Genomic DNA, 64,453 nt, shown 5'->3' with positions numbered 1-64,453 from the left:
GCCAAAAATAATTAGGCCAATACTACCATCCACAAAGCCCAAATTTGTCACTTTGCCATTTCAGTTTATATTTATAATTATGCAAATTCCTTGCCATGACCAAATTGTAAGGGGTTGTGCCAGAGTGGGGCTGTGCAATCATGTGTAGGCTTCCCCCTTCGGTCATGCCCCGGGGCCATGCCAAAAAAAATCTTTGCCCCACCCCCACCCCTTTCGACGTACCAAAAATCTTCCCCCCTTTAGGCCTACACAATATGCAAGATTTTAGGAGCCCAAATTTAAAACCGTAAGGCCAAGTTAAAAATAAATAACATGTCATAGGCCTACAGACCCCACCCTCACTGAATTTTAGAGATTTTCAAATAGTTTTCTTATTTGCTCCCTATCTATGGTAGATAGCAGAATATTTAAACATTACGCTATCTATACGGTAGACAGTAGAATATTTAAACAAGACAAGCTATCTACGGTAGATAGTAGAATATTTAAACATGACAAGCTATCTACGGTAGATAGCAGAATATTTAAACAATACAAGCTATCTACGGTAGATAGCAGAATATTTAAACATGACAAGCTATCTACTGTAGATTATTTAAACATGACAAGCTATCTACGGTAGATAGCAGAATATTTAAACATGACAAGCTATCTACGGTAGATAGTAGATTATTTAATCATGACAAGCTATCTACGGTAGATAGCAGAATATTTAAACATGACAAGCTAAATACGGTAGATATCAGAATATTTAAACATTACAAGCTATCTACGGAAGATAGCAGAATATTTAAACATGACAAGCTATCTACGGTAGATAGTAGATTATTTAAACATGACAAGCTATCTACGGTAGATAGCAGAATATTTAAACATGACAAGCTATCTACGGAAGATAGCAGAATATTTAAACATGACAAGCTATCTACGGTAGATAGTAGAATATTTAAACATGACAAGCTATCTACGGTAGATAGCAGAATATTTCAACATACCAAGCCATCTACGGTAGATAGTAGAATATTAAAACATGACAAGCTATCTACGGTAGATAGCAGAATATTTAAACATGACAAGCTATCTACGGTAGATAGCAGAATATTTCAACATGACAAGCTATCTACGGTAGATAGCAGAATATTTAAACATGACAAGCTAAATACGGTAGATATCAGAATATTTAAACATTACAAGCTATCTACGGAAGATAGCAGAATATTTAAACATGACAAGCTATCTACGGTAGATAGTAGAATATTTAAACATGACAAGCTATCTACGGTAGATAGCAGAATATTTCAACATACCAAGCCATCTACGGTAGATAGTAGAATATTAAAACATGCCAAGCTATCTACGGTAGATAGTAGAATATTAAAACATGACAAGCTATCTACGGTAGATAGCAGAATACAGGTACATGACAATCTATCTACGGTAGATAGAATATTTAAACGTGGCAAGCTATCTACGGTAGATAGCAGAATATTTAAACATGACAAGCTATCTACGGTAGATAGTAGAATATTAAAACATGACAAGCTATCTACGGAAGATAGTAGAATATCTAACCATGACAAGCTATCTACGGTAGATAGTAGAATATTTAAACATGACAAGCTATCTACGGAAGATAGTAGAATATCTAACCATGACAAGCTATCTACGGTAGATAGCAGAATATTTAAACATGACAAGCTATCTACGGTAGATAGTAGAATATTTAAACATGACAAGCTATCTACGGTAGATAGCAGAATATTAAAACATGGCAAGCTATCTACGGTAGATAGCAGAATATTTAAACATGACAAGCTATCTACGGTAGATAGCAGAATATTTAAACATGACAAGCTATCTACGGTAGATAGCAGAATATATTTTAAACATGACAAGCTATCTACGGTAGATAGCAGAATATTAAAACATTACAAGCTATCTACGGTAGATAGCAGAATATTTAAACATGACAAGCTATCTACGGTAGATAGTAGAATATTAAAACATGACAAGCTATCTACGGTAGATAGTAGAATATTTAAACATGACAAGCTATCTACGGTAGATAGCAGAATATTTAAACATGACAAGCTATCTACGGTAGATAGTAGAATATTTAAACATGACAAGCTATCTACGGTAGATAGCAGAATATTTAAACATGACAAGCTATCTACGGTAGATAGCAGAATATTAAAACATGACAAGCTATCTACGGTAGATAGCAGAATATTTAAACATGACAAGCTATCTACGGTAGATAGTAGAATATTAAAACATGACAAGCTATCTACGGTAGATAGTAGAATATTTAAACATGACAAGCTATCTACGGTAGATAGCAGAATATTTAAACATGACAAGCTATCTACGGTAGATAGTAGAATATTTAAACATGACAAGCTATCTACGGTAGATAGCAGAATATTTAAACATACCAAGCCATCTACGGTAGATAGTAGAATATTTAAACATGACAAGCTATCTACGGTAGATAGCAGAATATTTAAACATGACAAGCTAAATACGGTAGATATCAGAATATTTAAACATTACAAGCTATCTACGGAAGATAGCAGAATATTTAAACATGACAAGCTATCTACGGTAGATAGTAGATTATTTAAATGATGACAAGCTATCTACGGTAGATAGCAGAATATTTAAACATGACAAGCTATCTACGGAAGATAGCAGAATATTTAAACATGACAAGCTATCTACGGTAGATAGTAGAATATTTAAACATGACAAGCTATCTACGGTAGATAGCAGAATATTTAAACATGACAAGCTATCTACGGAAGATAGCAGAATATTTAAACATGACAAGCTATCTACGGTAGATAGTAGAATATTAAAACATGGCAAGCTATCTACGGTAGATAGTAGAATATTTAAACATGACAAGCTATCTACGGTAGATAGCAGAATATTAAAACATTACAAGCTATCTACGGAAGATAGCAGAATATTTAAACATGACAAGCTATCTACGGTAGATAGTAGAATATTTAAACATGACAAGCTATCTACGGTAGATAGCAGAATATTAAAACATTACAAGCTATCTACGGAAGATAGCAGAATATTTAAACATGACAAGCTATATACGGTAGATAGCAGAATATTTAAACATGACAAGCTATCTACGGTAGATAGTAGAATATCTAAACATGCCAAGCTATCTACGGTAGATAGCAGAATATTAAAACATTACAAGCTATCTACGGTAGATAGCAGAATATTTAAACATGACAAGCTATCTACGGTAGATAGTAGATTATTTAATCATGACAAGCTATCTACGGTAGATAGCAGAATATTTAAACATGACAAGCTATCTACGGTAGATAGCAGAATATTTAAACATGACAAGCTATCTACGGTAGATAGCAGAATATTAAAACATGACAAGCTATCTACGGTAGATAGTAGAATATTTAAACATTACAAGCTATCTACGGTAGATAATAGAATATTTAAACATTACAAGCTATCTACGGTAGATAATAGAATATTTAAACATGACAAGCTATCTACGGTAGATAGTAGAATATTTAAACATGACAAGCTATCTACGGAAGATAGCAGAATATTTAAACATTACAAGCTATCTACGGTAGATAATAGAATATTTAAACATGACAAGCTATCTACGGTAAATAACAGAATATTAAAACATGGCAAGCTATCTACGGTAGATAGTAGAATATTAAAACATGACAAGCTATCTACGGTAGATAGTAGAATATTTAAACATTACAAGCTATCTACGGTAGATAATAGAATATTTAAACATGACAAGCTATTTACGGTAGATAGTAGAATATTAAAACATGCCAAGCTATCTACGGTAGATAGTAGAATATTAAAACATGCCAAGCTATCTACGGTAGATAGCAGAATATTTAAACATGACAAGCTATTTACGGAAGATAGCAGAATATTTAAACATGCCAAGCTATCTACGGTAGATAGCAGAATATTTAAACATGACAAGCTATCTACGGTAGATAGTAGAATATTTAAACATGAAAGCTATATACGGTAAATAGCAGAATATTTAAACATGACAAGCTATCTACGGTAGATAGTAGAATATTTAAACATGACAAGCTACCTACGGTAGATAGCAGAATATTAAAACATGGCAAGCTATCTACGGTAGATAGTAGAATATTTAAACATGGCAAGCTATCTACGGTAGATAGTAGAATATTAAAACATGCCAAGCTATCTACGGTAGATAGCAGAATATTTAAACATTACAAGCTATGTACGGAAGATAGCAGAATATTTAAACATGACAAGCTATCTACGGTAGATAGCAGAATATTTAAACGAATCAAGCTATCTACGGTAGATAGTAGAATATTAAAACATGCCAAGCTATCTACGGTAGATAGTAGAATATTTAAACATTACAAGCTATCTACGGTAGATAATAGAATATTTAAACATGACAAGCTATTTACGGTAGATAGTAGAATATTAAAACATGCCAAGCTATCTACGGTAGATAGTAGAATATTAAAACATGCCAAGCTATCTACGGTAGATAGCAGAATATTTAAACATGACAAGCTATTTACGGAAGATAGCAGAATATTTAAACATGGCAAGCTATCTACGGTAGATAGCAGAATATTTAAACGTGGCAAGCTATTTACGGTAGATAGTAGAATATTTAAACATGACAAGCTATCTACGGTAGATAGTAGAATATTTAAACATGGCAAACTATCTACGGTAGATAGTAGAATATTTAAACAAGACAAGCTATCTACGGTAGATAGCAGAATATTTAAACATACCAAGCTATCTACGGTAGATAGCAGAATACTGGTACATGACAATCTATCTACGGTAGATTATAGAATATTTAAACATGCCAAGCTATCTACGGTAGATAGTAGAATATTAAAACATGCCAAGCTATCTACGGTAGATAGTAGAATATTTAAACAAGACAAGCTATCTACGGTAGATAGCAGAATATTTAAACATACCAAGCCATCTACGGTAGATAGTAGAATATTTAAACAAGACAAGCTATCTACGGTAGATAGCAGAATATTTAAACATACCAAGCCATCTACGGTAGATAGCAGAATACTGGTACATGGCAATCTATCTACGGTAGATTATAGAATATTTAAACATGCCAAGCTATCTACGGTAGATAGTAGAGTATTTAAAAAATGACAAGCTATCTGAGACATTCTTTTTTTACGGTAGGTAGTAGAATATTTAAACATGGCAAGCTATCTACGGTAGATAGTAGAATATTTAAACATGGCAAGCTATCTACGGTAGATAGTAGAATATTTAAACATGGCAAGCTATCTACGGTAGATAGTAGAATATTTAAACATGGCAAGCTATCTACGGTAGATAGTAGAATATTTAAATATGACAAGCTATCTACGGTAGATAGTAGAATATTTAAACATGACAAGCTATCTACGGTAGATAGCAGAATATTTAAACATGACAAGCTATCTACGGTAGATAGTAGAATATTAAAACATGACAAGCTATCTACGGTAGATAGTAGAATATTTAAACATGACAAGCTATCTACGGAAGATAGCAGAATATTTAAACATTACAAGCTATCTACGGTAGATCATCAGAATATTTAATCATGACAAGCTATCTACGGTATCGGTAGAGAGTAGTGCTGAGAAACAAGGGGTGGGCGAACCTGCCCCTGGGGCGAACACTCCCCGGTCTCCCCTATTTAAACATGAAAGCTATATACGGCAAATAGCAGAATATTTATACATGTCAAGCTATCTACGGTAGATAGTATAGAATATTTAAACATGTCAAGCTATCTACGGTAGATAGTATAGAATATTTAAACATGTCAAGCTATCTACGGTAGATAGCAGAATATCTAACCATGACAAGCTATCTACGGTAGATAGTAGAATATTTAAACATGTCAAGCTATCTACGGTAGATAGTATAGAATATTTAAACATGTCAAGCTATCTACGGTAGATAGCAGAATATCTAACCATGACAAGCTACCGGTATGCGATAGAGAGCAGAGGATGAGATATAGAAATGACATCAAATCTGGATAGCAGAGATGACTGTTATACAAAGAAGAGATCTAAACATCAAAGCTACAATGTGATCTTCGATAAATTTGTATATGTAGTCTTCCAGAAAATTTCCTCACAGTAAGCTTCACTACAACGATGTGACCAAATCATTCCCCAAGCTTCCCCAGACTCTTCCCCATCATGAATCCCACATCAGAAATAGACACAGACGGGAAAATTGAAAACACACAACATGTTTTAAAACGTTTTCAACAACTCTTCCTATACCTTTGTACAGAAGGCAACCAGATCCACACTTTTGCAGCGGCGTATAGACTTCTCCATAGTCCACTTGCCCATTTTGCATACTCTGGCTATTATATTTAAGCATAAAACTCTTATTTGTATTAATTTGTGTGCAATTGATAGATTTTTACATCTGATCTTTTTAGTCACTGTTCCCCTTTGGTCGCGATCAATAAACTGGTAGATTTCAAAATCAGAATTGCTCAGTATTTAGGCGAAGAAAAAAAAGAATGTCTCAGACACCCGCGCGCATATGTGAAATCCAATTTAGCGCTTAGCGCTACGCGTTGGCCGTAATTTTTTATTTTGCCCCTATGTTCATTTTTTTCAGTGTCGTATAGCATTCCAATTTTGTGTGTTTTTTGCAGTTTGGTTGTTGTTTTTTGTACACATTTCGCCATGATTGTAAAAGAGACAAACAAAACTATTCATTGTGTATATACATTACTATATGTTTATGTATTTGAATATCAAAAGGTAGGCCTACATAAATATTGTGCCTTGACTGTAAAAAAATAAAAATAAAAATATCGCATAGCTCATATTCTTAAAAAAACCAAAAACAAAATAAAAAACGCATAACACTTAGTTTTTAAGCAAATATAGTACTCGCCCGCTTCGCGCGGGACCCGCTAGTGAGTAAACGGGAGCGGTTAGTAAATGGGAGCGGTTAGTATAAACGATGGAAATGGTAATCATGGCAATTGGTATATCGCTTTTAACAGTTCAATTATTACGCGGTTAGCATTCTGTGGCGGTTAGTGATGTGGTACCATTTGTTGCCTCTACATTGTAAACGATTTCCTTAGCATAAATTCTTTTGCGTAATTTTTGTACCAAACACCCTTTTTACTTATTTTTTCATTGTCTTTCCCTTTTTTCTTTCAGTTTGTCTCTCTCTCTCTCTTTCTTTCCCTCTTTTGCTTTCCCGTTATTTCGTTCCATTTTCTCTTTTGTTTCTTTCTTTCTCTCACTCTCCCTCTCTCTCTTCTCTCTCTCCCTTTCGATCTCTCTTTCTGTCTGTCTATTTTTTTCTTTGTCTTTCCCTTTCTTTCTTTTCGTTTCTCTCTCCCTTTTTCTTTCTTGCTTTCCCGTTGTTTCATGCCCTCTCCCGTTGTTTCTTGCCCTCTTTCCTTTCTTTCTTTCTTTCTTTATTTATTTCTTTCTTTCCTTCCGTCCTTCCTTCCCTCCTGGCCTGGCCTTCCTTCTTCTTTCTTTACATAGGCATAAATCCCGCGGAGTGAGGAATAAATCCCCCAATATTTTGATAATAAAGTATCGATCAGTTCCTCTTCAAAGTATCGATTATCGGCAAGTTCCTTTTTAATAGTAGGCCTATATATTTATCAAAACTTCGACTATGGCATAGTATAAGTAGCATCTTGTGTGTGCATTGCCATTTTAGTCAATGCATGTGGTTACAACCATACACTTCAAGGTCAGATGACTGACATTTGACCTCAGATGTATAAATATCACCAGGAAAAACAGGAAATATACTATACTATAATAGAATCATTCATTCATGAAAGTTGCGAACCAGTAATTTCTAGAAAAAAACATGACGAAACGAAGCCATTTTACTGTGTTGTGTAGCATGTAGGTGAGTGAACGGGTTTGTTGTTTTCTTTTCTTTTGTATTTTCCTAGTATAATATTAGCAATATTACTAATAATGAAAAATATAATGAAAGACATAAATTATTACGACGTGATTTTTGTCACTGAGTGATAGTAATGCCCGCACTATATTTATCACGCACAGGCCAAGCTATCTACAGTAGACAGTTTTGATTTACATGTACATGATTTACATGTAGAAATACCGTACGTAATACTGAATGGTGCGGTGTCAACCTTATTTTGCCGGTATATTCTTTCTTTTCTGTTCTTTGCATCCTTCGCTGTCAAAAATAAAATTGATAAACATTTTTGACGGACCCCACAGTTCAACATGCACATTTCAATCTTTAATACCGTTCCACAAGTGCGTCATGATTCAAGACCATCTTTTCCGCAAATTCATGACAAAAATTTTAGTTATATATTTACAATACCTTTTCTTTACCAATGTTCATTTACATTCATTTTCAAATATTAATTTAATTTATACAAAATAGTTGATAACCGTTTAAGGCTAGGACTAACACATAGTTGTAAATACAAACACATGTACAGTGCTTGTACATTAATATGTTAGCTAATAAGCGTGTGAGGCCAGGACTAAAACATAATTATAGCTGTCCCAAAAATAGTCATAGAACACTCAGCACGGTCTCCTCCATCGGAGCCCATTTTAAACAGTTTGTTAAATAGAATACAGTGCTTGCATGCATGTATATTAATTTATTAGTTAATAATCGTTTCAGGCTAGAACATAGTTGTCCCAAAATACAAACACATACAATGTTTGTACATGAATGTGTTACTTAATACCTGTTTCAGGCCAGGACTAACTCATAGTTGTCCCAAAAATACAAACACATACAATGTATGTACATTAATGTGTTAGTTAATAAGCGTGTCAGGCCAGGGATAAAACATAGTTGTCCCAAAAATAGTCATTAGTAGAACACTCAGCACGGTCTCCTCCATCATAACCTATTTTAAACCGTTTGTTAAAGATAATACAGTGCTTGCAGCTGCTTGCATGCATGTATATTAATTGATTAGTTTCAGGCTAGAACATAGTTCCAAAATACAAACACATACAATGTTTGTACATGAATATGTTAGTTAACACCTGTTACAGGCTAGGACTAACACATAGTTGTCCTAAAAATACAAACACATACAATGTTTGTACATTAATGTGTTAGTTAATACCTGTTTCAGGCTAGGACTAACACATAGTTGTCCCAAAAATACAAACACATACAATGTTTGTACATGAATGTGTTAGTTAATACCTGTTACAGGCCAGGACTAATACAAACTCATACAATGTTTGTACATTAATGTGTTAGTTAATACCTGTTACAGGCTAGGACTAACACATAGTTGTCCTAAAAATACAAACACATACAATGTTTGTACATGAATGTGTTAGTTAATACCTGTTACAGGCCAGGACTAACACATAGTTGTCCCAAAAATACAAACACATACAATGTTTGTACATGAATGTGTTAGTTAATACCTGTTTCAGGCCAGGACTAACACATAGTTGTCCCCAAAATACAAACACATACAATGTTTGTACATGAATGTGTTAGTTAATAACCGTTTCAGGCCAGGACTAACACATAGTTGTCCCAAAAAAACAAACACATACACTGTTTGTACAGGCCAGGACTAACACATACAATGACATAGTTGTCCCAAAAATACAAACACATACAATGTTTGTACGTTATGTGTTAGTTAATAAGCGTGTCAGGCCCGGACTTAAACATAGTTGTCCCAAAATTGTCATTGGTAGAACACACAGCAAGGTCTCCTCCATCATAACCTATTTAAACCCGTTTGTTAAAGATAATACAGTGCTTGCATGCATGTATATTATTTTTTTAGTTTCAGGCTAGAACATAGTTGTCCCAAAATACAAACACATACAATGTTTGTACATTAATGTGTTAGTTAATACCTGTTACAGGCCAGGACTAATACAAACTCACACAATGTTTGTACATGAATGTGTTAGTTAATGCCTGTTTCAGGCCAGGACTAACACATAGTTGTCCTAAAAATACAAACACATACAATGTTTGTACATGAATGTGTTAGTTAATACCTGTTTCAGGCCAGGACTAACACATAGTTGTCCCAAAAATACAAACTCATACAATGTTTGTACATGAATGTGTTAGTTAATAACCGTTTCAGGCTACATGTAGGAGGACTAACACATACAATGACATAGTTGTCCTCAAAATACAAACACATACAATGTTTTTACGTTAATGTGTTAGTTAATAAGCGTGTCAGGCCAGGGATAAAACATAGTTGTCCCAAAAATAGTCATTGGTAGAACACTCAACACGGACTCCTCCATCGGAACCTATTTTAAACCGTTTGTTAAAGATAATACAGTGCTTGCATGCATGTATATTAATTCATTAGTTTCGGGCTAGAACATAGTTGTCCCAAAATACAAACACAAACAATAATTGGAAATTTAAACTTTGGCCTTCATCTGGAGACTGGCAACCCAAGTTTGGGATCAGTGACCTTTTGGACACTTGGCCCCAAAACCCGGTCGTACACTCTTGGTAACTTGTATCGGCTCCCGTCGCGGTTGAGAGATGGTTGGTTGACTCTGATGTAAATTAGCTTAAATTGACTCCATCACACCACTTTCAAAGTATCTAACGTCCCGGTCAAGGATTTTGACCTCATCCAAATCAACTTGGTGGCCGGGGGATTCAATGTGGATGTGCTGGGAGACTTCCGACGAGGTGGTACTCGGACGACGGTTGTTCTGAGAATCTGGTTTTCAATGATCTTTCAGTCTCACCAATGTAGTCAACCTTGTCAGTCGCCCTAACTGTGATAAGATTGATTCTAACCTTTCTAAAGAGGAGAGGGAAGCTTTGCAACAGCTTCAGAAAGATAAGTCAATCCAAATATTACCAGCCGATAAGGGAAGATTAGTGGTCATCTTGAATAGTGAGGAATACAATCGCAAGTGTGAGAAACTTCTTAGTGACACTAATACCTACAAAAACTTAGGTAAAAGGGTCCAACCAGTAAGTACAAGAAACAATTAACATCTGTGCTTCTTGAAATCGAGAAAGAGGGTGGTATTAACAGAGTTGAGTATAGACAGTTGTACCCCACCACCGAAACTCCGCCCAAATTTTACGGGTTGCCCAAAATTCATAAGAAAGACACTCCACTTAGACCCATTGTGAGCAGCGTCGGGTCAATCACATACAGTAGTGCTAAATTGGTTGCTGACATTTTAGTCCCTGGTAATACAGTACATCACGTTGCCAATTCCCAGATTTTCGCCGAGCGAATTACGAACGAAACTGTAGAGGAGGACGAAGAATTAAGATCATATGATGTTACTGCTCTTTTTACCTCTGTACCCGTTGATAAAGCATTAAGGATTATTCAAGCTCGTCTGGAACAGGATAACGCACTTTGTGATCGCACCCGCCTGTCTGCTGCGCATGTGATAAAACTTCTTGAAGTGTGTTTGAATTGTACTTACTTTGTTTATAATGGAAATTACTATCAGCAAATCCATGGCACGGCCATGGGGTCACCTGTATCCCCGATCGTCTGCAACTTATATATGGAACAATTAGAACAGGAAGCTATAAGATCAGCCACCCCCCCCCCTTTGTGGCGGTTCTGTTATGTGGACGATACTCATACAAAGTTAAAGCAACAATACGCGGAATTTACGAATCACTTGAACTCAATCGATCCGGACATCAAGTTTACGACAGAAGGCGAGGAAAATCGGTCACTCGCATTCCTTGACACTCACACAGTCATCCAAGAGGACGGTACGCTAAAAATAAAAATCAATAGGAAACCGACCCACACGGATCAATACTTGAACTTTGATTCAAATCATCCTGTCCAACATAAACTGGGTGTAATCCAGACTCTTCACCACAGAGCGGACAGAATCATATCGGAGCAAGAGGACATAGCGGAGGAGAAATCGCACATTAACAGTGCATTAAAGAAGTGCGGTTATCCGAACTGGTCCTTTGACAAAGCTAAGAAAGCAAAAATGAAATGAAACCAACCATCTCTCAACCCGCGACGGGGGCCGATACAATTTACCAAGAGTGTACGACCAGGTTTTGGAGTCAAGTGTCCAAAAGGTCACTGATCCCATGCCCAAACTTGGGTTGCCAGTCTCCAGACGAAGGTCAAAGTTGTGACCGAAAATTTGAGGTACGTCTTAATTTTGTGTTGAGATCATAATTTAAATTTTCAATTATGAAGTTTACCAAAACAGATGAACTTTCATGCTAAAACACATACAATATATGTTTGTACACGAATGCGTTAGTTAATACCTGTTTCAGGCCGGGACTAACACATAGTTGTCCCAAAAATACAAACTCATACAATGTTTGTACATTAATGTGTTAGTTAATACCTGTTTCAGGCCAGGACTAACACATAGTTATCCTAAAATACAAACACAATACATAGTTCTTTGAGCGAGAATATCCATTCCGAGGTTGCCACATGAATCTGAATCAGGAAGGGTTATTTTGAATACTTTTGTTCTTGCAGTTGTGCTCCAGATACCACAAATTAATTCATGTAGTAGCCATGTTGTTCTAGGTCATTTCTTCCACACTATAGGAAAGGTTTGCAATTAAGACCCGGAGCACTGGCATTTTCTCTTTTCTAAAGGTAGCTGTTTTACTCAGAAGGCAGACTGAAGGTAGAACCAGTAGCTTGGTTTTCTTTGTGATTTCAGCTCTGTGTCAAGGTTAAGGCTAGGCGTACATGCTTTAGAGAGCGGATAACAACGTTTGCACAGTATTTTTTGTGGGACATGAGAGCACATTAGACCCATCGAATTGCCTTCTGAATACGAGGAATGTATTTAATGTGATAAGTTCATTTTCTTTCAGATATTTCGCTTTTCATACCGGAATAAAATGACGACATCAAACCCAATTGTAGTACAGATTCCACCGCAGCAGTCTGGTGGGCAGGTACAACAAATTATAATACCCCCACAGCCGCCTGGCGGGCAGCAACAACAAATTGTATTACCTATACAGCAGGTTGGCGGGCAGCAACAGGCACAAAGGTAAGTGATTGACTGATTATTTTGACGGGTGGGCAGATAGGGGCTGTGCATTAATTATGATCCCCCAAGTAAAATTTTCAAATGGCGTGCCAAAAATTGATTGCCCATCTCTTGGCAATATCGGGGACCTGTTTTTGTTTTTACTTTTTTTTCAACCATAAGAGGACATCAGAACAACAAGTCTACATTGGAGCTACTTGTATTAGCATACCCTCAGCTATCTGATGACCTTCCAAACGGGGATACCATGTGCCGAACCATGAGGGCGGCAGTATTGATGACCAGATGACAGAAATCCACCATTATATTCCACAGTTTGTCGGTAAGAAGTAAACTGTATGTCGTGTTCCCGGCTGTAAGTTTTGTGTCACGTATATAGAATGAGTGAGTGAGTGAGCGAGCGAGGAAGGGAGGGGTGAGTAAACGGAAGGGTGAATGTGCTAAGGTTAGATGCAGAGGATGATTTAAGCACTTCCCAGCAAGTCACATCTGTGTGAGTGAACATGACACCACTACTGCCCGCCCACTGCATACATACGTGCATGGTTAAATTTGAATTTGGACAGATATACAATAAAAACATCTTCAAAAAGTTGGTCGATTTCACATTATGTTATCAACAGAAGGTGTGAATTATCCTTCATACATACATCACTTTAGTAATAATGACACACGGGCAATTCTAAAACAACATCTTTTGCACAGAGTTCAATGGGATTTGAAAAGTAAAGTGGCAGTTGAAACTATAGTGATAACACTTTTACAGTGCATGATGGGGCTTGCTTCATCCTCTGGGTTAGATGGTGACTGACTGAGTGAGTGAGCGGAGCGAATAGGCCTATAGAGTAAGCGATGAATGATCAAGTGTCAAAATGATCAATTTGATATTAATCTGCAGGAAAACGTTTAACTGGCGTGGTTTGAGAGTTTTAGGCATTCTACATTTATTGATTGCAGCAGTAGAAATCACTGCAACGAGCTTCGCTTTGGCCTTCGGCACAGACTACAGAGTAGCTGTTGGAATATGGGCAGGCATTTGCGTAAGTTAGGCCCTGTCTGTCATTCGTTCTGTCTTTGCCGGTGTCTGTTTGTTCACTTAATTGGTTACGTGTAGGCCTATAGCTGATGGGCCCACTAGTCCTGATAGTTTATTTTCGCTTTGTATTCAGAAAATATTAAATAAAAAAGATTCAAAATTACAAATTTGATCGAGTTTATTGAACCATTTTGTTTATTTATCCTGGGATATTTGGTCTAAATTATAATCAGAATCCTGCATGTATGAATTATAAATACTACACTTCCCTAATTATGTCCGACATCAAGGCTTTGTATGTATATGTAGAGAACGGAAAATTTCCTTTAAAATTTTAGTATTTTGAAGTGTCTTATTTGTTCTATTATTTCAGTTTTATGGCGTTACAGGAGTCTTGGGTATTTCTGCGAAACGAAATAATCAAGGAGTAGTGAGTATACAAAACCGCCCTATTGCGGATGCCCGGGCCGAGACCAACGCAGTGAAGTTGCCCTATATTAATAATTGGGACGAAATTAATTAACAAAATTATTATCCCAGGTAAATACTATGAATATAAAAGAATCAATGACTGGCATTGTTTTATTTATAAACGTTTGATTATTTTGGTTAATGGGGTTTTCACCATTATTGTAGATAGTGCAGTTAGGCTGCACAGCAAACATGATTCGACCTTTGCAGTACTTAAACCTGGTTAACAGGAAATCACTCCAGCAAAATCAATCGATAAAGTCTAGCCCATCCTCCACATTGAATGGTGGACTGCACTTATGCCCAAATATGGCACTTGCCAATCAATAATCACCCACTTGAAATCCTCTGACTCGCTCCACTGACCAAAGTTATGGACAGATATGGGAGTTGTTTTTGCTGTTATCTGTCATTTACATATCAGGGAGGTACGAACATTTGCAGATGGCCCACGTACTCAGTTTTTAGCCTACATGTAATGTATACATTATTCTTGATTGACTGCAAGTACAAAAACTAACCGTCAAGTGGTTTAGCTTTAATGCCCTTCGGAAGAGAGCGGCCCACAAGTGAGTGATAGTCACTAAAAGTTGCATTCGATTTACACAGGTAATTTTGCAAGCTATGCCGTGCCCTTCCTTTCTAAAACACCAAAGTGCAAATATTTCCAAACATCTAAATTAGCTAAAAATTTAGGACATGTTACAAAACTATATTTTCTAGAATTTCATAGAGTACAACAAACATTGGCCGGTTATTTTTTCATACAGTGACGTTAACTAGGCGATGCCCTATATACCTCTAACATACACTGTTTGTAGAGGTCACACATCAATGGTGAGAGCACTGTGTATTGTGTATAGGAAAATGAACAGTAACTGCAGCATGTAATAATCTAATGCGATGTTCGATGCATATTGTGTCTCGGTTACTTTTAAATTTCTTAATGTATCATTAACCTCCTAGATCATAAGTTACCTGGTGTTCTGTCTCGTTAATATTCTGGTGGGTATGGTGAACCTTGTATTTGATGCAATCGGTGCTGATCATAACGGCGATAGAGAATGCGAGGATGAAAGCTACCCGGAACACTACACCAATTACTTTTACGGCAATTGTGATAAGGTAAGGACCGTATACAAAAATATGTTCAAGTATATCGGCGGAGTGGGTAGTATGCTCCATCTGACAGGAGCAGTGGCGTACCTAGTGGGGTGGGAATGGGTTGGGCGGGCGGGGTTGGTGGCAGTGCCCCCCCGCGCTCATCATGGCTACTCCGCTGGGCAGGAGTCAGACCAATATTCCAGTGGCGTAGATATTTGTTTTTGACATGGGGGAATGGGTTTGGAAAAAATTCTTGGAAATATAGTGAAAGCAGTATTATTTAAGCTAAACTGGTGAAATATGATGCAAAGGTGGAATAAATAGTCATAGATATGTCAAACTATATATTTTCTGAATCCTTATTGTTACGAAACGTAACTTTTAAGTCTCAGTAAATTAATGTCAACTTTTCTTTTTACAGTGTATTTCCCGAACGAGCCCACAATTTTGTTACGAGACGTAATGACTGAAGGCAAAAATCACCCTTTTCCCAAATTCACACAATACACTGTTTGATTAAGTTAACAATATCTGGTATTTAATTAAAAGTAAAATATGATTGAATAATATACTGGCATAATATAAACATACATGCATGCATCAACAAATTATAATTTAATTCTATATACAATGTTTACTTATATTCTTGTTGATAATGACAATGTTCTGTTCGTTCAAAGTTCCATTAATGTTCTGAACGACTGATGTATATCCTTGCTCAATTGCCCTGCGAAAGGTCACTGTTCAGCAAAGTCCACTTTACACATGCATTTATATGTGTATAAAATCCTCGCGCAGAAATGGTGCTGCTTTCTCCAAAACTCCTTGCACAAATGACGATCTCTAAAAATGATGCTTCATTCACCAATCACTCTCTTTCTTCAGGAAATAGGCTTCCCAGCAAAAAGATAAATAATCAAATTAAAGTCACATGATTACCAGAGGAATCTTTTGGAATTGGTTTAAACAAAATTTTAGCAACTTTTAATTTTGATATTTCAGTTATTGATGATATTTTTATTTGTAAATTTTAGTTGAATAGTCGTGGAATAGCACATACCATAGGCGCAGTAGTCGCAGCAGTACAAGTGATAGTTACAATCGTGGGTTCCTGTTTTGGATGCTGTGGAGTCTGTGCTTGCTGTGCTAATTGCTGTGCTTGCTGTGGAATCACACCGGTCACAAACACTCAGGTCACAAATCAACCGCAGACAATAGTGGTAAGCATTCTTAACCCTAACCGCCTAGGGGCTTTTTGGCGACGGGAAGGGAAAGAAGGAAGGAATAAAGAGAGAAAAGAAGGAAAGAAGTTGTTTGCTCTGGGTGGGATTCGAACCCGAGACCCCTCGCATGCCAGGCACTGGGTCGGCGACACTTTGCCACGGGTCTTGGGCTTCGCTGGCCAGCGAAACCGTGCCTATATCACTTAGGGCGATTGCGTCATCACACCACGTGGGATGCATGCACGAACAGCGCATATATCAAGTAGTATTTTGTAGTATAGACGAATCCAAATCCACGCATTCCTACACCTGACTAACAGCCTTTAGTTGGGTAACCGTCGGCTACAATGCACCCAAAATGTGAAATGATTCGGCCTTGGCGGAAATTTTAAACTGCATTCCATCACCCGTTTTACACCTTCCGCGAAAACACAGGTAGACAAAAGGATTAAAGTTTACAACACAATAGGCCCTATAGTTCCATTCGCCAAACACACAGCTTCTATGGTCTATTCGCTGTTGAAGTGACATAATAATCGGATTAACTACACCATGGATGTACTTGCGAACAAAAGGACTATGTATGATATAAAATTGGATCGATTGAGCCCATATTTATTGGTCGAGCTATGGGTTTTAAAATATTGGACGAGACGTAGTCGAGTCCAATATTTTAAAACTCACAGCAAGACCAATAAATATTGGGCGTAAAGCATCCAATTTTATCATTATTATGTTTTGGATCCAATATTTTTACACACTTGGACTCATCAAAACATAATAATGAATAGATGCGACGGGATTACCTGCGGAATTATCTCTATTGTATAGCCTATATTATTCTATTAACCTCCTCGTCCTTAGGCGGCTTTTATTTGCACAATGGGGCGCTCAAAACACCAGGTTGGTGCTAGCGGCTACCCAAAGATGGCCGTCGAAATCCTGACCATGACTTGGCTCGTTGGATTCGTCTATACCGTCCTGTTAGGGTTAAGATATGGACCCACATACTAAATAGAGTAACGAATTTCATAGACATCTATTCACCATAAAACCTGAAAATGCTACTTTGATTACCTCAGCCGATAAAGTTCAATCATATAATAAACCATCGTAGGCATGCGTCGGCCAATTTTGACCATTATTATGTTTTGATGGATCCAAGTTGTGATAATATTGGATCCAAAACAGAATAATGATAAAATTGGATGCTTTACGCCCAATATTTATTGGTCTCGCTATGAGTTGTAAAATATTGGACGAGACGTATATTTTACAACTCATAGCTCGACCAATAAATATGGGCTCAACCGATCCAATTTTATATCAAAGTTGGTCACTATGACCAATGATGACCATTGGGTGTCCTAAGTGTCGCGTGAAAAACTTGGGGTCAAGTTCACTATGGAGAAAAAAGTGTTTTCACCAAAAATGCTACTCTTTCAATAAAATTACACAGCACGCTAACGTCACTTGCTAACCGCCTACAGCTATAGTTGCTGTTGGGTGGGTATGGGGGTAGACCTACTACAAATCAATTTTTATTGCTCCTGTCCCATGATTGTAGGTCAATCTCACTTAATTTTAGTTCATCTAAATACTCGCAAAAAAAAAAGTAGGCCTTCAATATTCAAATGAATATTCATACGTTTCAGCAAACAAAGGGATGTCTCTAGAGTTCTCCTGAGGACGTGTGTCGAAATCTCATTTCATTTTTACGTGTGTTGAATGACTGTTTAAGTCGCTTGATCTGATTATCTGCTCATTCTAGATTCAGTACCAACCAAACCAACAGGGCTCTACACCGCAGGGTGTTCAACAACAAACGCCCAATGAATTCTATGCACCTCCAACACATTATCAGGGTCCTCCACCAGGTAAGCTTCGATTCTGTTTGATGCTATTATCTTTATAATTATGTTACCCAGGCGGATTGTGGATAGACTTTTTATCAGCAGATAGGTAATTATATGCTTGTTCTTTGTTGACAAGGGGCGGTCTTCAGTGAACGGCTCTTTTCAGGGCCACCACCAAAACTTTTACATAAGCAGATAGGCGAGGTCTGTTCGTTCCCAGTTGACAAGGGAAAGTTATCAGTGAACGGCTCTTTTCATAGCCATCAGAAGGCAAGGGGCACCCTACGTGTCTCATTCTTAGGTACTTTATCCTGAAGAAGTCAGAGCTACTCCTGACGAAAACTTTGAAGTTCCACACTTGTCCGACTGCGAATCTGCTAAAAACTTACTAATTGTTAACCGGTCGATTCGACTGGACACGAACATATTAAAGCGTCCAGATGGGGAACCAGGCTCAAGCAAAATGCTCAAGTCAAGCTGCAAAGCTTAGCATGCTAGCTAGCTGTAACCATGTTTGTAGAAATAAACAAAATTGAAGAATAAATCCTCACAAGGTCATGGATGATAGTTACCTTCGACTATATTTATAAATACGTATTTATAAATACGTACATGACCCGTGAGCACGACATACCAAGACCAGCAAGCGTGACCAAATCCTCATGCCGTTGAAAAGGAAAGGAACTCTTTAGATAAAGATCATCAAATTTAAGTATTAATTGAATAGCAAAATTATTACACATTATATTTGTAAATATGTTATCAAAAACAACATTTTGAAAGTATTTGAAAAATATTTATCGACGGAAACGTTTTGTTTTTACTTCTACAGCTTATGAAGAATCTCACCTAGCGGGCGCGAGTGCGCCACCGCCAGAGAACTCAGGCTATGAACACCCTTACATGGGCTTGAATGTGAAGTGAATCCCTAAAGATGTGAACCCTGACTTCAACATGTTTAATGCACTTATTATTGTACTCAGTGAAATAGAGTAATTATTTATACTCGAACCCAACGGACTACAGCGTCTATTCATCTATTGTGTCCGATTAGAGCACAGGCATATTGGAAAATGTTGCCAATCAATATTCATGAGAGTGTACATTCAACGTTCAGTTTTCAAAATTTGGAGACTTGTGTTTGGAAAGTGTGAAATATACCTGACTGGGCGTTTTAATTACGCAACGCACAATGGCTTTGGCATCATTGAATGGCTGCCTAGTGCTGTTACGTATGTGATTAGTTTCTATGATAATTATTACCTTTGTTTATTCAATCCTTTCTTTTCCTTTCTCTGCACTTAGTATTCTTTCTAAAGGCCTGCACTTTCGACCTCCCAGCCGCTTCCCCTCTTTTATCCCTCCCTCATTCACTCCCTCGCTTTTAAAATGCAAATTCGTGAAATTAAAAAAACAACAACAAACATTTGACTTTATTGAATAGGCCTATAATAACCAGGATAACAAAATACTGCGAAATATTTAAATGATCGAAAGTGACACAGATAGACATCGATCAGCAATAACTGTACATCGACGGCTAAAGTGTGTGTTTTTTGTGATTGCGACGTCGACTTAATCACACCCCTGGGCTGTATGAGATCAAAAGGTACCACTGGCTCAAGTGGGCGCTCTCAGGTGACTTTCTTTTGATCACTTATTGACAGAAGCCTGCCTGGTAAAGCGTCAGGTCAGTTACCGATTTAATGACGGAACCCTTTTGTCCTGAACAAAAGGTACCATTTGATGAATAGCTTGTCGGCAAATCTAATCGGCATCAAAGGAACAATACGTTACGTAATCTATTGGTCTCTATGTTTATAAAAGCTCCTTTCGCGGACCCATATGTGACGTAATAAGGGAACCATAATACACAAAATGCACTATAATGTAAGACGGAGATAAAAAGACTAGTTCGCGTCTGAAATTCTGACAACTAGACAGAAAATGTCGTACTGCGCAGGTCGGCAACCAATCACGGTGCGCCTTTGCCCCGACGTCTTTTTATCTCTGTCCTTCATTATAAAAGATATGTGAGGTGTATCATGTCCATTTCAGAGTGCTGAGTTTAAATCTACTGCGTGTAAAATATGGTAAATTTTGAATTTAAAGGGACACTACCCAAAACACGAGGAATATAAAAATCGCTCAAATTTTGTTGGAAAGTATTCTGAAAATGTATAGTTTGACCTATCTGCAACGTACCATTCTAACATTATCAGCAAAAAGGTCAAATGTCATATTTTGGACTTTACTGGGATCAATTTCATACAAATGTGCCAATTTTCTTTAAAATGTAATTTTTTTTTCATATTCGAAAAACCATATCTTGGCTGTTTCGTTACCTAGGTAACAGGTTTAAACATTGTTAAAGAGATACATCCCAACTCGATTGACTTTCACCAATTTCGCAATGTTACTTATGTAACAAAACATCCTAGATGATGCAAACTGTGTATTTTGTATTTGAATTGTGTTTGCAAAAGGAACATTTTGAGATCATTTTAAAGAAAATCGGAGCGTTTTTCCTTATAGCCATATATATTGGATTTGTTTTCAACAAGATTTGAGCAATTTTGAAATTGTCCCTTTAAAGGCGGGTGGTCAGATTTGTTCATATTCTGTTTTCTATCCTACTGAGGCTCAGGACTGCTGAAGCCTAACATTTAAAACAATCTGTCTCCAAAAGTTGAGTTGCATTGCTCCAGCGGTTTTGACAAGGGAATAAAAAAACGTGCATCACAGTTACCTCAGAGTTTATCACATACTTTTTTGTGCACACTCTATAAACTAAACATATCTCAGGCGTTATTTTTTACAGGGTAAGTTTTTTTAATAAACTTCAAATATTTCAGAATTGAAAATGTTCATGACCATATTTGGAATCAGCATGAAAAATGCATTAAAATCAGTACAAACAAGCATAGTATTGGTTCAGTGATTCTTAAGCTAGCTCTTGATATTGAGAAAAAAAATATCTCGAAATTTTTTCTCCAAAACGCTGAGTATTAAATCTTCCGCTTGCAGGGGATGTCAAGATTTCAAATGGAATACCCAATTAACACTTTTGATGTACAAATCATCAACTCGCGTATAGTAGGAGTTGCATTGCTTGAGGTGGTACTACACCTCTTGATAAATTTGTGACTATATTTGCATTTTTCTCAAAATATAATAACACAATGGTAACCACTGTTATGTATATTATAGGGGCAAGGAATCCAGTTACTGCACTGGAATTTGAGTGACTCAAGACAAGCGATACGTTAAGAAAAAAGGGACCGCTAGAATGTACCTCATTTCTTAACATATAATAATGAACCACTTGTCTTGAATCACTGAAGTAATGGAATTCCTTGCATCTATAATATACATAACTTTTGTTACTAGTGTGTAGTAATTTTTTGAGAAAAATGCAAAATTAGTCACAAAATCTATCAGGGGGTGTAGTACCACCTTTAATGTTATTGTATATTTGGTTTTTAATGTTTCAGCGTATTGAGGTGCTTGTCAAATAATGTATTTTATAAAGAACTGTATAATTATGTATAATAAATATGTAATATGAAATATGATATGTATAAAAATATAATGACTCTATTGGACTTATTACTTACTCTGTCGAAGACTCTACAGTAGAGAAGCCATGCAGCCAAAATTTCTATTCAGCGATCTCGTAGGACAGATGCTTCAAGTAGACACATCTTTAGAGGAGTCTGGAGAATATTTTCTGCTATGTTGCCAAATATGTATCCCGCTTGTTCTATTTCGTTTCCATGGCAACGGTCATGCTATTTAAGGATATTTCTCATAGTTTTTTAATCAAAAATATCACATTTTAACTACAATCAGATGTAAATAAATCGATCTGAAATTACATTTTCGTCAATATCTTTAGGACAGAATGTCGGATTCACATGAAACTTTCACATATTGTTACCCTGTTTATGTACTCTCTATACTGAGTATAACTTTGTTCATATCATTTTCACACAGATCGATCTATGTGTACTATTAAAATGCCAAATTGATGCAAAATATGTAAAAAAGACTTCTCAATCGCCGTTAGAATTTGCTAGAGTAAAAGAACAAATGTTTGACAACTGGTTGGTTCATAAGAAGTCGAAGATGATTTCGTCCAACTTAGGCAATGATTTTAATAGAATAATTCAATGTGTACGCTGACATTAAAACCCCACTTGGATGAAAGCGCTAGCAGAGATAAGACTTTGCATGAAGCAGCAACAATGGCAGATGACTATGGCTTAACTTACAAGTTGAATGCAAGTAAATTTAGTTATAACAGAAGCTATTCAAACACGCATATCCATAACCTAACAAACACAAAAACGTTTTTAAAACGTTTTAAATAAGTTATATTTTGGGTTTTGGTTTAGGTAAAAACGTTTTAATAACATTAAAATGTCGGGTTATATAAATGTCATGGAATCGTTTTAAACGTTTTGTATGAAAACACACTACAACAATATTTTTAAAATGTTTTCGAAATGTCATTGTAAACTATTTTTGCAAACATTTTTGGCCAAATATTTTGTCAACACTTTTAAAATAACATTATGTTAAAATATTTGCACCCAGCAAACACAGAAATGTTCTTAAAATGTTTTTTACAAAACGTTTTAATAACATTTAAATGTCGGGTTATATAAAGGTCGTGAAAACATTTTAAAAACGTTATTGTAAAGTGTCCCTTCTTGTGTACCACCCTGATATGCATTAGGTTGGTTCCCAGTAAAAACACAAAACGTTTTCGACATCATTCGCAAAAGGTTATAAAAGTAGATAAACTTCCTTCTCTAGGAGATAACAGAGCTCAATATTGGGACCCTTATTATTTATAATATTTGCGAATTCATTACCAGAGGCCGTAAGCGTGTGATGTATGCAGATGATACTACTCTTTTAGTATAAGCTCATCTGACTCCACTGTTCTGGAAAATAATCTTAATGCAAATTTAACGAAAATTGCTGACTGGTTTCAGTCTAATCATTTAAGGGTAGACGAGGTATTGTTGGTCGAAGCAACCTAAAATCGATTTTCATTATCTAGATCAATATATTATTGAAAATTAACACCTTGATGTTTTGCAAAAGTTCATTCTACAAATCGTATACTCTGCAAACTTGCTTAATTTATTGTTGTTAATTAGTTATGTGCGTTTTACAAAAGTGTTGTTGTTGCAGCCCTCTTCACAACGTAACTCAAGAACCGCAGCACATATAAAAGTATATCTGTGATATTTTAATTCTTCTACATGCTCGCTATGAATTGAGCAATGCAATTTTTGCCAAAGCTCACTACCATTCGTAAGATGCTGTGAACTACCAAATCACAACAGTTTAAAATAATTAATAACCTTAACTCTAAATACTAAGAAAACTAAGTTGATGTTGTTTGGAACAAGGCAAGCTTTAATTAATTATAAAAACATATCCCTCATTTATGAAAGTGTGAGCATTGAAAAAGTATAAGTATTTAGGAGTTACATTTGATCCACATCTTACTTGGGATGAGCATGTTAGTTATCTTTCTTCAAATGTATCAAAACGTATTGGTGTTATTTGTAGAGAATCAAAAACGTGCATAACAGTTACCCCAGAGTTTATCACATACTTACCACGTTTTTGTGCCCACTCTCTAAACTAAACATATTCTCCTTTTAGATCAGTTAAAACACTTGCCCAAGCCCTTGTCTTTCCTCACTTTTACTACTGCAGCTCTGTTTGGTCAAATTTTAGTTCTTGTCACAAAAATGAGCTTCAGATTCTACAGAATAGACTTGCCCGTATTTTACTTTCTGCAGACTTTAGAACATAATATCTAAAGAAGGTTGCTCCACATTATTCGTCATCTCAATTTACTTTCACCTCCTCTAAACATTCTAAGAACACTCGAAGTCAATCTCATAACAAATTGGTTGTTCCAAGGTGGAAATTATTTTCTGGGCAGAGAACATTTCATTATAGAGCTGCCACTTCATGGAATAGACTTCCTAATCTCTGTGCCAATTTGGATTCACTAAGCTTGAATTGACTACATGATGACAAGTTTTGCCAACTAAGGGGCCAATAATACCAGCCAGGTGCCTAGCGAGATTATAAGTCATTGATGATATACAATAACTGACAATTGGTTTCAATGGTACATTCTGTTTATGAAATTTTTGTAGGCCGTAGAAACGAGGCACTAGCGAGATTGCGAAGAGGCGTTCACTGCAAACGCCATACGGGTTACAGATTACGGCATTATGCGGTAGAACGTCATAGAGCCGTTCACATCCAAACTATTCTCTTACACAGCCAGTTTGTGTCGGTCTTAACGCTCGTCGTTCCTAGTATTATATTACAGAAAACGTTAAATATCGGGTTAAAGGGTATGTGAGGGTCAAAGGTATAAAAGGTTTTAATAACATTTAAAAAACATTTTGTTCAAAACTTGCTGCAAAACATTTTAAGACAATAGACTTCAGTACACAAAATGTTTGCTGAATGATATTTTACTATAGCATTTAGAATTTTGGTTTTAAATGTTGTTTATCAGTATAACACATTTAAAAAAAAGAGTTTTCATGATTTTTATATAAACAGACATTGATATAATAATAATAATAAAAAATAATGAATGGTTCTTTTAAGGCTCAAAATCTTCCGTGGAACTCAGAGCGCGCAAACACATGAAAAAGACAAACAAACAAAGAAGCAATTAATTCTGTGAATCTGGAAAAGCTTGACGAAAGAGATGGGTTTTAAGCTGACGTTTAAATTGAGAAAGTGTGGGGATGTTACGAAGGTTGTTTGGAAGCGAGTTCCAAACAGTTGGAGCAGCAAAATGAAATGAGCGTTGATTTAAGGTTAACCCGAGGAGTTTTGAGTAATTTTTCAGAGGATGATCGAAGGGAGCGGGAAGTTTGATAAGTACAAAGCGCAGATGACAGGTATGGTGGTAAAGTGCCATCGAAGTGACGGAAAGCCAGAACGGCAAGTTTAAATTGGATGCGCAATTCGACGGGCAGCCAGTGAAGCTCGATGAGGATTGGTGTAATATGCTCATGCTTTCTTTTTTTGACAATAAGACGGGCCGCACAATTTTGAAGACGGTTAAGTTGATCAGCAGTGATACCTGTCAAGATGGAATTGCAGAAATCAAGCCGCGACAGAATTATTGAATTAACCAGACATGATGTTGCTTTATCAGACAAGTAAGGTCGAATGCAGCCAATACGTCTCAGAGATAGAAATGAGGAACGGCAAATATCGCTGATATGTTCAGACATAGACAAAGTTTGATCTAAACGCACACCGAGGTACTTAACAGATTTTTGAAAGGTGATATCAGAGTCCAAAATTTGTATAGTATTATCTTCAATCTGGCTAACACGAGAAGCCGTACCAACGGTGATAACCTCCGTCTTATCTGTATTGAGCATGAGCTTATTACTATCCATCCAACACAAAACAGCTTTAATACACTCTTGAATGGACAGCTTAGTTGACACAAAGTCCTGAGGCATGCCACATTGTGATATTTCGGTGTCATCCGCGTACTTATGAAAAGAGCAGTTGTGCTGGATGATGACGTCGGAAAGTGGTTGAGAATATAATGTAAATAAAACTGGACCGAGTACGGAGCCTTGAGGGACCCCGTACAAAAGAGGGTGTGGATTGGAAATCGATCCATTAACAATCACAGATTGCAAACGTTGAGAAACATAGACTGAGTTAAGTACAGTGTCTCTGATACCAAAACTACATTCAAGGCGCCTAAGGAGGATTGAATGGTCCAGCGTATCAAACGCAGCGCTGAGGTCTAGGAGTGAAGTGAGAGAGATTAACTTCTCATCAGAATTGGATAGCAAATTGTTCACGACACTCAGTACTGCGGTCTCCAAGCTGTGGCCCTTCCTATACGCAGATTGGTTAATTTCCAACAAGTTATTCTCACATAGGTGTTGCTGTAGTTGACAAAGAACTACCTTTTCGAGAATTTTTGAGATGAATGGTAAGTTCGAAACTGGTCTAAAATTCTTAAGATCATTACAATCAAGCCCATTTTTCTTTAAAATAGGAACAATAATGGCCTGCTTGAATTGATCAGGAACAATACCGGATGCAAGGGACTCATTAATAATGCAAGTTAACAGGGGAACAAGATCATCGGCACACTTCTTCTTCTTCTTCTTCTTCTTCTTTGTGGTGAGATGTATCCCTCGGTGGCCGAGTATTATCACATCCATGGAGCAAGCGCGGTGCAGAAAAAAAAAAGGTGCAGGAAAACTCCAATGATGCTGAAGGGATGATGTTGGTCAGGCCTCCTCTGAATGCCTCACAGGATGGAGCTGTGACCAAGGAAGCTGGAAGAGCATTCCACATCCGGATGGTACTGGGGAAGAATGCATGTTGGTACACCAAGATGGAGGCTCGAGGGATCACAAATCTTAGGTTGTGACCTCTTGTACGTGATGACAGCAGCACAAGGTGGCGTGGTGGTATGTCAACAAGACCATAATAGCTCTTGTACAACATCACAAGCTTGGACGTGTCTCTGCGTTGCTGGAGAGTTGGCCAGTTAAGCTGACTGAGCATGTTTAATACACTGCTCGTGCGGTGATAGTCCCTCATCACAAAACGGGCTGCACGCCTCTGAAACTCCAGGTTATTGATGTCGGATTTATGATGAGGAGCCCATGCAGCTGAGGAGAATTCAAGCAATGGCCTGACAAGTGTAGTATAACATCTGGCTTTGATCTTTTGTGGGCAGCTTCTGATGTTTCGCTGAAGAAATGCTTGAGTGCTGTTGGCTTTCTTGCAGATTTTATCTACATGGGTGCTCCAAGACAGGTTGCTGGTAATGTGTACGCCAAGATATTTGGCACAGTCTGTTTTCTTGAGAGTTTCATTGTGAATGGTATATGGAAATGAGATGCAGTTTCTCTTGTTGGAGATGGTGATGACTTCACATTTACTTGGGTTGAAATCCATCAGCCAGTCCTGTTCCCACTGCTGTAAGTTGTCCAAGTCTGCTTGCAAGGCTGCAGCATCAGAAGTATCATGAATGGTGCGATACATAAGGCAATCATCTGCAAACATTCTGGTAGTAGATGAAGCCATCGAAGGGAGGTCATTGATAAAGACCAGAAACAGCAGAGGGCCCAGGACTGTGCCCTGTGGTACACCAGAGGTAACACTTGAAGTGGTTGAAGACTGACCCTCAACTAAGACACGCTGGGTGCGGCCACTGTTTCACAAGGTCGGTCGGCAGCGGGTCTAAGATACAACCTTTTGTGGGCATACTCTTTATCAAATCGGAGATTTCGTCTTCAGAGACAAGAGTAAATTGATCGAAAACCGGACCTTCATACACGCTAAATGATGGTGGAAGAGAGTGCCGAGAATCTAGTTCCTCCCGTAGATTGATGATCTTATTAGAAAAGAATTGACAAAAACGTTCTTGAAGTTCGTTCGGAGGAATGTTAGTTGGTAATGCAGAAGTTCTTGATTTTCCGAGAAGCTGGTTGGATACACTAAAAAGCTGCTTGGTAGAAAAGGGGTCAGAGTCAATTTTAGCAGTGTAAAATTGTCTTTTTGCAGCTATAACATGTTGTGTAGCTTCGTTCCTCATATTTATATACATTTCCTTATGAACAGTTAATTTTGTCTTGCGCCACAGTCGTTCAGCACGTCTTCTACTACGCCGGGCATCTCTGACTTCAGCAGTCAACCAGGGGGCAGATGGTCGGTCTCTTACACTACGAGTTTGCAATGGGGCATGTCGGTCCAGAACTTGACGAAGACCGTCATTGTAGGAATCGACTAGACCCACAATGTTATCAAAATGTTTTAACTAAAACCAAAAACACATGGTTTATCATGTTTTAAAAACATTTTGGTGTTTGCTGAATAGTATCCATAAGCAAAACACTTTGGCAGCTGCTTAACATAACGAAATAGCAAAGGCGAAAGATGACGTTGCACGAACTGCTGTGCCCCGTCCAAAACAGACAATTCATACCGCATTATGTCGTAAGACGACACGATCTTGCCTAAAACGCCTCTTCGCAAGATGATTTTTGGACGGCATTCTCCACACAAAAATGAATAGGAAATCTGCCGTTAGAATTAGTGTCGAAAAAATCGAAATTATGCACTTCTTCTTGTCTAAACTAGGTCAAATTGTTACCCCCAAAATGGATTTTATTACTTGTCGGACTCTACTTGTTCTATTTGGATACTTTAACTCGCTTCATAACACGCAAACATAACATTTTTCTGCATTTTGTAATACGTTTTTTGGAACGTCATATTTTGCTACCAACCGCAACGTAACCGCCTTACGGGAATTCCACGGCTGACCAATTCACAATGGATTTCACCCTCTAGAGGGCATACTAACTAGTTTTCGACTAATGTAGCGTGAGGGTGGCGTTCCCGTATCGCGTTTCACGTAAATTTCGCAATACTGACTCAGATAGACTAAGTTTGTAATACAATGTACCTCTGAGGGCGCCATACGCCTCAACTTGTCACAGAGTTACGAACCAAGCATCAGGAAAATTCATCGGCGACTCCAGCGTGACGTCACCCTTACCACCATGAAGCCAATTCAATCATAGACCTTCGCTAGGCCTGATGAAGTGTCACAGATATGACCTGATACTGTAGTCAACATAAAACAGGAAGTTCAGTTGAAAAGATTTATAATCTATTCTATCAACTACCTGGGTGATTGAGAATATTCATAGAGATATCATTTATTAATTTTTACTTTCAAAAAGTTTTTATGAAGCTTTTCATTTGCATTTTTGAAAGCAAGTCTCTCATCATAAATCTCTTTAAAAGTTTTATAAATGCTCTGTGTTTAAACATGGGGTCGTTTTATCTTTTCAGTTTCCGTAAGTCTATTGTTCAGATACGAAAACGCAGGGGATTAAGTAAGTTTACTTTAATATGACTTCATTAAGGGATCTGGAATGAGCGTTTCGACAGTATTTTTTGTGGGACATGAGAGCACATCAGACATATATCGAATTGCATTCTGAATACGAAAATTTTATGACACATTATTAAAATATGATATTTTTCACATTTTTGATATATAGCAGTCCACGAAGTAAATTTTATCAATCAAATGATACGAGGGCTGGTCAAGAAGTTCCCGCAACTATGGTGTATCTCCGCTCATGCATGACTTGGATGACTGTTACTTACGCTAAATACAAGTTTGTACTTTTGTCTTTCAAAACAAATATGTATTAGCGATACTGAATACTTGATTACGTAATGACATTAGCATAAACACAATAGTGTATGGGCACTGCCTGATTTATGGTGAAAAATAGTCAAGAAAATCTCGCGCCAAATTGAGGTATTGTTACATAATTCCAAATATCTCGAGAATAAAAGTATGGAATCTGGCGCGGTTTTTGCAACTTTTTAGACCGATAACATAGAAATGATGCTGTACTCTTTTTAGATCTATACCATTTTTATTAAAGAAAAGAGGTCGTGTTGAATATCTCCAATTTTGAGTAGGCTTTATCACCCATTGTTCTTTACATAATAAGAGATAGAAGGATTAATCGATGACAAAATTTAACAAATGGACAAAATCACAAACATTTCTTCCTTAATGAACCCTTGTTTTCAAAAGGTCATGTTTTTGTAATCAAAGTAGCACACCATAGAGAGGCTCTGGATTGAATAAGAAATTTGAATTTCGAAAGGTATGTCTAATTCTAGCATAAGACTTGGTATAGCAATTCACTTACCCAGCTACTGTTCCGCAAACCTTGTATTAGTCATATTTTTAGCGCTTTTTTGATGAATTTTACTTTTTTCATACATTTTGGTACTTTCAATCATGCGTACCATCAACGCATGCGCATATTTCTGTTTTTTTTGCAACAAATTCTATTGTCCTGACTATGATCTCTCATACCATACCAATAATCATATTTGTTTTTGTTTTATTTGGGAGATAATTTGGATCATTTCTTCTACCGTGTGGGCTTTTTTCTCCCGATTTTTTTGGTAAAGTTCAAAGACAGTCTCTTTCATGATCTGTTGACGGATACATTTCTTCTTTCACAATTATCAATTAAATATACTCAGATTACCTCATACCAAAAATAAGGCTTGTAGATTGCTTTGGTCCTCACTTCTGCTTCTTTTTATTACACGTTCCTCAACTACAATTCAAATTCCCCGCCAATGTTGACTATTGTCAGTGTACATATGGCAATGACTTTATGCAAATGAGATTACGTAATTAAAAGTACTCTGATACTAATTGTTGTGTGTTTTGAAAGACAAAGTTACAAACTTTATTGATCGTAAGTAACAGTCATCTAAGTCATGCATGAGTGGAGATAAATAATGGTTGCGGGATATTATTGACCAACCCTCGTATATTCTTAAAGTGTATGTAGCTGGGAGGAAAAGCCGACGATCAATTGAAAAATTTGACCTTTCATATTGAAGATATGGATTTTTTTTTTCAAAAAGACCTAATTTTTTTAGTGTTTTGGGAAAAAATCCATATCTTCAATACGAAAGGTGAAAATTTTCAATTGATCGTCAACTCTTCATCCCACCTACATACACTTTAAGTATAAATCATCAGATTTATAAAGTTTACTTCGAGTACTGTTAAATATCAAAAATATCAATTTTTAATCATTTGCCATAAAATGTGTATTACATTGCGAATTTCAAAAATGAAAATTATTTGATATCAGAAGGACATTCTTCGTATTCAGAATGCAACTCGATATGTCTGACGTGCTCTAATGTCCCACAATAAATGCTGTCCAAACGTTCATACCCCATCCCTTAAAGGCTGGAGAGACAAGATTATGGAACACCGGTGTTAACACCGGTGTTTTTAATGGTCTAGCGCCCTCTCGTCTTTGAAGCTGTCAAATTGATCCGCACATTATTATGACAAAATGCCAATCCGTATGAAAAGGTCCACTTTTTTCTGTAAAAACGTTGAAAATAAGCCCTTAAATCACCAAAGGTTCGCTTATGAGCATGTCGCACCCCAATACACCTGTGCAAGGCCGCAGTGTCGCCCTTCCTTCCCTCGTATCAATGTCTATCTCCCTATGTTGCTTCCTCCTCCCCACCTCCGAATGATCAGTCTCCCTTCTCTCTCATCTCGAGTTCTTCTCTTTCTAGTCTGTTCGTCTCTCCCTCTCCTCTCTTTCTTTCTCACCCCTCCCACTCTCACTTGTTCAGTCTCAAGTATCCCCTCTCTCCCTCCACCTCCCTTGCGAAATTTATCAATATGATCCATGACTGAAAATTTGGTCTGCAAAAATAAGCATTTAAAATAAACCCGAGTCTTGTATATAGGCCCAACCAATTATCAGATTAGCTTGCCATTGTTACGAATGAATAGAATAAATTATCTTTGCTCCAATGTTATTCTTTTGTATTGCATTTCAATATAAAAAATGATTACCAAATCGCCACTTGTACCCGCGTCATTGGGAGATATTTGGCTATTTCGGACGCTCGTTTCATCGCCAATATGAAAGACTTTTGCTTATAACTTGGCAACATGGTTAGTATATATTTCAATGCAAGACTATTTTTACGAGCCACTTACGCCTAGGCGTTTAAAGTTCATAAACACCGAACACAAGTCAATTGACGCCGTACAATTTACCGCGAATTTAGGACCATAAAACTCTTCTTTTGTCTAGATTAGCACCCAACCTCTCATCTAAAGGTTTAATGTCAAAAATTAACATAAGTTACCAAAACGAAAACTTCAAATTATTAGTAACTAACAAAAGGCTAGAATAAAAGTTTGGTCACACCTGGGAGGCTACCACTTCAGAATAACAATGACTTACTAAAACGGATACGGATACAGAAACTGAAAAGGTCAAACGACCGTCACGGATGGTAAATGATAAGAAGTTGGTGATAAAGTACACCAGATTTCGCCATAATATATTCTAGAAACGCTTCCTGTTAGAATAAGAAAAATTTTAATTGTAATTATTGCACAGGTCACGGCGACCCTGTGACCTTTCCGGAAAAAGCCGAGTGGCAGGTTTTTCAAATAAATATTTTCTGTGTAAAAACTGTACCATCAGATAGGTAATGGAATATATGAATATTAACTGTACATCTATCACAACAATTTTTGATAACAACTTGCGTCACAATTGATCTAGTATAGAAGGTAGAGAATTTATTTCAATCTTATATACGCCATTTTTTTGGAATTAAGTGAAAATTAATTCTGTAAAAACTGCATTTTTTAATGTAATTTTCACATTAGACCCGACAAAAGACTACCGTTTTGTTGTTCTGATAATCTAATCTTTTGATTTTGTAAATAAAATTAGGGTCTAATGTGGATTTAGGATGCAAACTGGAACAATCCAATGCCTTGTCAAAATCATTTGCTTCAAAATGGAGTTCGGATGCACTTCGTAATACAACTTCCGCCACTGCGGGAAACCACATGCACAGCAGAGCACATGGCCGATATCAAAATCGATTTTATGTATTGTGTATGTAGGCCTATTCATAGGACCCTCGTATTAATTGTCTCTATGCGCTTGAGAATTCAACAATATAAATAATGGTAGCTTTATTATAATACACATTAATGTTTTAAGCAGATAAAATTCCAAAATATGATGCAGTAATGAAGTTGCAATTTATTAATATTATAGCTATACATTTTCACGATGACACTATCAAGTTCTTCGTGGTCGAGCGGTCTAAGGCGCTGGACGTATGGTATACGTGATACTAGCCAAAGCGGTGAGCCGTGAGTTCAAACCCCGCCTCTGCCAAACTTTAAAAGAATTAAAATTAAAATTGTACTTTTTAAAAATTTTATATTGGGGAAATGTGACTGGGAGAATTTATGTATGGCGTGGAGTGGTGTGGTGATAAAGAATACCTGAAACTTCTGGAATATTTTTTTATCTTCAAATTTTTCAATGAAAAAAGCACAGGGAAGGAATCAGCGACGACCTCGAAAGAAATTACTTTTGAAATCGTTGCTAATTCCATTCCTAAACATTTTTCATTGAAAGATAGAATAGAGTCATAGAGTGCCCTCTCAAGGATCTCTAATATCTGTATTATAAACCTTATAACATTTGTATAACCTCATTTAAATAATAGGGACTTCTATATATGACACATCTACCGATTTTCTTGCAACCATTTTTCCAGATCTGAATTTTGCAGTGCTGCTACTAACAAGTAAGTGCCCTTAAAAATGTATCTTTTTCTTCTTATAGTATTGTAATATTGATTCAAAAATTTCTACTACTTGTGATTAAAGATTGTAGTTTAAAGATTGCAATTTTATAGTATTAAAGATTGTTAACAAAACCAATGGTAAAACTCGTATGATTTATACTTTTAAGTGTATGTAGGTGGGATGAAAAGCCGACGATCAATTGAAAATTTTGACCTTTCGTATTGAAGATATCGATTTTTTTCCCAAAACACCAAAAAAACAATAAAGTCTTTTTGGGAAAAAATCCATATCTTCAATATGAAAGGTCAAAATTTTAAAATTGATCGTCGGCTTTTCCTCCCAACTACATACACTTTAAGAATATGTCATTAGATTTATATAATTTTCTTCGAGCACTGTTATATATAAAAAAAATGTGAAAAAATATCAATTTTAATAATTTGTCATAAAATTTGTATTATATCGTGAATTTCAAAAAATGAAAATTATCTGATATCAGAAAGACATTTTTCGTATTCAGAATGCAATTCGATATGTTTGATGCGCTCTCATGTCCCACAAAAAAATACTGTCGAAACGCTCAAAACGCTCATTCCAGATCCCTTAAGGCCAGAGGCACTTACATTGAAAAAATTGTTGGATATGCTTTAACGATCCAGTACAAAAAAAGACAGCATTTCAATACTTGATTGAACTAATACAAATGTGTGTCAGGTCACTAATTAACATGATAAAACCCACTTGAGAACACACAATCGCCGGTCATTTCTAAAGATGCATTTATACTCAATCGCTTTTGCACGCATGATCAGTGTACTAAATCGCCGTCGTATTTGCCTGCTGAGCATGCGCATGATTCGCTGTTTTTCAAAAGCGACACGTAGGCCTATACGGGGATAAAGAGGAAGGGATAAGCATCCTAGTCTGCTGCCCTCTTTTGAAATATGTATCCTAGGTCTAGACAATAGGCGGATTAGCGGCCATTTTGTCTTCGACATGATTTTAATCATGTGTCCTTATACTTTAGTACACAAAATTAATATATAAGTTAACAGATTTACAATATTAAAATTATATTTTGAATATACAATATATTCTGTAGTAAATCGATCAAATGACGGTGATTGTTCATGTATTATATGCTTCATAAAATTAAACTGTCTGACCAGCTAGTATTCTCCTCCGCCGTCAGTATGATTCCAGACACTCCACGTACCGTGTTGCGAAGGTGGTGGAGACTAAAGCTGTATTTACGAACACGCATGCGTTAAAAAATATGTAGCCTAGGTCGAACAATATCGTGACGTAGTTTCCGGCATTGTTCCTATGCACTTTCACCCTCCTGGCCTATATTGACACCCTCTGTCGGTCAACGTTCTCTAAAATTGTACACATAACTTGTGTAGTTAGCGACAATGATTCAGTCTGATGATGAGTAACCCATGGGTATAAACACAGCTTTACACAATGACTAATTTACATAGGCACAAAAGACCGTGTTCATGTAACGTTACTCAGCCAAATATGGCAGAGGAGGTCCCGGATCTTAGGTACATGTTCCTATCTCCTCAACGTTATACCTTTCCAACAAGGAAAGAGATACGAAAAGCGAACGTCTAGTGAACACAGTAGGCAAAACTATTCTTTTTATGGTTCTACTCAGTTACACATACAATGTGTTACCATTTTTTAGCTCTTTGTAGGTAACTCAATAACGATAGGTCGTAGATAGCGCAAACTATATATTTTCTTAATCCATGTCATCAGACGAGTAATCAAGATCGAAGCATTTTCATTTTTTTAACCCTTGTTAAACCTCCGTTAGTCCCACTAGCGGCGTGTCGGACTGTTGCAGTAGTTTTCAATTTCGGACTAGCATTACTATGCTTTTTTCGGACTAGCGCAGTGTTTTTAATTTTCGGACTGACGCACCTCTAAGTTTAGGGAATTTGTGTAGTCGGTCTAGCGGCATGTCGGACTGTTGCATTGGTTTTCATTTTCGGACTAGCGCATGCTTTTTTTTCGAAATAGCGCAGTGTTTTTTATTTTCGGATTGACGCACCCCTAATTAGGCCTATAGGGAATTTGTGTAGTTGGACTAGAGGCGTGTCTGATTATCGGCGTGTCGGACTGACGGTGCACCCCGTTTGCCACGTTTGCCGTTTGCCAGTACCCAATTATAGACAAATCCAAAGAGGCAAGTCATGGTCAGGATTTGGTCGGCCATTACTGGGTCCCCGCAGCAGCATTGGGTGGATTAAATCCGCTTAAAATTCGATGCTAGATTCTACCCTCCAAGGCCGCATCATTTCACATTTTAGGTGAGATGGAGCCGACGGGGACCCAGCTTTGGCTGCCATTGAGGTGTAGGAATGAGTGAAATTGGATTCGTCTATAAAAGTAGCAAGACTATTAATGTTTTTGTTTCTTTCCTGTCTTCAGGTCCGCTTTGTTACAAAACACGCAACATGAGGGGGTTGATCATTGCTTACGTGGTCCTTTTTTCTGTCGTTATTGTACATTCAGCTGAATTATGGGAAGAAGACCGCTACATACCGTGGCGTAAGTAAATTTTTTGTCAATTTTACTGAAACATTTGCTCCATTTTACTGGGAATTTAGCTTTAAAAATAAATGTGTATAAATGGCCATTGCCATGGAAACTTTTGAATTATCCTAATAGCTTAAAAGTAAAGAAGTCTGGTATATCAAGTGTAATTGGACTTGGACTCGAGTTGGACTCGAGTCCAAGTCATACGACTCGAGTCTACAATTCTGTTTATTAGATAGACACAATCATTGTGGCATGTAAACTACACCGGTACATTCGCGCTGCATTTAAATCAATAGAACTTTATACTGCAAAGGTTTTGTCTTGAGAAATACTGCTGTGAATATTGAATAAAATTGGGCGAGTGGTAATGTAGGAGATCAGAATGGACGGATAGAGAAAAGATATTGTCTTAAGGATAATTAATAATAACCATCAATTAATAGGGAAAGATCTGGAAAACAGAGACCTGGGAGATAATCATTCTGTTTACCCCAAAAAATATATTATCATAATCAGGCCATTTTCGCAAGTGTTTGTCCACCGTTTATCGGCACCTTCATCCCCTCCTCTATTATTATTCAGGTATCATATAGATGAATCCTAAAAAGGCAATCCAATAATATCGCCAATTCTGAGATTTATCTCTCGTCCTTATTGTGAAGGGATCAAAATCTATAATCCCAAAATTATCTTAATTGGGATTATGAAACTAACGTTGGGGCCCTGGGATCTCTACCCTATCGTGATTGGTTGAAAGTTGATCAGGAGATAGCCTGACACACCCTGGTCTGAAAAATCAGGGAGATCCCAGTGTCTTTGATTTGTGACCACCAGACGAAGAAGAACGTGTTCTTCTCTCTCTCTCTCACCATCATCTGAATCAAGACTTACTGTTTTTATTTATCATCAAGAACATTTGTGTTCAGCAAAGAAAATCAACACCGGCCGAATAAATATCTATTAACTTCATAATTAGTACTCTCTGTGTGTGTTTTTCATCGGTACTTGCTCCTCTGAAAGAACCTGCCCGTTACTCGCTAAATCCATCTTCTTCAGCGGTAACAATATTTTGTAGAATTGAGGAGTGTTAGGGTTAATCTTTGAACATCAATAAGCATCTGTTGTATCGATAATACGTGTAATTGTCATAAATCTCACCAATCTTACAGTTCAAGAAGGAGAAAGGGTTTGCTCGGAATTATCGGAATTTCGTTGTTACAGTGGACGTTGCATACCAGGACAGCAACAATGTGATGGAGAAAATGATTGTGGCGACTACTCAGATGAACACAATTGTCCGAGAGGTAAGTCATACTGCAGTTACTGTTCATTTTCCTATATACAATACACAGTGCTCGCACCATTGACCTGTGACCTCTACAAACAGTGTATGTTAGAGGTTTAATAGGCCATTGCATCGTCACTGTGTGAAAATAACCGGCAAATATTTGTTGTACTCTCTGAAATTCTAGAAAATATAGTTTTGTAACATGTCCTAAATTTTTAGCTAATTTAGATATTTAGAAATATTCGCACTTTGGTGTTTTAGTAAGGAAGGGCACGGCATGCCTGCAAAATTCCCTGTGTAAATCGAATGTAACTTTTAGTGACTATCACTCACTTGTAGACCGCTCTCTTCCGAAGGGCATTAAAGCTAAACCCCCGAGCTAAACCACTTGACGGATATTTTTTGTACTTGCTGTCAATCAAGGATAATGTATACATGTAGGCTAAAAACTGAGTAGGTGGGGCATCTGCAAATGTTCGTACTTCCCTGATATGTAAATGACAGATAACAGCAAAAACAGCTCCCACATCTGTCATGTCTGTCCATAACTTTGGTCAGTGCAGCGAGTCAGGGGATTTCAAATGGGTGATTATTGATTGGGAAGTGCCATATTTGGGCATAAGTGCAGTCCATCATTCCATGTGGAGGATAGACTAGACTTTATCGATTGATTTTGCTGGAGTAATTTCCTATTAACCAGGTTTAAGTACAGGTCGAATCATGTTTCCCCCGACCACATCTGCCAAAAGCGGATGGGTCGTCGCGACCGCCATCGTCACCCCTTCCTCGCCCACCCCTACGGCTGCGCCTGTTCCACCGCCTGCCTTGATTGTCAATGATGTGAAATTTTGGGCGCTCCCATACAAAATCACCCCATTTTTGACATTGCCAACACCGAATGACCCCCTTTTTTCTGAATTTTTCTACACCGATAGACCCCTAGTTTCGTACGCTGGTGGGCACAGGTACGTCACTTTCATATTCGAGTGACCCCCGGGGCTAAACCACTTGACGGATATTTTTTGTACTTGCTGTCAATCAAGGACAATGTATATTATGTAGGCTAAAAACTGAGTAGGTGGGGCATCTGCAAATGTTCGTACTTCCCTGATATGTAAATGACAGATAACAGCAAAAATAGCTCTCACATCTGTCATGTCTGTCCATAACTTTGGTCAGTGCAGCGAGTCAGGGGATTTCAAATGGGTGATTATTGATTGGGAAGTGCCATATTTGGGCATAAGTGCAGTATACCATTTTTAAATGTGGAGGATAGACTAGACTTTATCGATTGATTTTGCTGGAGTAATTTCCTATTAACCAGGTTTAAGTACTGCAGAGGTCAAATTATGTTTCCCCCGACCACATCTGCCAAAAGCGGATGGGTCGTCGCGACCGCCATCGTCACCCCTGCCTCGCCCACCCCTACGGCTGCGCCTGTTCCACCGCCTGCCGACTCCTGCTCGATCTTCGTGCGGAACCAGAGGAGGCTTGGTGACAATGGTGGAAACAGCGGCTGGACGAGGGGAGGGGACTGCTGCTGCTGAAATTGCTGCGCAACCAACTGTTTCTGAGGCAAGGCCTGGTTAAATATCTGGATGGCTGATCGTAGACCTACCATTCCTGATATGACTGTAATAGCTTTGGAGCCTGTTGGAGTTAACGTCATAAAGACCACATGGCTCAGGTAGCTCACCAACAAGTTTGGCAGCAATTCCAGTAAAGAATTTGTTGAAATGATTAGCAACTTCTTTGTTCTCAAAACACTTTTTTTCCATCAATATCTAAAACTATATTGGTAGAGCAAACTCATTCAACACAACATATATTGAGATAGTTACCTCAATATTTCGATGTGTACAACACACATCCTCATCAGGAGGACTCCAATGATGCACTGATGGAGTTGAATGTCCTGCTCTCGACCTTTGATGTCCTTTCTATTGATCGGATTAGGGCATTATATAATGAAGGGAGCTCAAGTCCTTGATCACGGTTGAGTGCTGGAGTTTGTTTTCTGATTTGAAGGGCCTCCCGCACCAGGCGGGGGTATTCTCTGTCTTCACGATTCAAAACCTTGACATTATCCCAGTCAATTTGGTGATGAGTATCTGTACTGTGTTCAGACACGGCAGATGGTGTCCTGCTGGGAGCAGTGGACTTATGTTCTTTAAGTCTCTGTCCCAGTTGTCTTCCAGACTGTCCGATGTAAGATTTTGTGCATTCGGTGCAGTTAATCTGGTATATGCAGCCACAGCGTTTTTCAATTGGAACTGGGTCCTTAGGTGACAAGGATTTTGCGAAAAGTCGTGTGGGGTTTAAAGCTGGTGGCTACCCCGTAGGTTTTGAATATACGCTGAAGTTTTTGCGAGATGCCATCCAGAAAGGGTAGTGTGATGAAAGTCTTGTTGCTTGGTTGAGGGATGTCAGATGTTGGTTCCGGAGGGTTGGAATTTTGAGTGGGGGGTTTATTTCGACTGGTGGAAAGGTCAAAAGCCCACTGGCGGTACCCACAATTTCCAAGCGCACCCTTGATATGTTCAATCTCCTTTTCCCTTTCTTCGGGATCGGTGACAGCGGTATTAGCTCTGTGAGTGAGAGTTCTTATGACACTAAGTTTATGAGAGATCGGATGATGAATGTTGAAGTGAAGATATTGGTCGGTGTGTGTAGGTTTCCGGTAAATTGTGACGTCCAGTGAACCGCTTTCTTTCCTAGTGATTTTTGTATCAAGAAAGGCAAGATGTCTGTTTGCTTCTGGCTCACACGTGAATCTGATATGTGGGTTTTGGTCGTTGATGAATTGGAAGAAAGATTCTGTCTCTGCTTTACGTAGTATCACAAATGTGTCATCCACATATCGTAACCAGATCTTAGGTTTAATAGTGGAGTTTTCAAGCATTTAGTTTCAAAATACTCCATGAACAGGTTTGCGATAACTGGGCTCGCAGAGCCCTTCATAGCCCCTCAACCCTCCCATTGTTGATAAAAACTCTCCTTGGGCTACAAAATAGGCGCTACTGAGATAGAGTTGTAATAGCTCAATTACCTGATCAGCGGAAAGACCTGTTTTACTTTTCCAGGAAGAATCCATTTTGACGTATTTTGTTTGACCCCTGGGCACCCATGAAAAACAGTGTTCACACTGATAGGGTTTCCCCAGGAAAATAAGATCTAATAAATAAATAAATAAATCTGAAACTACTTAGATAGCGTTGTTAACCGGAATGCACGTAAACAAAGAGGACACATCATAGGATACAAGGATTTCGTCTGATTCAATACGAAGATCCTTAATGCGAGTAACAAAGTCTTCACTATTTTTGATGTGATGATCTGATTTCCCTACTACTGCAGACAAAATATTTGCTAGTAACTTGCCAGATTCGTAGTGTACCGAATTAATGCTAGAAACGATTGGCCGCAATGAGGCTCCCTTCTTGTGTATTTTTGGAAGTCCATAGAATTGGGGCACACAACATGCGGTAGGGTAAAGCTTGTTATATTGCTTTTCACTAAGGTTGCCGGATTTCTTAAAGTCTTTCAGTAACTTAATGAGTTTGGCTTGATGAGATTTGGCAGGGTCTTTATTGAGCTTACAGTCAGCCGCCTGGACAACCAATTCTTTAGAAATGCTTAGTCGCGCTAAAAGTCGGTCGATACATGTAAAAATCAGCACAATTCAGAGATACACCTTTTTGCTATGAAATTAATTTTCTCGGTCAAATATAAAGCAATAATTTTTTTTCTTCAGTAATGTCAGTTAAAAACTTGGTGCTTGGATATACATTTTTAAAAAATCCTGGTGTTAAAATTAAGCATCAAATTGTGTCTTTTAGTGTGATATTTTGATTTTTATAGGCCTTGAATTTGCCTGCGAGCTTTTTACGGAATTCATGTTTTAGCGTCTCAAACTAATATAGTTTGCTAAAGAAAGATATTTCCCACCTCTGTAAAGCACATCGTGTGGGTCTATATGTTATAGTTTTGTCAGAATTTCCGTTTTTGTTTTACCCTTTTTCCATTCATGCTCCGAAAATGTCAAACTCTCGAGAGCAACCAGCAGAAATAGTCGATATTTCCTTTGTTGTTATCCAGGTCAATGTTTCATTGAAAGCAAATTGCCCGACCAGCGATTAAATCCCCAATTGGGTGTTCTGGTTAAACATGATCAGTAGGGGCGCGATAGGTTTGGGAATTTCTTTGCTATATTGAAGTTCTGGCAACACTATAGCCATGCCGGTATTCCTATTAAACCCAGGGATATCGATCCACAATGCTAGTACTAGCCTTAGATTTCACGGGTTGATTTTGAAATTTTTCAGCCGACAGTGAAAGATGGTGAAATCAAAACGGAAATTCTGACAAAACTATGATATATCGCTCACGGTGATGTGCGTTAGAAAGTTGGGAAAAATCCTTCATTAGCGAACTATCTTACTTTGAAAAGCTAAAAGGTTGATCCAAAAAAGGCTCGCGGGCAGAGTTTAAGCCTATTAAAATCGAAAATCTTACACTAAATGACTAAATTTCACGCCTAAGTTTAACACTAGAATTTGAAAAAAAAATACAGTATCAAGCACTACAATTTTTCCTGACATTTACTGAAAAAATGAAAATGATTGCTTTTCATTTGGCCGAGAAAATAAATTTTACATTGAAAAGGTGTAACTCAAAATTTAGCTCATTTCAACACCAAATTCGATCGTTTGTATTGCCTCATTAAATGACTGAGTGAGCCTTGCATAACAAAAGAATCGGTTGTCCAGGTTGCTAACTGCTTATGGTAGGTTTTTGTATCACTCAATAATGTGCTAAGTTTTTGATCATACTGTTCTCTATCCAAAACAACACAAAACAACACAACCCTTCAAATCAGAAAACACAGTCCAGCACTCAACCGTGATCAAGGACTTGAGCTCCCTTCATTATATAATGCCCTAATCCGATCAATAGAAAGGACATCAAAGGTCGAGAGCTCCCACAGGACACCATCTGCCGTGTCTGAACACAGTACAGATACTCATCACCAAATTGATTGGGATAATGTCAAGGTTTTGAATCGTGAAGACAGAGAATACCCCCGCCTGGTGCGGGAGGCCCTTCAAATCAGAAAACACACTCCAGCACTCAACCGTGATCAAGGACTTGAGCTCCCTTCATTATATAATGCCCTAATCCGATCAATAGAAAGGACATCAAAGGTCGAGAGCAGGACATTCAACTCCATCAGTTCATCATTGGAGTCCTCCTGATGAGGATGTGTGTTGTACACATCGAAATATTGAGGTAACTATCTCAATATAATATTATGTTGTGTTGAATGACAGTTTAAATCTAACTTGATTATCTACCATTACGTATGAGCATACACAGTGATATATTGGTAGAGTCTTTTGTTTTGTTTTGGTACCCAAGCTCTTTGAGATTTTTCCAGAGCTTTTTAAAATCATTTTTATTTGCCTCAATCTTATGCAACATGTACTGTTGTTTAGCAGATCGTATCTCTCTTTGGACTTTAGTACGTAACTTACAGTACTCTTTATAATACTCAGACATATGTTTGTTTTTATTAAATTTTGCAAGCAAACAGTCTCTTTCTCTGATGTTATCAATAATCTCACTTGTCATCCATGGTTCAGAGCGTTGTTTAATCCGAACTTCCCTTAGAGGAGCAACAGAGTCAAGAGTGTTCAAGAATATGTTACAAAACATGGACCAAGCTCTATCAACATCGTTACATAACAATATTTCAGACCAGTCAGTTTCAGACAACTTATCAATAAAAGATTCCTTGCTGTAATTCTTTAAGGTTACACAAAGAGACGTATAAAAAACGTATAAAAGACGTATAAAGTTGTTCTTTAAAACAGAGTTTTCTCAGTAATTAAATATTGCAGCAAGTGAAATGTTGGTGTGTTTATACAAAATTTTAGAATAAATTTGAAAATCCTTCGTTTAAAGCCGTTTTACGCACCATGTTCACAAGATGAAAAACACGTTCCATGACTTTTTTTCAAATATGCGCCCCGTATAAAACCACGCCGAGTGATTGTTTTCTTCTTTTTTGTATTGCACTACAAATCGATTAAAAAAATAATGTTGCCATGGGGAAGAACCAAATACTGTACCAATTAAATTTTAAAAGTCCGTTTTTGGGGAACATTTTCGAGAATCTTGCCTGAGAAAAAACTGTTTTGTAAAATTATCGATATCTTGAATACGGGACGTTAATTTAGACATCTGAATACCTACATTATTTCTCAACATTCTGCCAATTGAAATCCCATTTGATTTTCACTCCAAATTGAAGCTAGTATTGCAAAAACGAGGTTTTTCCTCCATCAGTTCGTTCAAAATTTCAGCTCCGACATGCGTGTTTATTCTAAGAGCCATTGTGCGGACGCGATTGTAATCACGTAATTGCATCCAATTATAGTTATATATCCGCTTCGAGAACAAGCAATTGAATATATGAATACAAAAGCCACCTAAGTCCATACTTCGGCCAAATTGAGTTAAGCATGGGAAATTGTTGCTATACATAGGCCTGTCATATGTATGAAAGAACAACTCAAATTCATTCTCTGTGCCTATTAAGCATGTGAAAAATAGCATGTATGAAAGAATCACCCAATTCCATGATTTGAGTCTTGTAACACATTGATTGAAATCCAGTATTTATAAAAGTCCACTTGTAACACATTCATTGCTGGAGAGTGACTTTTGAACAAAAATGGGTTTAATAAAGGAAAGTGTGTGGTTTATATTACATGGCAGAATGCTTATCAACATTATACATACCTGTGTGCTTTATTTTGTATTATCTTACTAGTGGTAATCTCATTCTAACATTGTTGCCTTTGTATATGATTCAAAAAACCACCTAAGTCCAAAATTTAAAATGAACCCCACGAAGTCCCTGAAATGCTAATCGTCATACCTAATACAGGTTAATCCACTCATTTGCACGTAAAACTTACCATATTGACCAGGTAAATCTAACTGAAGGAATTAAAATGATACACAGGTTTTTCTCTCAAAATCACTTCCTATGGACTTAGGTGGCTTTTGTATTCATGTATTCAATTGCGTAAGTTGATGTATGGCCGAGTGGATAGAGCGTTGGACTAGGAATCTGTTATGAACCATTTTTATGGGTTCGAGTCCCCGTAAGGCTGATTTTTTTTCTCTTTTCTCATTTTTACTTCCTTTCTTTCCTCTTTTCTTTCTCTTTTATTTTCATTTCTTTCTTTCTTTTTCGTTCTTTTTCTTTCTCGCTCTTTCTTTCTCTTTTTCACTACCGTATTTCTTAAATTTTTTCTTGCTCCTTTCGTTTTAGTTTTATTTGATTGATTCGCTGACTGCAGTGAATCGTGATTGATTGTTTTTCACTTTATATAATTCAGAAATTTGTAGGCCTGTTAAGTCTGTCTTGTTGAATATTCTTCCCAAATTTGATTTGCAAATAATTGCTTTTTGATATTGTTGTTATTGTTGGTCATTCAAGGCTATAAATTCAAAATTTATTTTCCAGGTCGTAACTTGACGAAGTGCCCCCAATCAATTTTAAAATGTATAAAATCCTTATGAAAATTGCCGAAAACGGCTTGTGCCCCCACCCCGGCATCCGACCCGGCATGCAGCCCCTCATGACAACCCCCCACCACCACCCACTCACGAGCTCCGGGTAGTTCACCACGTAAACTTGTATGGCTCAAAATTCGGACAGATAGTATCAGTTTGTGAATGAGGACATCGTATAAGTTCCTTGTACTTATGCTCGTTGAATGTTGCTTTGGGTGACTTCCTTGTACAGTACGTGAAAAAGTGATCACTTAACCCAGTTGTTACCACCCCATATTGACTGCCCAGCAAACACAAAAACGTTTTAAAAACGTTTTAAAAAAGTTATATTTTGGCATTTGGTTTAGGTAAAAACGTTTTAATAACATTAAAATGTCGGGTTATATAAAGGTCATGATAACGTTTTAAAATGTTTTGTATGAAAACACACTACAACAATATTTTAAATGTTTTCAAAAATGTTATTGTAAACTATTTTTACAAACATTCATGCCAAATATTGTGTCAATACTTAAAAACATTATGTTAAAATGTTTGAATTCAGCAAACACAGAAATGTTCTTAAAATGTTTTTTTTTTTATTTTTTAATAACATTTAAATGTCGGGTTGTACAAAGGTCATGAAAACGTTTTTAAAACGTTATTGAAAATATTTTGGGCAAACATTTTTCGCAAAATATTTTTCAACTAAAAATAACATTCTGTTTAGAATGTTTTGTATCAAGTTTTCAAGAATGTTTTTGGAATGTTATTAAAACGTTTTTATACCCTTTATATAACCCGACATTTAAACGTTTTCTGTAAAACATTTTTGTTTGCTGAGCAGTAGATTATCAAAAATGTTTTTAAGGTTATGAAAACGTTTTATACTCTTATTATACCCTTTATATAACCCGACATTTAAACGTTTTCTGACAACCTTTTATAACCTTTTGCGAATGATGTCGAAAACGTTATGTGTTTGCTGGGTGATCACATTATCATAATTACATATAATGTGATCAAGAGCAGACTTTGTGGTAGGGGTGATTCTAGTTGGGGTATGAATAAGTTGTTTGTTTGCAACATGTTAGCATATTTGGTGTATACTCGGTCTTTACGTAAGGCACACATGTTCATATCACCCAAAATAATCACTATTTTGAAAGGACATTCTCAAGATTGTATCTTCGCGCTGCATTTAAATCAATAGAACTTTATAAAGTTTAATAATTATGTAGACAAATCCAATTTTCTACTCACGGTTAGACAGTTTCGTCAACCAGGTCGGTTGACTTCTTCAGTAATGCGATGATCCACCTACACTCCCGCGAAATCTCTCATTCCTCGGGTGCACAGTTCTTCTTAACAGCGGGTCAACCGACCTGGTTGACGAAACTGTCTAACCGTGAGTAGAAAATTGGATTTGTCTACATAATTATTGAACTTTATGACAATTTACAATCCTGATGAATCTATTCCAAGATCAATAGAACTTTATACTGCAAAGGTTTTGTCTTGAGAAATACTGCTGTATTGTTAATATTGATTGAAATTGGGCGAATGAAGTATCAAAATCACATGTCTTTCTATGATCACGTTGGATGTTTGGTCTTGCAGACGCTTTGTAGTAAATGTATGAGATCAGAATGGACGGATAGAGAAAAGATATTAACTTTAGGATAATTAATAATAACCATCAATTAATAGGGAAAGATCTGGAAAAGAGAGACCTGGGAGATAATCATTCTGTTTACCCCCAAAATATATATTATCATAATCAGGCCATTTTCTTAAGTGTTTGTCCACCGTTTATCGGTACCTTCATCCCCTCCTCTATTATTATTCAGGTATCATATAGATGAATCCTAAAAAGGCAATCCAATAATATCACCAATTCTGAGATTTATCTCTCATCCTTATTGTGAAGGGATCAAAATCTATAATCCCACAATTGTCTTAATTGGGATTATGAAACTAACGTTGGTGGCCGCAATTAGGCCCTGGGATCTCTACCCTATCGTGATTGGTTGAAAGTTGACCAGGGGATCACCCTGGTCTGAAAAATCAGGGAGATCCCAGTGTCTTTGATTTGTGACCACCAGACGAAGAAGACGTGTTCTTCTCTCTCTCTCTCTCTCTCTCACCATCATCTGAATCAAGACTTGCTGTTTTTATTTATCATCAAGAACATTTGTGTTCAGCAAAGAAAATCAACACCTGCCGAATAAATATCTATTAACTTCATAATTGATACTCTCTGTGTGTGTTTTTCATCGGTACTTGCTCCTCTGAAAGAACCTGCCCGTTACTCGCTAAATCCATCTTCTTCAGCGGTAACAGTTTTTTGTAGAATTGGGGAGTGTTAGGGTGAATCTTTGAACATCAATAAGCATCTGTTGTATCGATAATACATGTAATTGTCATAAATCTCACCAATCTTACAGATCAAGATTCAGGAGAAAGGGTTTGCTTGGAATTATGGGAATTTCGTTGTCCCAGTGGACGCTGCATATTCGAATATCATCGATGTGATGGACAAAATGATTGTGGCGACTACTCAGATGAGCAAAATTGTCCGAGAGGTAAGTCATACTGCAGTTACTGTTCATTTTCCTATACACAATACACAGTTTTTTCTTTCTTGAAGATGTTCATCAGGACTGTTCATAGTAAACTGGTATTTGCAATTTCATACAACTAGTCCAAATATTTCCACTTACTTGCAGACGTTTCGGAAACTCACAGTTTCCTTTATCGATGCTATTGTCATGATTGTTGCAGTGACGATCTGTGTACAGCAGAGTGTTACATGCCCCAAATTATGATAATATTCATTAAAAGTTTTGTATTTTGTCATCAAACATTAATTTTCACTTGTTGTGAGATTTATCTCCATTTGTTTATACATGGAATATTCTAGAAGGTTAAATGATTAAAAGTGATCAAAAAATGCATATTTAGTAATATGGAGAAAGTTCTGGATCATAATGGAATCAAATAGAACATGATTACCACAGCAGTAAGTGCTGCTGGCACGATGCCAAGAAATCACAGTGCAGCACTGTACACAGGTAAAGGATTGTGATTGGCTTGTGTTGAGGTAATGTGCTATTTTTAGAACTGTGTACAGAGTAATGAGTCTGATTGGCTTGTGGTGATTTCATGCACTATTTTGGGAAGTGATGTAATTAGATTAATCTAGAATCATAAGAAATAGTATAAAAAGCCTGAGGATTGAATGATTGGCAGCAAGGAGAGAGAGGAGACTGAGTTGTAAGAGATAACTCTGTGAAATTTATGTTAGCCAGTATTGGTACAAAGTTACCATAATTGAAGTCTTCAAACTTCGGTTCGCGGTTATTGTGCTGGAGAGAATTAAATACGCCAAAGGCGTTAGTTGAGCCAATAGTGCTTGATTTTGCTGTCGACTCAAAGAAGCGGCAGACTGAAATATCTCCATCATCAAACTGTGGTATATTGCTGGTCTGACATAGTCTTGTCAAGTGGAGCAGAAAGCTTGCTCAAGAGATCTCCGAGAGAGGAGCTTACGGTCAACATAGAAGACCATTTGGAGAACACTAGCATAGCAGCTAGGATAGTGAAGATATAGTCATCAGGACTTTGGACTGAGATTTACCTTGGATAGATAGGATCGCGGACACCGGGCGCGGACATTGCCGGATCTTGGATCAAGAACTGAGACCATCAACGGAATATCATCAGAAAGTCAGCCAATCAAGATCTCCAGGCTTGGTTAAGTAATTATAGCTAAATATATTCTTTGTATTAATGTTGATAATTGTTGTAATATTGTATAAGGATTTAATTGACAGCCATACTGCATTAATTAATAAATAATCATAAGTTGTTCTATGTAAGAAACAGTGTGTTTGTGTGTTTGGTGTTGCGTGAACCCGAAGCAAGTGATTTTGGCCTGGGTCATTTTAGTGACCATAACAAGAGGAAATTCCACTCACCATGTGTTAAACTCAAAGTCTTTAGCGGAGGAGTTAGTGGATGTAGTGATAGAGGAAGGGGACATACTAAACTCCCATGATGTGGTTTCCTTGTTTACGTGCACGCCCATCAATAAAGTTCTGGACATTGTTAAAGAAAGGCTACAGAAGGAGGGTTGGTTGAAAGAGTATAATAAATCTCACGGCTTCAACTTAACAACAGAAGATGTAGTGATTGCTTGATTTCATCCTCTCTACCACTTATTTTACGTTCCGTGGGAAGATTTACAGGCAGCTTTTCGGCGCAGCAATGGGCAGCCCAGTTTCACCTTTGGCCGCCAATATTTTTATGGAACACCTGGAAGACATTGCCATCGCCACTGCTCCTTTGGAATGTAAACCTAAGCTATGGAAGAGATATGTGGATGATATCTTAGAAATTGTGTGCAAGGACGAAGTTAATAATCTCACTGACCACCTGAATCAAGCTGACGACACTGACTCCATCAAATTCACCTTTGAGAAGGAAGCAGATGGTAAGATCCCATTTTTGGACACATTGATTGTTCGCCGTGATGATGGGTCAGTTAAGTTAATGGTTTATCGGAAGGCAACACACACCGACCAATACTTGAACTTTAGGTCACACCACCCCCTCCACCAGAAACTTGGCGTCGTGCGTACACTCCTTGACAGAAAGAACAAAATAGTCACGGAAGAGCAAGACAAGGTAGAGGAGGAAACTCATATCAAAGGGGCTCTCCAAAATTGTGGTTACCCAGAATGGAGTATTGAAAAAGTGAAAGACCAGATGGCTAAGCCTAAACCTAAGAAAGATAGACCAAAGAAAGATGATTCCACCAAGTCTAAAGGCTTAGTTGTTATACCGTACGTGGAAGATGTTTCAGAGCGCATCTCGAGAGTCTTTAAATCTTACAATATCTCAACCGCCATGAAACCCAATTGTACGCTGCGGAATCTCCTGGTTCAGCCCAAGGACAAGCGAGATCCCCATCATTCCACGGACGTGATATATTCAATCCCATGTAAAAATTGTGACTTGTCATACATTGGTGAGACAGGAAGAAAGTTTGGTAAACGCTTGGAAGAGTATAAAACTGAGGCGGAAAAAATTGGTGACAATATAAAAACCAGAGCCACTAGAAAGGCATCCCAATCGGTAGTTCATAAATCAGCCATCACCGACCACGTAGTAGACAACAACCACGTCATCAATTGGGAGGAGGCTAGAATCGTTGGCAAAGAGAGTGATAGATATAAGAGATGGATTAAGGAGGCAATCACCATCAGAAAGCGGGGAAAAACCATGAACCGAGACGAGGAGCAATACAACTTGAGTCACGTCTTTGACGATCTGATAGCTGAGAAATCAACTGGCAACTCGGTTGCTAAGCAGCAAAAATCATCTGCTGTACACAGATCGTCACTGCAACAATAGCATCGATAAAGGAAACTGTGAGTTTCCGAAACGTCTGCAAGTAAGTGGAAATATTTGGACTAGTATGAAATTGCAAATACCAACAATACACAGTACTCGCACCATCGATGTGTGACCTCTACAAACAGTGTATGTTAGAAGTATAATAGGCCATTGCCTAGTTAACGTCACTGTGTAAAAATAACCGGGAAATATTTGTTGTAGGCCTACTCTCTGAAATTCTAGAAAATATAGTTTTGTAACATGTCCTAAATTTTAGCTAATTTAGATATTTGGAAATATTCGCACTTTGGTATTTCAGTAAGGAAGGGCACGGCATGCCTGTAAAATTCCCTGTGTAAATCGAATGTAACTTTTAGTGACTATCACTCACTAGTAGACCGCTCTCTTCCGAAGGGCATTAAAGCTAAACCCCCGGGCTAAACCAATTGACGGATATTTGTTGTACTTGCTGTCAATCAAGGATAATAATGTATATATGTAGGCTAAAAACTGAGTAGGTAGGGCATCTGCAAATGTTCGTACTTCCCCGATATGTAAATGACAGATAACAGGAAAAACAGCTCCCACGTCTGTCCATAACTTTGGTCAGTGCAGCGAGTCAGGGGATTTCAAATAGATGATTATTGATTGGCAAGTGCCATATTTGGGCATACGTGCAGTCCATCATTCAATGTGGTGGATAGACTAGACTTTATCGATTGATTTTGCTGGAGTAATTTCCTATTAATCAGGTTTAAGTACTGCAGAGGTCGAATCATGTTTGCTGTGCAGCATGACTGCACTATGTTACACATTGAAATTCTATCATATTGCAACTGAAACGTGCATAACAGTATTATCTTTATAACGTATTTCTTATCGTTATGTATAGACATCTGATGTATTTTGATAAGCAGACTCCCGGGAGGCGATATCATTATTATTATTATTATTATTTGCACATTTATATAGCGCCTCTTCAATAGATCGAGGCGCTTTACAAGATAAATGCTAAAATACACAATTTAAAAACACGAAAGAATATACTGAAAAATATAAAATACAATGCAAAAATGATATAGTAAAATTACACATAAATAAAAGCATCAATTCAATATTACCGATAAATTACAATCATTATTACACCAAAGCGACAATATTTAAAAACATTATATGCAAAGATAGCTACTCTTTGGGGAAAAGATGAGTTTTTAATAACATTTTGAATACTTTTACGCTGGGAGCCTGACGGATATTAATGGGAAGCTGATTCCAAAGCTTGGGTCCAAGAACACAGAAAGCGCTATCGCTAATTACGCGTTTAGTAGATGGAACTTCAAGGCGCAAAGTATCTTTAGATGATCTAAGGCCAGCTCGACCAGGCTTATAACTACGAAGAAGGTCTTGGAGATACATGGGTGCTAATTTATACACACAGTTGTACACATGCATTAGGAGCTTGAAGTCTATTCTCTGCTGGACTGGCAACCAGTGAAGTTCGCGCAATAACGGCGAAGTGCTCGTGCGCCTATCAACACAGTAAATCAAGCGTGCCGCACGATTTTGAAGCCTTTGCAGCCGCTGTGCATTGAAAGCTGATATGCCACCTAACAAAGAGTTGCCATAATCCAGCCGAGAGAGAACAAGAGATCGTACTGCATGTGCACATGTATTTTGATCTATAAAACGACGAATACGTGAGATATTGCGCAAATGAAAATTAACAGTACGACAAAGTGAAGACACCTGTAAGTCCATTTTGAGACAGGGATCAAATATGACACCTAAGTTCTTAACAGAAGGCACAGGAGCTATCGCAGATTCACCAATCTTCAGGTCAACGCACTGAATGGAATTTCTTTGTTTTTGAGACGAAATAATAAAGAATTCTGTCTTAGAATCGTTCAGCCTAAGTTTGTTTTTCAACATCCACGCTTTAACCTCAGCAATGCAATTTGTTAAGCGAGCTTGCGCAGCTTCCCTATCACCGGACACCTTAGGATCATAGCTCACATACAGCTGGGTGTCGTCAGCATAGATATGATATGCAACACTGAAGCGCTTAAAAATGCTGGTAACAGGCTTAGAGTAAGAGGTGAAAATCGGTGGACCTGCGACAGATCCTTGTGGAACGCCATATTTAAGCTTATGTACAGAAGAGTAACTACCTGAGACACAAACTTTACTACTACGGTCTCTGAGATAAGAATCAAACCACTTTAAAACACAACCCTCGATACCATATTCATTTTGAAATCTATTTACAAGAATGTTATGATCGATGGTATCGAATGCTGCAGACATATCTAACAAAACAAATAATACAATTCTACCACTACCGAGTTCATTAACAATATCATTCTAAACCCGCAAAAGGGCCGTCTCAGTACTATGGCCTGGCTTGTAAGCAGATTGGAATTCTTCAGTAAGGTTTTCGGACTGAAGATGATCATTGAACCTTGAAACAGCAGGATATTCAATAATTTTACCAAGTGTAGGAAGATTAGACACTGGACGGTAATGTTTTAACACATCCGGGTTGAGGGTGGATTTCTTGATGAGAGGTGAAATAACTGCATCGCGAAGGATGGAAGGAAAAGACCCAGCACTGAAAGAGTTGTTTATTAGTGAAACAACAAAAGGGGCAATGATGTCAGTACATTCCTTCAACAACCACGTGGGAAGAGGATCGAGAGAACTAGTTTTGTTGGGGATTTTGGATATGATCTTTTGAACCTCAGCTTCATGAACAGGGGAAAAAATATCAAACACATGAACATTATTGCACATATTATCAGTAGATGACTTAACATGATTACTATTGCACACATTATCAGTAGGTGTCTGTGACATGGAAGAAACAACAACATCATCATCATTTGAACACATATTTACAGTTTCAGTAACACATTGATCATCAAGCTCAGACCTTATTTTTGACACTTTGTCCTCAAAATAATTAGCAAAATTATTACTGAGTGTTTCATTTGAGATACAAGTTGGTAAAGCACCATTTGAGCTACCAGTATTTAGAAGTGTATTTACAGTCCGATACATTGTTTTTGCATCAGCATCAGCTAAAACATTTCTGAAATGATCTTTCTTAGATTGAATAATCATGTTATTTACGACTTTATTTTGTTCAAGATATGCATCGCGATCAGAGTCACTGAGAGTTTTCCGCCATTTGCGCTCACGTTTGTGGCGTTCCCTTCTGGCCGATCTGATGTTATCGTCGAACCATTTAGGACATCTGATCGTTCTTTGAAATTGTGTCTCTTCCGGACAATGTTTGTCAAGAACCTTGCGCACTCTGATGTTATACTCAACGGCCTGTTCATTAGGATCTTCAAGCTTTACTAGTTCGCGAAGTTCATGATTCAAGTCGGTCTTGAAAACGTCGATGTCAAGATCTTTAAAGTCCCTTCTTGTGACCGCTCTTCTTTCTGGAACTGGTTTTGATTTATTAATGGTACATTCAATCATATGATGATCTGAACCGTGTCTGTTAGGGGATACATTGCATCTAATCAACAGGTTGTCTTCAACGCGACAGATCACATGATCTATAATATGACCCGACTTGTGAGTAGGACTGTCCACAAATTGATGGAAATCATGTTGAGAAAGCATTGCAAGATAACGTGAAACATCATACTTTAACGGATCATCAGCGTGAATGTTCAAATCTCCTAAAATTAAAGGTTTTCCAGGACGATGCGATATGTCATACAGAAAACATTCAAATTCTTCTAAGAATTTGGCTACATAGGGACCGCGTAGTCAGAGTCAAGGTTCATTATATTGATCGGAGATTATGTATGATGAACAGAACAAATTGCCTCTGGACTATGGATCCAGCAGGGATAGCGGGAGCTCAAAAATGTAAAGGAGTCAGTTGATTTTTCCGGACCTTTTAGGTCCTGCAAAACCCAAATTTAAGGGCTCCAGTGAGAATCTAAGGGGTCCGAAGTTCTGAACGTTGCAAAATAGTCAAATACTGATTTAGAGTCCACAAAATAACTTCCCCACACAATATGTCGGTTCAAAACTGCTCTAATGTATAAACAATGGTTTTCATAAAAACAAATTTTGTAATGATAGTCTAATTATAGCCTAGCCCTTTCTTCAAAACAGGATAAACTATGAAAACCTTTGTATCGGTCACTATCCAACACAAAGCTTTTCGAATTTATCCTGTTTTGAAGAAAGTGCTAGCCTATGATCGTCTATCATTACAAAATCTTTATTTTTCTCAGTCTTGGGAATATTTTAACCGACTTTGAAATCGGAGTCGGACTCCTCATCATCATGAAGTTCTATATCTGACGAAGATTTCTTAGGTTTTCTCTGTCATAGTTGGTTCCTTTCTTGTATCAACAATGAAGAAACTTTTTATGAGCAACTCAGCAATTCAGAAATTGCTGGGCAACCAACAGTTTTTGAGGCAAGGCCTGGTTAAATGTCGCGTTGGCTGACCGTAGACCTGCGTTGGCTCGAAACCGCTTGGACGCGGATGTAGCCGAAGCCTTTGGCTGGCTAGCCTCCTTGGCCGCCTTCCGCCTGGTAATCTCATCCTCCGCGAGCCTGTGAAAGACTCCGCCAAAGAGATCAGTGCCAAACGGAGCAAACCTCAACTGTCTCTTATCCGAGAAGTTATAAGCCTCGGCGGCCAAGGCTCGGTGGGCCCGGATAGATCGCGTCGAGATGCAAACAAAATGCTCGGCAGAATGGCAATTCAAATCTGCCAGTACATGGACCGCCCTCAGAGTCGCTTCAGGTGACAGAAACCTCTCCTCTGGAAAAGAGAGACCTGGGAGATAATCATTCTGTTTACCCCCCAATAATATATTATCATAATCAGGCCATTTTCTCAAGTGTTTGTTCACCGTTTATCGGCACCTTCGTCCCCTCCTCTATTATTATTCAGGTATTATATTCTGAAATTTATCTCAAGCAAAATGCTCGGCAGAATGGCAATTCAAATCTGCCAGTACATATTATGGACCACCCTCAGAGTCGCTTCAGGTGACAGAGACCTCTCCTTGTCCAGCAGACTCTGCGCTAGATGAGCGCTGACGAGCTGCTGGATATTGGAGATGCGGAGCCCGTTCCTTGCCGACGGGCACCAGGGACCACAGTTTCTGGTCTCGGAGCCTCTCCCAGGGAAGCACTTTATATGGCGCTTCAGGCTGCCTAACTGCTTAGGGGCTCCCTCGACCCCTGAGCTCTCCGAATTTTAACGTTGGATAATTGCTCTTGCAGACGCTTTGTAGAGTGGTATTTTGTAGAATTGGGGAGTGTTAGGGTTAATCTTTGAACATCAATAAGCATCTGTTGTATCGATAATACGTGTAATTGTCAAAAATCTCACCAATCTTACAGATCAAGATTCAGGAGAAGGAGAAAGGGTTTGCTCGGAATTATTGGAATTTCGTTGTTCCAGTGGACAATGCATACCAGGGGAACAACGATGTGATGGAGACAATAACTGTGGCGACGACTCAGATGAGCAAAATTGCTCATCGGGTAAGTTACATATTAAAATTCAAGGTTATTATTTTGCAACTGAAACGTACATAACAGTATTTTCTTTAATTAATTAATTAATGTATTTCGTATCGGGAGGCGATATCATCTGTAGAGGGACCGCGTAGAGTCAAGGTTCATTATTGATCGGAGATTATATATGCATTTATTAGTAATAAACACAACCAAATTAAAAAGTCGCCACTAGTTACATCCCCATTTAGAGTGTGCTGAGTTTATGGCAAAATAATTTATATAATAATATATACACTTTCCTTCGTAGGTTGATACCAAATTTGATATCAAAGGTTTAATCATCGTGACCTTAGGAATCGTTGTTTGGAAATTCGTGCAATTTTTAAAATGACGGAGTTGTATCACGGCGGAGCTAGTGTGAGTGCCAAGAATTACGTCGCCTGAATAGGCTGGCAGGTTAATCGATTAAAGCGCGACTGTTTGCGACTGCGGGAATTTTCAATGGGATAAGATGTCGGGGTGTGTGTCATTAAAGGTTTACCCATGCATGTCAAAATTCAAATCAAATATGCTCGTTTAATTGTGCGGAGGCAACTGTACAATGATTCCTGTACGGGTTGCTTCGGGCCACATAATAAGCTGATACCATGCATTGGCTTTTGCGTGGTCAATTCGTAATTTGTCATTTTTAAAATTGCACGAATTTCCAAACAACGGTTTGTATGCTCACGATGATTAAACTTTAAACGCGAAGACAATTTGTGGGAGAAGTAGCACTGTGAAGGGGTTATACCGGAAGTAATCCCTTTATGATTTTTGACCCCAAATAAAAAATACCACATATACATTGGGTAAACACAATTCATGTGTGAACATACCGTCAACCCCTTATGTTTTTCTAAGCTAATAAGAATTTTGAAGGTATTTGTTTTTACTCCGGAAGTGACCCCTTAATGACCTTTGACCTCAAATCTGAGAATGACTTACAGACACTGGGTAATAACAATGCATAATGTGCAAGTGGCGTCACTGTCCTACGTATTTGTGGAAGAAGTAACATTTTGAGTTGAAATCACGTTTTTGACACCACGAGTTTCGCGTGACATGTAGGGACATGCATGGTCAGTGATGGTTGTGACCCGGGGGTTGTGACCAAGTTAGGTCATTATTATCTTTTGATGAATCCAAGTGTGTGAAAATATTAGATCCAAAACCAGAGGATGATTTAAGGAAGCCCCATCATGCACTGTAAAAGTGTTATCACTAGAGTTTCAACAGCCACTTTACTTTTCAAATCCCATTGAACTCTGTGCAAAAGATGTTGTTTTAGAATTGCCCGTGTGTCATTATTAGTTGGTCGATTTCAGATCTAAAGTGATGTATGCACGAAGGATCATTCACACCTTCTGTACATAACATAAAATGTGAAATCGACCAACCTTTTAAAGGTGTTTTTACTGTAAATATATCTGTCCAAATTCAAATTTAACCATGCACGTGTGTATGCAGTGGGCGGGCAGTGGTGTCATGTTCACTCACACAGCTGTGCTAACCGCAAGACTTGCTGGGAAGTGCTTAAATCATCCTCTGATCCAAAACATAATAATGATAAAATTGGATGCTTTATGCCCAATATTCAGGGGCGTAGCCAGCTTTCTTGGTCAGGGGGTGAGGGCAAAATAACATTTCGGGGGCACATACGAAAAAATGCAGTTGCATCACATTAGACTTTATGTCTTCGAGCTTTACACTATTTTGGCCCATGATCTGGCTGAATTTTGGTAGAAAAGAGGCTCCCTGCCCTTTTTCTTTTCTTTTGCCCTCCTGATTTTCTCTTTCATTTTTTGTCAGAGGGGCACTTTTTTCTTACATTTTTTGTCAGGGGCACTCATCCCCTGCCCCCCGCTGGTTACGCTACTGCCAATATTTATTGGTCTCATATGAGTTTTAAAATATTGGACGAGACGTAAATATTTTAAAACTCATAGCTCGACCAATAAATATGGGCTCAATCGATCCCGATCCAATTTTATATCAAAATCGGTGTAAGCATGTGAGTGCAGAGCAAATTTAAAGGTCGACAGAAGTAAGTCAAGTCATTTTGCAAAAGTTGCAAGTCGCAAAACTGTTGACTCGAGTCCAAGTCACACGACTCGAGTCTACTCTGGTTATTAGATAGACACAAGCATTGTGGCATGTAAACCACGCCGGTATCTTCGCGCTGCATTTAATCAATAGAACTTACTGCAAAGGTTTTGTCTTGCAAAATACTGCAGTGTTGTTAATATTGATATAATTGGATGGCTGAGCATGATACCATAACATATCGGATGAGTCATAAAATATCGGACGAGCCAACGGCGAGTTCGATATTTGTATGACAAATCCGATATGTTATGGTATCATGCGAAATAAGCCATCCAATATTATCATTATTGGGTTTTCTTAACTCCTAATAACCCTAAAAACATAATAATGAATAAAATTGGGCGAATGAAGTATCAAAATGTGCGTACATAAATCACCTGTCTTTCTATGATAAAATATTGTAAATACGATTCATAGTTCTGAAGCTATAGACGTATTTTTAACGTTGGATGTTTGCTTGTTAGGGTTAATCTTTGAACATCAATAAGCATCTGTTGAATCGATAATACGTGTAATTGTCATAAATCTCACCAATCTTACAGATGCAGATTCAGGTTCAGGAGAAGAAGGGGTTTGCTCGGACTTATGGGAATTTAGTTGTTCCAATAGACGCTGCATACCAGGACAACAACAATGTGATGGAGACAATAACTGTGGTGACGACTCAGATGAGCAAAATTGTTCATCGTGTAAGTTACATATTAAAATCAATGGTTATCATTTTGCAACGGAAACGTGCATAACAGTATTATCTTTAATTAAAGCCATATTATAACATTTGCTGAGGAAGACGCCCTCACTGAATTTTTAAAATTCCTTTTTACACGATTAAATTGTACTTTATTAAACCAATATACCCTGCAAAAATCAAGACTCCAAGTGCTGTAGTTTTGTCAAAATCCGTGATTTTGAATTAAAGGCTGATTCAGCGCTTTATTATTACGATGGAATTATAAGCCGAACGCATACACGATGTTCATAACACACAGTACGTCACGGCGTGCGCGACGGTGATCTACACAACAAAGGGTCGTACCACAACATGACCGAAGGAGTGGTACGTATTGGCGACATGTGCGCTGGTAGTAAATTCCAATTTTCTTTGCTTTGCCGTAGTTGTTCGGCTCAAAAATAAAAGGGATATATCTTACAGTAAAAGCTAACATTATATGGCAAAGAAATGCTAATCTATTTTGTTTGAAAATGTTATAATATTGCTTTAATTAATGTATTTCTTATCGGGAGGCGATATCATCTGTATCATCTAGTTACATCCTCATTTAATCAGAGTCTGATGAGTTTATGGCAAAATAATTTATATAATAATTTCTATACACTTTCCTTCGTAGGTTGATATCACATTTGATGTGAAAGGTTTAATCATCGTGAGCATAGGAATCGCCAGTGTTTGGAAATTCGTGCAATTTTTAAAATGACGGAGTTGTATCACACGGCGGAGCTAGTGTGAGTGCCAAGAATTACGTCGCCTGAATAGGCTGGCAGGTTAATCGATTAAAGCGCGACTGTTTGTGACTACGGGAATTTTCAATGGGATAAGATGTCGGGGTGCGTGTCATTAAAGGTTTACCCATGCATGTCAAAATTCAAATCAAATACGCGCGTTTAATTGTGCGGAGGCAACTGATACCATGCATTGGCTTTTGCGTGGTCAATTCGTAATTTGTCATTTTTAAAATTGCACGAATTTCCAAACAACGGTTTCTATGCTCACGATGATTAAATTTAATAATAATAATAATAATGGAGGGATCTTAGTAGGCGCACAATCTTCAAAAGAACTCAAGGCGCACAAACAATAAAGACAAACAAGTTACATATGTGAATCCGGAAAAGCACGAAGAAAAAGATGCGTTTTAAGCTGCGAAACTTTAAACGCGAAGACAATTTGTGGAGGAAGTAGCAGTTGGAAGGTATTTCGGGTTATACCGGAAGTAACCCCTTTATGATTTTTGACCCCAAATAAAAAAATACTACATATACTTTCGTCGTCGTCGATCTACTCATATCTGAGTATTCGTGACCTTTCTGATGAAGTTTCCCCATCCACTCATGTCGATCTTGTGCTTTGGTGTAACAGCTGTAAATTGACATTTTGGTTAACGAAACAATTCCATCTGTCCACCTGAGTCTTTCTCTTCCCCTCAACTTTTCCGAACATAATCACTTTCTCTAGATTGACTCCTTCTCGCCTGGCAACATGCATGTCCAAAATACTGTAACTTCTGTGTCCTCACTGAGTTGATGCCGGGAGTTGAAGAGTGAGACTTTCTCTCCTATTTCATGCCGAACACTCACATTTGTCCTTTTGGCGGTCCATGGGATGCATAGAAGTTTTCTCAGCACCACATCTCAAACGCTTCAATCCTTCTTTGATCTGCCGCATTGATCACCCACGTTTCACACGCATATATTGCGATCGGGAAAATCAAAGAGGAGACAAGTCTAATCTTTGTTGACTTGCTGATGCTTCTGTCCTTCCATAACTTGTGCATGGTGCACATTGATGTTTTTGCCATTGCTATGCGACGTCTGATCTCAGTAGAGCATCCGCCTTGGTTTGAAATCATGGATCCAAGGAAGTTGAACTGTTTGATAACCTCAATCGCTTGGTTTCCTGCATGAATAGTGGTGTTCTCTTCTTGTTGGTTGATGACCATCACCTTGGTTTTGCTTACATTTAGAAAAAGGCCAAAGTTTTCACTCTCCGTTTTCACTCTTTCAATCAGCTCCTCAAGTTCACAAGCACTGTCTGCTAGTAGGGTAGTGTCGTCCGCATACCGTAAGTTGTTGATGGTTCTGCCTCCGACAGATATTCCAATGCTGCAACTCTCAAGGGCCATTCGCATAATATACTCTGCATATGCATTAAACAGATGAGGAGACAAAATGCATCCTTGTCTCACCCCTTGCTCGATTTTGAACCAGGTACTGTCACCACATGTTGGTCTAACAATTGATTCCTGATCGTCATAGAGTGTCCTAAGCAGTTCTACCACATGTTTTGGGAAGCCCATTGATACTAAGGTGTCCCACAGTTTTTGATGTTGAACAGTATCAAATGCTTTTGAATAGTCGATGAAGCACGTGTAGACTGGACGGTTGAATTCAATAGCTTTCTCTGTAATATTTCTGATGTTTGCTATTTGGTCTCTTCTGCCTTCCACAAAACCGGCCTGCTCTGGGGGAATCTCACGACGCATGTGCTGTTTGATCCTCTCAACCGTAATGTACAGCATGATCTTACTTGCACGAGATTAGAGAGATGGTCCTGTTGTTTTTGCATTCTCTTGTGTCGCCCTTTTTAGGGAGTGGTAGGAATATTGATCTGGTCCAGTCTATCGGCCAGCTCTTGTCTTTCCATAGACAGTGATAGAAGATTGCATAATTTGTGCATCACATCCATTCTTCATCTCCGGTTTCTTTGATCAACTCAGCTAGGATATCATCATATCCTGGTGCTTTACCTGTCCTCATTTTCTTCATTGCCATCACCACTTCTGATCTCAGTATGTCAGGTTCATTTTCATCAACCTCAATTGGTTCTGTTGCACCTCCTAAACCATCTTTACTTGCATACAGCCCTTGACAGTACTGTTGCCACCTCTGTTTGATTTGATCACTCTCAGTTAGAATTTCACCATCTTCATCTTTGATTACATCCAGCTTTGGTGTTTTCTTCCTGTGATTTCTTTCACTGCTCTAGAGAGATCCCTGGAGTGGTTGGTAGAAGAATGTGATTCAACCTCTTTGCATTTCCTTTCAAGAAAATCCTGTTTATCTTGTCTGGTTCTGCGTTGAATTCTCCTGCTTAGGTCTTTCTTTATACTGCCTTTTGTCCTTCTCCGTTTGTATGCCTCTTGCTTTCACCTGACGTCTTTCGTCTACCATTGTATACCCACTTCCTCTGATATCCATGGCGATCGGGTTTTCTTTGGTTTCGGCAAGTTGTTCTGTGCTGCTGTAGAGATTGCCTTCCATATTCAGCCTGTCTCAAAAATATTGTGCAAGTGAAAAGCGCCCTCTTTGGCAATTAGAAAATACCGTTGTGACATAATGCTTACATCTACGTCAAGGGCACAGTCTTAGCTCTCAAATACCGTTTATTCTGTTCAATTTGCTTTTTTTAATCTTGAGATATGTTTAGTTACCAACGATAGGGTAAAATCACAATTGTGCCACTTTTACTAGGAAATAGGGCTGTTACATGTAAATCAATGATAGCTGATGTTGATGTATTTAACTCTAATACCCCCCCCCCCCCAATCGGGGCTCGTGCATTAGATACATCAACATCAGCGCGCGTGCATTATTTCGTCTAATTTCATTAATTTGTCAAATTTCATGAACTTGTCTAAGTTCATTAATCTAAAAGTGTGCAATATCTGTGTGTCTTAAGGGGGTTCGAAACGATGTTTCTGGAAAACAGAAAGTAAATTTAGAACCATTTGAATAGATTGAATAAGTTAAGCTAAATACACTGAGCAAAATAGTTTTTGAAGGAAATCGGACATACGGTTGTCAAGATATACATGTTTTTAGTTTCTTTGTATTCTATTGTTTTTGCCAATATATTGATGAAGTTAATGAGGAAAATTGGCAAAATGTGCTTATGAATATTCATGTTTGCCAATATTATACCAATATCTTATGAATAAACCTTCATACTACTTTTATTTTATATGATTTTGACATGAAACTTTGCCAATGTGTTTCTATGGCCTAAAACATTAACATGTGATTTTCCCGCACATCTAATTAGCATATTTGTATAATTAATTAGCAGTATACTTAAGGCTAATTAATTATGCAAATATGCAAATTAGATGGGCGGGAAAATCACATGTTAAAGGTTTAGGTCATAGAGACACATTGGCAAAGTGTCAGGTCAAAATTCGTAAAGGTGAAAGTAGTATGAAGGTTTATTCATAAAATATTGGCAAAATATTGGCAAAAATTAATATTAATGAGCACATTTTGCCAATTTTCCTCATTAACTTCATCAATATATTGGCAAAAAAACAATAGAATACAAAGAATCTTTCAACAGCAATATCTCAAAAACCGTTTGTCCGATTTGGCTCAAATTTTAGAATTAAGATTATTTTGCATATCTCTATGGAACAAGTCTATTTTAATCTCAACCAGAGCAACTTGATTTTGCCTTTCATACCACCTTAAGTGACAAAGAAAACTGTCTTTACCATGATAGATATAAAATCATTGACATGCACATGTTTTAATTTTACAGCAGAATGTGAAATATTTATTTATCTTTTAATTTGTTTTTAATTATAAAACAGTAAACACAATCTTGTATTGTTGTGGAATTGATGCATTCTTTTGATTTCACGAAGGAATTCTCGATAAACTTGATGCTATCATTGGTGTACAGCCCTCTTCCCAAAAGTGGTACAATTGTGATTTTAGCCTTTCGTTGTTAAGTAAGCATATCTCGAGATTAAAACATGCAAATTGAACAGAACAAACGGTATTTGAGAGCTAAGACTGTGCCCTTGACGTAGATGTAAGCATTATGTCACAACTTTTTTCTAATTGCCAAAGAGGATGCTTTTCACTTGCACAATTTTTTTGAGACAGGCTGTACACTGGGTAATCACAATTCATGTGTGAACATACCGTCAACCCCTTATTTTTTCTAAGCTAATAAGAATTTTGAAGGTATTTGTTTTTACACCGGAAGTAACCCCTTAATGACCTTTGACCTCAAATCTGAGAATGACTTACAGACACTGGGTAATAACAATGCATATGTGCAAGTGGCGTCACTGTCCTACGTATTTGTGGAAGAAGTAACATTTTGAGTTGAAATCACGTTTTTGACACCACGAGTTTCGCGTGACATGTACGGACATGGTCAGTGATGGTTGTGACCCAGGTATTTGTGACCAAGTTAGGTCATTATTAT

General features: G+C 37.7%; 3 protein-coding genes across 3 annotated transcripts; 1 reads left to right on the top strand and 2 right to left on the bottom strand.

Annotated features, from left to right (window-relative positions):
- Window positions 1-7,835: 7,835 nt before the first annotated feature.
- Window positions 7,836-22,627, top strand: LOC140160654 (uncharacterized). The gene is made up of 8 exons (XM_072183925.1): window positions 7,836-7,968; window positions 12,919-13,100; window positions 13,999-14,140; window positions 14,510-14,566; window positions 15,574-15,732; window positions 16,746-16,931; window positions 18,706-18,811; window positions 19,623-22,627. The coding sequence occupies exons 2-8, from the start codon at window positions 12,946-12,948 to the stop codon at window positions 19,712-19,714; spliced, it is 897 nt and encodes a 298-aa protein (XP_072040026.1). The 5' UTR covers window positions 7,836-7,968; window positions 12,919-12,945; the 3' UTR covers window positions 19,715-22,627.
- Window positions 22,628-26,962: 4,335 nt separating this feature from the next.
- LOC140165096 (uncharacterized) lies at window positions 26,963-27,898 on the bottom strand. Its single transcript, XM_072188526.1, has one exon. The coding sequence runs from the start codon at window positions 27,896-27,898 to the stop codon at window positions 26,963-26,965; it is 936 nt and encodes a 311-aa protein (XP_072044627.1).
- Window positions 27,899-40,168: 12,270 nt separating this feature from the next.
- On the bottom strand, window positions 40,169-40,789 carry LOC140165086 (uncharacterized). Its single transcript, XM_072188516.1, has one exon. It carries the CDS (start codon window positions 40,787-40,789, stop codon window positions 40,169-40,171), a length of 621 nt encoding a protein of 206 aa, XP_072044617.1.
- Window positions 40,790-64,453: the final 23,664 nt, after the last annotated feature.

The sequence above is a fragment of the Amphiura filiformis genome, chromosome 1, assembly GCF_039555335.1.
Source record: "Amphiura filiformis chromosome 1, Afil_fr2py, whole genome shotgun sequence".
NCBI lineage: Eukaryota > Metazoa > Echinodermata > Ophiuroidea > Amphilepidida > Amphiuridae > Amphiura > Amphiura filiformis.
This window is presented reverse-complemented; position numbering and strand designations above follow the sequence as displayed.

Excerpts from the sequence above, each read along its gene's own strand:
- LOC140160654 (XM_072183925.1), top strand. The coding sequence starts at position 12,946 with ATGACGACATCAAACCCAATTGTAGTACAGATTCCACCGCAGCAGTCT. Across the intron at positions 15,733-16,745 it reads TTTACGGCAATTGTGATAAG|TTGAATAGTCGTGGAATAGC; the intron begins GTAAGGACCGTA and ends TGTAAATTTTAG. Across the intron at positions 16,932-18,705 it reads ATCAACCGCAGACAATAGTG|ATTCAGTACCAACCAAACCA; the intron begins GTAAGCATTCTT and ends TGCTCATTCTAG.
- LOC140165096 (XM_072188526.1), bottom strand. The coding sequence starts at position 27,898 with ATGTTTGCAGATGATTGCCTTATGTATCGCACCATTCATGATACTTCT.
- LOC140165086 (XM_072188516.1), bottom strand. The coding sequence starts at position 40,789 with ATGCTTGAAAACTCCACTATTAAACCTAAGATCTGGTTACGATATGTG.